Here is a 51,924-nt window from a genome sequence, read left to right on the forward strand (position 1 = left end):
GATTTACACTAGCTCCTAAATCCAACAAAGCATTCTCAATTGTGTGGTTCCCTATACTACATGAGATAGTGGGGGAGCCTGGGTCTTTGCATTTTAAAGGAATTTTATGTTGGAGTATAGAACTAACGTTTTCTGTTAAAAATGCCTTCTTTTGAACATGCATGTTTCTCTTTTTAGTACAAAGGTCTTTAAGAAACTTGGCATAAGATGGAACTTGTTTAATAGCATCAAGCAAAGGGATGTTAACACTTACCTGTTTGAAGATTTCAAGAATCTCACCTGTGGATTTTCCCTTTTTTCCTTTGGCTAACCTCTGAGGAAATAGAGCTTTGGGAACATATTCTTGTGGGTTGGTTTCTTCTTTCTCCTCCGGTGATGAGTCATCAACATTCACAGGTACAATTTGATTTTCTTTTGTCACTGGCATCTCCACCTTGTTGTCGACTTCTTTTCCTTTTCGCAAGGTCATTACTGCTTTGACCTCTCCATGCTGTTGTGGTGAACTGGTACTTGCTTCATGTACTCCTTTAGGATTAGGCACTGGTTGACTTGGAAACTTACCTTTCTCAACGGTCATTGCCAAGGTCTGAACTGAAGAAGCAAGTTGTCCCACCATCTTCTCGAGGCTTGAAACTGATTGGGCTTGTGAATTGAAGCCTGCTCTCAACTCATTTCGTAGTCCATCAATGGTGCGATTCTGTTGCTCAATCGTGGAGTGAGTAACATTCTTGAAATTTTGGAATGCATCCTCCCATGGTCTGGGTTGAGAGTAGTTCTGGTTCTGATTGTATGGTCTGAATGGGGGCTAAGAGGCTTGAGGAACTTGAGGAATTTGTTGCATTGGTGGAGCTGGAGCTGCTGGTCCATTCTGTTGGAATCCTTGAGACCATGAAAAATTGGGGTGGTCTCTCCATCCAGGGTTATATGTGTTGGAGTATGGGTTGTAATTTGATGGCTTTCTCATTACACCTATGGCATTGGCTTGATCTGAGTATGAGTCCTGGTCATGTGGTTCTGTTGATTTAGCAGTCGATAACGATGCTATTTGTCGAGCAAGACCTTCAACCATCTCCTTGACTTCTTTGATTCCCGAAGTTGACTCGCCAATTTGAACCTCATTTACTCCCTTAATTCGTCTAGTATTCCTGAGTGATCGACTCCGTTGTTGGGAATTATCCGCTTGTCGCTGGAAGAATTCCCAAATCTCTGATGCACTTTTTGACATTAGCTCTCCTCCACTTGTCGCCATTAGCCATTCTTGCACATTTGGCAATAATCCCTCCAAAAGTATTGGCATTGGTGCCATTTCTCGTACCCATGATGTGGACACTTCAAGAGTAGCCCATTGAATCGCTCCCATGTTTCGAAAAATTGCTCGTCCTCTCTCTGGGTAAACTCCGAGATTTCCCTGCGAATAGCATTGGTTTTATGCACTAGGAAATATTTATTTAAAAATTTTGTAACCATTTGTTCCCATGATGAAATGCTATTGGCAGGTAAAGTATTTAACCATGAACGAGCTCTATCCTTTAAAGAAAATGGGAATAGTCTAAGTTTGACATCATCGTCTGAAAAATTTTCATATTTAAAAGTTTGACAAATGGCATGAAAATCATTCAGATGATTATATGGATCCTCATTTTCTAGGCCATAAAATGTGGGGAGACAATTTAGCACACTAGGTTTTAATTCGAAACTCCTAGCAGCTACATTTGGGTATCTTATGCATGATGTACTCAAATTAGCTAAGGGACTGAAGTAGTCCTTAAATGGCCTCTCTTGTGGTTGCAAATCCATTTTATTTTTAACGTGTTTGTGTGTGCGAAGTGTTTTTTCTAATTCAAGGTCTATAGGTTCAAGATTAGGTAATAATGACCTACGACCATGCATGCAAAATAAATAAAATAAAAATAAAGATGCAAACAAAACAAAAAATAAAGATGGGAACAAAACAAATAAAAATAAAGAAGAGGGAGAAATTACGATACTAACCTTATTGCGCTATTACAACCTTTCTATAAAAATACACAAAAATAAATACGTGAAAGAAATTAACTAAAAATTAAATTAATAAGATAAACAAAAAAAAAATTACAAAGAAAAATAAATGGAAAATTAAATTACAAAATTTTAAAGAAGAGAAAAAGAAAAGAAATACTAACCTTTAAATGTAGATTCACTTTTTTTTCTTTTTTTTTTAATAATAAAAAAAATACAAGAAAACAAATAAAAGAAATTATTCACAAAAATTAATTCTATGAATTAAAATTACTTACCTCCCCGGCAACGGCGCCAAAAACTTGTTGTGCAAATTTTAATGTACTCGCAAGCGCACGAATCTGTTGTAGTATAGATTAATGGTGACGAGTGTCGATCCCACGAGGAGGTGGATTTTAATTGTGTAGAATTAATTTTGTGAATGGGTGATTGGATTTGTGGTGGAAATGATTGGAATATGCTAAAACTTAAATTAAAATGGAGAGAATAAATTCTAAAATTGGTATTGAAATGGTGAGAATAAATTGAAGAGAATTATATTGAAATGACGTACTTGGGTATCTGGATCCGTATCAACATGCATCATGGGCTAAATATTCCTTATTAATGCCAATTAAATCATGAGGGGGGAATCCACACCTCATGAACCACGCTCTAATCAATATGGTGCTAAGGGCTTATCGTGCCAAATAATAATAACCTTATACTAGAGAGCCGGTGTAACCAAGGCGGTATCTAGACAAGATTAGTATTATTTGTCGACGAGAAGTCAAAACATCCACAAAAACTAGAGGGGAAGAGAAAATAAATTTACCAAATTAAGCCCATGACACATGTTGAGACTTCACCTTCAACCCAAGCTTGAAAGAAAATTAGCCACTCATAATTGAACTAGGGGCAAAATAGGAATTTATTAAAATACAAAGAAAATACAAGATGGAGAGGGAATTACAGAAAACAGAGTCCAAAAATGGATTCAGAGATATCAAATTAGGGGGGGGGAGGCCCCCTTTTTATAGATACATGGAGTAAATCATGGCCATCGGATTAAAAACAATTTGGACGCTCAGGATTGCGCCACGTCATCAGTCAACAGTCCACGGTTTGACCACGCGGATGAACAGTAACACGGTTTGACCCGACTTTGAACAGTAACGCGGTTTGACCCGGATGAACAGTAACGCGGTTTGGTTGAAAATAATCCTGTGTGATACATGCACCGTACGCGAGATTTTTCGTCCACTGATATGCTGCCACGTCACCATCAACAGTACATAAGAATTTTGGTCCAACAGGATCGTGACACCTCATCAGTCAATGCCACATCATCGGTCAATGCCACGTCATCATCCGTCTATGTGAACAGTGTCGTGAACAGTAACGTATACAGTACCGTACACGTGAATAGTACCGTACATGTGAATAGTGTCATTTTTCCTTTTATGCTCCTCCTAAGGTTTTCGACCGTCCTGAGTTCAAAAGTGATGTCCGTTTTGCCGTCTGATCTCTCCTTTATTGTGAAATGACTATAATGCCCCTAAAATACATAAAATACTTAATTAAAATAAAACACATGTAATTAAATCACAAGAAGGTTAAATATATAAAAGTAAGGGTTGTTAGTAAGACTTAAAATGTAAAATGACGGTTTTCTCCTTTATAAATATGCATTTTCTAACACTCAACAATAATCTCTTGTTGTAAAGGTCCATTGACACCTTGGAAGTCAATTGTAAGCGTTTGAAGCCTTGGGAGGCTAGCTTAGTGAAATCCTCAAGCCCGGTGTGCTTGGAGGCGTGGACGTAGGCGGGGATTGCCGAACCACGTAAAAATCCTTGAGTTTGCTTTCTCTTCCCTTACTCATTCATTATTGTGCTTTTATTGAATTTATTGTTTTCGAATTTATTAAGGCATTAGATTAAATTGTTGTGTGGTTTGCCTAGGATAATTTTAAAATCCCAATTCACCCCCCCTCTTGGGTTGCCTAGTTAGTATTTCATCATTATTATTATTTAACTTGGTTAATTGTTGGGACAATTGGACCAACCTAATCCGTGGCAAACCCCTATCGCCTTGGGGCACAAGCATCTAAATTGGGTTTTTTGATGGGTTTAGCCGTTTATAGATGCATTGATGCAAGCTCTTAATAATAAAAGTAATAGAATATGAATTTTGATTACACTGATTGCATTCCCTAATTAGAGAAGCGGACTCAATTTTAATTATATATTGTGTATAACGTATTATATTTAAATTTCTAAGAAATAAATACATACATACATACATACAAATACCTCCCTCTAAGGCTTGTCACTAAAATCGAATCATAAGAAAAGTAGTAAGTAAAAATTAATTTGGAGTTCGCTTGCCTCAAGTAGTATGAATTATCAACAACTTATTAGTTGAGTTGATTGACATATGATCCAGTTATTTTTGAAATAAAAGGTTCGAATCCCTCTCAATTGTGAGAGTAAAATAAAGAGAATTATACTCTCTAATGTTGACAATTTAACTCACAAATTTTCTATTGCTCATCTGATTCTAGATTTAAAAAAAAATAACACAAAATTATAATTTTTCTAAGGGTGAAATTATTTAAACCCACTAAACTATTCACTAAATTTATTTAAAAATTTTAAATTTTACTCAACAAACTCACATAAATACTCAATACACCCTTAATAATCTCAATTTATATAAAAATAATATTTTTACTAATTAAACCCATTAAATTCATTTATAATTACTAATTGATTTAGGTCTTATGAACGCATAAGGATACAAATTTGTGAATTTATTTTTGTTTCATTCACCTCACAACTCATTTTACTTTGCTTGTATGCATGCACATGTAGATTGAAAAATAAAAGAAAAAAGTTAGCAGTACACTAAAACATATGCAAATGAACAAATTAACATGCATGCTTCTTTTCTAAGAGCCACATGATGATATGCAACTGACTGAGATTTGCTCAAAACATACCAAAAAGGGAACATTAAAAAAAGTAAACAAAAATGAAAAAGAATAAATATAAAATATTTCAAAAGTTTCTAGCATTAGTCATTTATCTCTCCTCGCAATGGCATGCTCATGTTAACCTAGTGTCATATGTATTAAAAATAAAAATAATAATAATAAATGAAACAACCTACTGCATAACTTAGGGTGCGTTTGGGATTGAGGTGCTGTAGCTTTTAAGCTACAGCTGTTGTGAAAAAAAAGCTGTAATTATGAAACAAAAGTTAATATTATATAATAAATATAAATTTTAAATAATAATTTTGATAAAATTATTAAAAATATAATAAATTTTATATTATACAAGTGAAAATTATATCAATATAGTTTAAAAGCTACAGCAGTTAGTGTTTACCAAACACTTTAGTGCTGTAGCTTTTAAGCTACAGCTGCCCAACCTCAATCCCAAACGCAACCTTAATTTATTCAACTTTTGATGTAATAGATATAACTGAATTACTCTTACCATTTCATATTAAGTGAACAATCTTTTTGGCTAAATAATACTAAGGGTTATTATCATTTTACTACTTTAAAAATTGTCAAATATCAAATTATTACAATAAATATTGTCTCCTATCATTTTTCTACTATCTCTTTATAAAAATATCATTTTACTTCTTTTCCGCTACAACCATTAGTTGACTAACAAAATACTAATTTTATCCTTCATGATTCAAAAAAATAATAAGATAAATTTGTAATCCATATATCATAATTCCAACAAAAAGAATTATGTTGGTATTGTATATCCATTTTAATAAATATATTACAAATTTATTTTGTAAATAAGTTTCAAGTATTTTTTTAATCATGAAGGGTGAAATTAGTATTTTATTAGTCAACTAACTGGTCAATTAACGGTTATAACGGAAAAGTAGTAAAATAATATTTTTCTAAAGATGTAATAAGAAAATGATAGGAGACAATATTTGCTGTAATAATTTGATATTTGATAATTTTTAAAGTAGTGAAATGATAAAATCCATAGTACTAACTCAAAAGCAGATAGGTCATGACAGCCATAGGTTTGTATTAATTATGATTAATGGTGTTATATCTAAAAGAAAGGTACACCCAAAATTAATTATCTGGTTCAATTTTTTTCAAAATTTCAAACTATGTTTCAATAAATTAATAAGAAATAAAAAATATTAATTTAGGATTTAAAAAAAATATAATATTTAATGTAAAGATAGATTCAAAGAATAATTTTTTTTTTGTTATATATTAGTAGGGTCAGGCTACAATGCAACTGTGGTACCGTGCCACAGTTGCACCAGTCGTTGGATCCACTCAAATGAGTGGAGTCCACTTAAATAAATGGGAATTCAATGGTTGGGTGCAACTGTGGCACGGTACCACAGTTGCACCATAGTTTTATCCATATTAGTGTTGGTAATTGTAATTTAATTTAAAATTATTTTGAAAAGTGGGTTCAGTAAGTAGATTTTTTGGATTCAAATAACCTGCACATTTTACAATTAAATCATAAAGACGAAGAAAAAATACGAGACGAGTACACATGGCACAAGACAATTGACAGGGCCACGCTACGGTGGCCCACAGATGGAGAACAAGTAGTCAAACATAAGCAACTGATTTTGACAAGCCTCCCTATAAATTGCAGCTGGTGCAATCCACAGACAGGGCTGAGCTTCGGTTTAGAGTTCGGAGATTTAATCAAAAGGAAAATGGGTTGGATTGGAGAGAGCATCGAATCCGTCAAATCCATGAAGATCAGAGACTCTCTCTTTCAGTTTATAACTCTCGGTTTGTCTCCTTCTTTAGTACCATCAATTGTTGTATATACTATATAGAAGCTTGATGCTAGCAAATGTAAATTTTGATTAATATCCGAACAGTCTTCAATGACTTTGCTGCTTGGTGTATTAACCCTACATCGAATTTCACATAAAATAACAGATAGCATTGCCGAGATCTTTTCGTGTACAATTGTGTTGGCGCACAGTTCCAGTTGTATTAGGTGCTTAATCCCGCGAGGGGCTTGTTTGTTTTGCACTGTCTTTACACAGGCATGATTGTTTCATCGGCGTTGATCATATGGAAAGGGTTAATGTGTATAACTGGAAGTGAATCACCTGTTGTAGTTGTGCTTTCCGAAAGTATGGAACCTGGATTCCAACGGGTGAGTTTTTATTACTTATTTGTCTGAACAACAATTGTTGAAAGAGCATCAATGGGTGACTCGTTCGAAAATTGTTTTAGCGACTCAATGGATCTCAGTTCAGAACAAACTGGTAGCAATTATTGGCAGTTCATTTGATGCCATTCTCTCTATCTCTCTCTTTTGTATCTGGGTATGTACATAGACCAGAGTGTGCTAAAAATAACTGTTTTCAAATAGTCATGTTTGCATCTGATGTGTTGGTCGCTGTATTATTACTCTTCATTGTCTTCATGTAATTTTGAACTTAGAGATTTGCATAGATGTTCCTGAAGTTTAATCCTAAGTCACCAGTATTCTGCTTTGTCATTTTTTTCGCTTTTGGAAACCAAGTCTAAAGCAGCTTTCTGCCTGGAATAGTTTCGAGAAGCTGAGCCTTTTGAATTTCATTTTTCATACAGGGTGACATTTTGTTTCTGCAAATGAGCAAGGACCCCATTCGTACGGGAGAAATTGTCGTATTTAATATACAGGTATGTTGTTTATCCCCAGCAATTATAGCATGAATATTGTGGAAAACTTATTAATGGAGATTCAATTTTGATCTTGCTTGGACCATCTGACTTTAGCATTATTTATGGAACATTAACTGTCTCTTGTAAGGATTAATCTTCATCCTTTTGATTAACAAAATACTTAAGCTTCATTAGCACTACTTCTTCATTTTTTATTCGTTATATCTTTAAAGGAAAAAAAGATTTGAGAGCATTTATACAACATTTAACATTAGCTACTTCAATTTACTTAGTAGGTTGCTACTGTAATTCACATTGCTGTATGTTTCTTTTGCTTCTTTCTATCCAGTCTGTTCTTGCTACTTGTTTTAATTGTATTGAACATTTGTCCTTCAACTATATGTTTTCCATGTTTTTTCAGGGACGTGATATTCCGATTGTCCATCGAGTAATTGAGGTAAGAATAACGGATGCTTCATATTTTTTCAGCTGTCTCACATATAGCAAAATGAAGGGGGAGAGGAATTTACGAAATTATTGGCTGTCTACTGTGGAAATCTAATTCAGATTTCAGGATATTCTGATTCACATACCTTTGGCTTCTACTCTCTTTGATTTTTACCATTGATGGCTTTAAAGCTTGTGGTTGTTTTTTTTTTTTTTGGGTTCTTGTGGGGTGTGGAAGAGGCATCAGATTATGGCTACTTATGCTTCTGATAGTGTTTGTGTCTTAAAATTCTAACATTGGATTACATTTGGCTCGTACTGCTGTATACACTGATGTTCTTTTAACAACAAAATTGTATCTTATGTACACATTTATAGGTTCATGAGCAGCGACAGTCCGGCGAAGTTCGTATCCTCACAAAAGGTACAACATTTCTCATGTCCATGTAGTTACTTGTTGACAATATGGAGTTGACTGAATTTCATTCCAACATTCTTGTCTTGCCAAGCACTAAAGTCTTTTTGTGAACATAACTTTTTTATTCGTATGAGTATATTTGATGTTTATGGAAAGCAAACATAACATGCAGTCATCGTGAAATTTCATAAACCCTTGCAGGAAATGTTCCCAGATATTTTGTATATTCCTTTGCTTTTTTATATATGTATGATTTAATTATTCATTCAGTGGCTAATTTTCTAATATCTTGATTGGATACTTCTATCAGGAGACAACAATGATGTTGATGATAGGATGTTGTATGCTCAAGGCCAATTTTGGTTGAAACAAGAACATATCATGGGCAGAGCCGTAGGGTAAATTTGACACCTATTAAGAAACTTATTATTTCTAAGCTTACTGTATTTGACCTATTGAACTAATATTTACATTTATTAGGAACATCTCATGGTGTCCAAGTTAGTTTATATGACGCATTGCATATTAACTTTTAGATATAGCTTTTATTTACTTTTTGGTCTTGATAACATAATGTGGATCCTATGTATATTTTTATGTTTGCTGTATTAATAACTGATGAATTCATTTTGCCTAACTGAATTATTCCAATTTTAGATGACAAAAGTTGCATCACTCGTTGAATAAATGTCTATATAAACAAGATTGATTGTTTACATTTTATCATCCTTACTTATTTTCCTTGTATATCAATGTTAGAAATTACAATTTGCTTTTGTTATTTTCAAGAGACTTTGTTCTTTGTAATGGATCCCTTCTATTCTGAAAAACTTGATCTTCATGAAGTGTAATTATGCCTTCCCTCTGCAGGTTCCTTCCTTACGTTGGTTGGGCGACAATCATCATGACTGAAAAGCCTATCATCAAGGTTTGGTTTTGTTGGACTTTTTAGAGCACTTACAATGACAAATAGAATTTTTTTTTAAAAATAAAAATGTTTCAACCTCAGGAAATTGCTTCAAATCACACATATCTGTAGTAAGATTTTATTACAAACATTTTAATTGGTATTCGGAAAGGAAAAAGGCAAAAGTCCTCTCTCTCAAACTGGTTATTAACTTTTTTTTTTTTTTTAATTCTTGCAGTACATACTAATAGGGGCTCTGGGGTTGCTGGTCATAACGTCGAAGGATTAGAGATCCAACACATTTCTTCAAGTCTCGACTCATAATTTTGACCATTTTAAACTTCCTTTTTGAAATAGAGAAAAAGGGCACAAATGCTTGATTCTTAGAGATTCAGCACGGTGTGCCATTGTGTGAACTAGCTTTTAACATCAATTTGAAAAAAAAAAAAAAAAAACAGTTATCCACAGTGGTAGGATTTTGCTTTTTATTGATAGATTTTCTGCTTTTGGTAACATAAATCTTGTGCTGGAAAATGTCTTCTTTTCGAGTTCATGGCCTTTGGCATGTAGCTTCAAGATCCACCACCAAGACAGCCCGCTAAACTAATTGTAATTCGTTCTCCCCAGCTTTAAAGCTTGTAGACTAATCGGTCGATTGAAGAAGTTATTCACGGAGCATCATCGACAAGTTGACACAACGCAATTTGAGCAAGTAGTCAATACAAAGTTGACCTTTCTGACCTTTCCAAATAATGCCCTGAGAAATACTTGTCGATAGTTTTCTCAAGTTTCAACGAAAGCAACTTTCCTGCCATTTGGGGTGGTGAAAATCTGAATATTTAGGAAGAGAAATTCCTTTTGAACCTTCGTTGCACTGTTGTCTCGTCTGTCCAACGGTAGCTGTCTTGTCTGCCGAGTGAAAGCATTCTCTTGGGAGAAGCTCGCATCATTTAGGTGAATTTTAAGGCAAGCTGACTTCAGAACCACCAGCAGTTGGTCCTTTCTTGGGAAAGAACCACGACGGAATCTGAAGAACCACATCCAGTCCATAACAAATCCAATAAAAGTCAGCAAGACTGCCAATGGTTCGGATTTTCAAATCTTGTTTCTAAATTTAACTACGAGTGGTTCCGCTTCTCTGTTTGGTTTGTTTATAGTACAAGTTGTTGGGTCTCATTCTCATAACCATGCCATGTCTCGTTGTCCACCCACAGCTTAAAGACGGGATCAAAGAAAGCAATTGCTATAAGCCCGGATAACTTTAATTACTTGTACAGGCACACTTAATTAAACCCAGTTGCTGCCTGCCATTTGGGACGGGTGTCGAGGTACGTACCCAGTTACAGTAATCATTGAATCATGTTACAGGGATGACGACTACCAATTAGCCAAGCCATTGATGATTAATTAGTTATAATCAGACGGTGTCAATTCTAGCAAACTAGAGTTTCAGTTAACTTTAGTATCTGTGGTCCTGTGGATGCATGGGAAACTTTTGAGACAGCTGATTATTTGATGTTCGGTGCAAAACACTATCTGTGTATCACTAACCTATAATCTATCATATCAGGTAACATCATGAAGTATCCGATCCATATAATAAAGAACCAGCTCGCAGATAATCAGATCCCACAATTTCAGAGAAAGATTCAGCTGTCACCAAGGCCAAATTTGTGAGGTTAAAGGCTAATTCTAAAAACGATTCTAAAATCGATTCAATGTACAATCAGAGAATGATAATAAAAATCGAAAAGAGACGCTTTCTTCCTTTCTGCATAACTAGTCCACATACCATCCCCAACACTTCATCGTACAAGTGGGTCTCCATTTCTAAAGATAGGAATAGAATGAACAACAAAACCTAAAATCCTCGCCAACAAAATTAGTAAGTTACCAAGACTACTGGTCAGAAGAGTTCACATGCCAAATAATAATATTCTTAGTCAGCGAACCTAACACAAGTTGGCACCAGGTGAATACCCAAATCATCTCAAGCTTTGCAATAACAAACCGTGCTAATAAGCATACTAAGACCAACACGAGGATATCAATTGAAATGAATTATTGTGCACCGATTAAACCAGAAACATTGATTGGTTCATATACATAAAAGCAGAGGATACCCAAAATAAAATTTCTACAGAATCAATAATATGTAATGTAAATATCAATTTTGAGACTTCCGCAGAATGAATCCACACTCATCTCCATCAAGGCCAGAGTTACAAGTATTTCTACCGGTGCAATTTATATGACACCAATAGTTTAAAGCTGAAAAATTACGAACTAAAGGTGCAAAAGGTATAGACAATAACCAGATTTGACAAAGATAACTCCAAAAATCACTAGTATTATCCTTCCTCCTGTGTAGATTTCAAAAGCTATATTTGATCTTCAAAATGGCAAATGTTGAACAAGTAGACCAGATAAGCAATCTGCAAAAGAAAATTTAAAATATATAATTTTAAACAGAATTGGATATCCGCTCTACTCTTAACAAGAGCCAAAATACATCTGCCTAAAACATCATCAAACAGCTAGAAACTGATAGTTAAGGTTCATAATGCGTAATTAGACATCCAGCTGTTGGAGCATCATGGGCAACAACAGACCCTAGAGACAGTTAATTGCGCTCAAAATTTCTTCAAATATCCATCAGCACATAAATTATGGCATTAAAACAAATAAATTCTCATATACAAACCATTTACAACAATGCTTAAAACTTCATTACACAAGAACAATGTTCCATTTCCCGAGGATAGGATCAACTTTATGAAAGATTTGAACATGCATTAATTGAATGTGGGAGAAAATTACTTCAGTTTTGCTTCAGCTTGTTTCATTGAACCAGATTTCAGTAACATGATTGCTACTCCTATCTGAATAATGAATATCATAGCAGCACAATCAAGCTAACCTTTATGCAGATTACTACAGAATTATTGTCATATTTACCAAAATGCTGAGCATTCCAATTCTCAACCCACAAGCACAGAAAAAAGGAATAGAAAGAGACATATATCTAAAAAAAGTGAAAGAAACATTCAATTCAATCGTTCAAACGAATAAAATAACTTATAAAGCTTAACTGACATTCACAATAAAAAACAATAATTTAAATCATGTAAATTCAGTAGCATTATACCTTGATTCGACTCATCAAGCTGGTGAATACTGAAACTTCTGCCACATGTCACAATGGGGAGTCTCCTTTATAAAACCCCACTGCTGCCGCTGAATCTCTAACCGGCAATTCTGTGCAAGAATAGTAAAGTAATCCTTTTCAACTTGCTTTTCCAGCCTCACTCTCTGAACACTACCCACCGGATAGTCCTGCTCAAATTTGCTAGACTTCACATAAAAATTCACCCCTCTTTCCGTTGTAAACTTGTACTCATAAGGGTAAGACCTCGACAAGGCATAAATTGGATCAGAAGACGGCAAAAACTGCAAGAGAATTATCAAAATCACAGGCAACAACTGAATCAAGGCACGTAAATTAAACCCATCGGAGCCATTACGATCAGCCGTTCCCGTGGCCACTCCCTGCCCGAAATTAAAATGCCGAAACTGAGTCCTGGCTGGCGGCATTCCCCCGAAGAAAAAGTTCCTAAAAATCTCCTCAGCATCAATATCCGAATCATAAAACCCGTTAAACCCACGGGCGGCCCGAGTATGAGTCCGTGGCTGATAAACGGGCTCATCTGACCCAGTAATATCATATTTTTTCCGACTCTCATCGTTGCTCAAACACTGAAACGCCTTTGATACCGCTTTAAAGGCTTCTTCGGCGCCTGGAGCTTTGTTCTTATCGGGATGAACCTTCAGCGATAATTTTCTATAAGATTTCCGTACATCTTCGACCGTACAAGATCTTTCAACCCCTAGGATTTCGTAAAAATCTTTCGTTTTCTTAATCTGTCTCACGATCGCGATTTGCTCTTCGGTGTACGCCGGAGAGGACGAAGAAGAAGCTGACGGAGACGCGCCAGTTGATGGGCCCCGGTGTCGGATCGTCGATTGATCGGACGGCTTTGAATTGGGCTCTGCGGACGGGCCGTTAGGGTTTGTGTTGGGGTCGGACTCGATGGATGAGATGATGTCGTCAACCGGAAGAGAAGGATCGAGGCGGCGAGCCTTGGACAGAAATTTGATCGCACGCGCTCGATCGCCTGATTCTAGCGCTTCTTTGCCGATTTTGAAACATTTCAAGGCGTCATCTTTATTCCCATCCATGATGAAAATTGAAAAACCACACAAGAACAAATAACACAATATATATATAAATATCACAAACCCTAATCCTAATTTATTGCCGATTGCGAATCATAATAGTGTTAATATAATGGATCTGACATAAGAATTTGAATTTGAGGGGTTCAAGGATTCAGGGGGTGGTGTCGTAAGTTGAGGGTAAGGAGGAGAAGGAAGAGGAGAAGTGTCAATGAAATTATCGTCTTTCTGATTAAAGTACGTTGGCTGAGTTTTAGGATGTGTTTGGATACTCGACGGTTCCTACTTTCTGTTCAACTTAGAGCAGTCAACATTACGGAGTAACCAAACACTGTCTTTTGTCGATTTTTTGTTAGGGATTAATTTCGTATTATTCCATTGATTATATTTAATTAGACCTTTATTTTTAAAATTTCAAATTACCTTCAAGTTTTTCATAAAAAGATTAAAAAAATCATCAATTCACATAGTTTTTTCTTTATTTTTGAAAAAGAATAAGGTAATTTAGAGATTTTTAAAAGTGAAGATGACAATTTAAAAATAGTAATCCAATTTTAACCTTTTAATAATTAAATTGTATATAATAACATTTGCATCCCTGTATTTTTTTACAATTTACAATTTTGTTATATATATATATATTCATGTAAACTTGAAATTGATTTTTTTTTTAATTTTTAAGATATTAAAATGAAGGTATTGTATCGTCCTTTAATTTAAAATTTAATTTTTTTAAAGTATGTGTTGGATATCAAAATAATAAGAGAATATAAGGGATAGGAGATGGGTTCAAATATTTATATTTCTTTAGGAAAAAAATTTCAATTCATACAAATTTATGTTCACAAATAGTAAAGGTCGAAAAGGAAATTTCTTATGGGCGCACAAACAGCGATTGACATCTCATATTTAATCCGGTTGTTGATATCTTTAATTTCACTTAGATTTTTGTTATGTTATATAATTATGTAACATATATGATTATGTAACGTAACAATCTCCATCCACTTACTCTCTATTTATCCCTAAATTAAAGATAAAATTATTCTTATACCCTCCAAATGAGAAAAAATTCCTTAGGTCCTGACCCAATGGGAGTATGGGACTAGTGTGAATGAGGAAATAAATGTATCCTTTGTTGAGATATTTAAAGGGTTAAGGATTTCAATGTTATTAGCCCAATTACACACTTCACAAACAAATCATAGCTTCATAGGGCACACCAGATGAAAAACAAAACTTTCCATAAAAACGACGTCGTGAGTTTGCTGTCGTTTATTTAGCCGCCCTCGTTTGTGAAACCCTGAGAACTCGAAACTGCTAAGCAATGGAGTCCCAAAATCAGTACGAAGTCGACCTCGGTAATCTCTTGGCTTTCAACCATTCTCACCACTTCCCATCCCTCCCCTCTTCAAGGTTTGGCTTCTTCACCCGTCCTTTTTTTAATTTGTTTTCTTTTTGTTTTAATATATTCACATATTTGCAATTTTCTGTTGTGTCTGTGATTTCTCGACAGTGTGTGCGGCCGTTTTGTTTTTTCTTTAATTATTTTCCATATATATTGTGTGCAAGTATTTCCAAGTATACCAGCTAGTTTAAGCTTATTATCATGCAACTGTTTAATATTTTTGTTTTTGTGATTTTGTTGTATTTTTTGGTTTTAGGAGGTTGATTTTGTATTTTATGTAAAAATCTTGATTTGCTTAGGGAGGAACTAGTAAAGGAATGTCTAGAGGAGGGCACGAAGTTGGTTCAAGCCATTGCAGATCGTCTTTTTAACTTACCTTCAACAGAAGATGTAGATGGCCCTATTGTCACGTTGCCTCCACCTACAACTAAATTGCCTAGATCGAAGCATGTAAGCTATCCTTTCTATTCGTTATATCGCCCAATTGTAGTTCTTTATCTACTTCAGTTTGGGTTGGCTACAGATACTTCATTGTTTTATAATTAGTAGCAGCAAGGCATGTGCATATATTTATTGCTTTTGCTAAAAATTACTGATTTTACATTTCTTTTTGTTTTGTTTTCTTTTCTTTTTGGCTACTCAATATGAAGTATGATATTATGCTCTATTAGTTCTCATGTACCACAAACTTTTGCTGATATGGGTTCGTCTAAAAAGCATTTGCATGATTAAGTGGGAACAAAGGATGCAGAAATTAGAAGTGTATAACTCAGTCCTGATTTTGCATGAAAATGATTTTAAGGGTTGTCCCTTAATTGTTTGGAGCGCTGTTTAGCTTTTATGCAATTGTTTGAAGAAATCATCTGAAAGGTTGCTTGTCCGCTTAATCAACAGTTCACTTTTAAAATGCAGTAATCCATTAAAAAATTGTAAGAATAGTAAGTTTTCCCGCAGAGAGGGCCATTTAGTGGTGCTGTTTGCTACCTACTGTGAAATACATATCTGCCAGTGGTTTAATAATGCGGTGCCAGAATATAGAAGTGTTTAATTATCCCTTCTGACCATCAATGTGATGCTTCAAGGTGAACATTATTTGAACCAAGGTTTTCAACTATTTTTCAATGACAATGATATGGTAAATGTATTTTTCTTTTTATCCATGTGTTTTATTATTTAATTAAATGGTTGATGAAAGTACATCGCTTTTTTGCCATGGTGATATCATCTGGATTAGTACACTTGTGGCCATTGCTACTTTGCTAGCATGTTCATCTGTCTACAGCTTTGTAATGCAAAATTTCTGAGATGATGTCTTCTGCTTCCTTATGTTCAGTGTGTAAAACTTTTTATTATTTCTTTTTCAGCTACCAAAGCCTAAACCTCCTACAAAATGGGAATTGTTCGCCAAGAAGAAAGGTCAGTTATATGTAATCATCTTCAGCATTCATGGCCTTTTTTCCTGAATGTTTTGGTTATGACAAAGTAAATTAAGCAATATGAGGATTGGGCCTTGGATAATCAATCGAATTAGTTTTAATATTTTGGATGATCTTGATTTGTCCTTATTTATGTTTGATAATTTAATCGTTTTTACAGGTGTCAATCACTGATGAAAAGGTTTTGAGATATTTTGCAGGTATCAAGAAGCGTAAGAAAGACAAGGTTGTTTGGGATGAGCAAACTGGTACTTGGAAACGTCGCTTTGGTTATGATCGTGTTGATGATGATAGAGATGTGCCCATCATCGAGGCCAAGATGACTGATGGTAAGTAGTTAAACGATCCATGTTGCAATTTAAATATGAAGTAAAGGTACCAAGATAATGTTGCAACTGAAATTTAAATGCTTTTTGCTTTTGGAACTGGAAATTCTTATCATATCAGACCAATTTATCCTGTCGTGAAAAGACTTTTATTGAACATTTACCTTCAGAGCCAGGAGAGGATCCTTTTGCTAAGAGGCAAGAAGAGAAGAAAAAACGAGTTGCTAAGCAAGATAAGAATCGGTTGCAGAACTTGAAACAAGCTGCCAAAGTTGGTGCTTTGCCAAGGTTTTGCTCTGCCATTTCTTGTTAAGGTTTCTTGTGGCATAAATATGTACACATATTTTCATGCATTGCAATGCATCAAGCCCTTCACAGCTTTCATCTACAGAAGATTTTTCTTGTCAATTTTAATTAAAGAAACTGGATTTTAAAATTGGTTTCACTTTGTTTATTCAAATGCGAACCTATTGGTACTTATAGGATAAGTGATCTTTGAGTTAAATGAACTATTAGGTTGTGGATTGTGTGTTTTGATTTGGTGATCTTCTTAAAAGTTGGGTTTATGTCCTTGGGCTTCAATAGTCTTGCATCATTGGCAGTGGCTCCATGCTCTCTTTTTTGCTGGTCATGGAACTTTCGGTCCAAATTGTTACATTTCTTCTATTCTTTTGTTTTCTTTTCCTTTTGCTTTCTGAATGCAATAGAGAAAATGGATAATTTTTAGGCTTGTTTCCAGTGCTGCACCTTGCACACGTTAGTGGTATTGTAAACAAAAATTGAGTAAACTTTTTTTTGTAGCCATGTTCAACTAGCTGCCACAGCTTTGCCCATAACTGGGACCCAGGCTGCACCTAAGAAGTTTACCAAACATGAGCTAGGGGATGTAGCTGGAATTGCTGCAACTTCAACAGCTAGTGGTGGTAAATTTGACAAGAAAGTGCCTGGAGAAAAAGCTCCTAAACACCAAGGAAAGCATCGCAAGGTTTGTACACCTAGCCCTTTACTGCAATTGCTTCAAGAAAGTGACCCTTTTCTGAAATGTCTCAAAGGATAGCTTGAATTATTCAATTGTTCTGTTTTGGTTTCATTCAGTTCCTACCGGTTGTGGAAGGGTCAGGGATAGGCTCTCGAGAGAAGGAGCAGACTGATAAAGTCTTGAACAAGCTATTCTCTAAACATTCACATGAGATTCTTAATGTTGAAAAGGTATGTTGGAGCCATTTTGTAATGTTCCTCTGGTTTTTGATGTGGTCTCAAGTATTCAAAGACTCATTTTGGGAAATTTGCTCACGGTTTGAATACGTGTTGACTTGGATATAGGCTGTTACCGCGTACAACGTAAAGAGAGAGAAAAAACAGAGGCTGAAACACAATAAGAATGTAGAAGACAAGTCTTTGTCGACTTCAAATAAGTTGAAACCAAAGAAGCAACTGAACAAGAAGTCTGCAAAGAAGGGATCTTCTAAGAAAGGCAAAGCAAAATGAAGTTAATAGTTAGTGATAACTGCTGTAAGCTTGTAGAGTTTTTGATTACATTCTACAAGGGTATCAATTTGGAACGGAATGAAGATCGTGCAAGTTTTATTATGTATTTTCAGGCAGAGCTCGTTATCCTCTTTATTTACCAGCTAATTAACTTCAATCAGTGTGTTTATTAGCTGTTTCATAAGGATTTGCTACACGATCTTCAGTTCACAGCCTGTACACGTGGCCCAAAATGATACAATCTGCTTCTGGACAATCTAATACAACCTTTCAAAATGAGAAATATCGATTCTATCCGAACCTTGTGGTATCTATCAGCTGCAGCGTTATTCTCTCAATTGGGAGAACCAGACGCAAATAGTGACAAAAAGAATGGGTGATTTCAAATTTTCAATCTTTCATCCGAAGCAAGGCCAAATTTTTTTCTTAATGTAATGAAAACCAACTTTGTAAAACCAATGTTAGGCTGCCAGAAGTTGATTTGGTTTGAAATTGGACGGTTAGTATTGGGGTTAAATTGTCGTGCGTGTAAAGATATAGTTAATCCTGGCGGGCTTTTTAGTATTTCAGTATTTTTCTAGTAGGGTTAAAAGAAAGTGACAGTATCCAAAGCAATAGCGTAATTGTGACTTTGTCTTCCGCAAAGGGGCGCCTTTCGGAGAGTGAAGCAAGAACATCATACTTCGCTCTTTTCTCTGCTCAACTGTGGTGAGCACAGAAAGAGAGAAGAATCTTTCTTTATTGCGTTCATTGAAGCCATCTTGCAACTCTGATTACAGAATATCTCGTATACTTTTATTCTCTATTTTCAAACTTGTTGCCACCTTGGCTCATATTCGTTCTTTGGTCAATTTGTTCCATTCCCATCAACCAAAAGTTGTTCTTTTTGGTACCCATTAGCATAAAACCATTTTTTTTCCAAAGGAATGGTATAATTATAATAAGGGCTGGCCTAAAGCAATCCTAGGAGCGAGAACACGGCCACGGCCGCTATCTCCTGCCAAGGAATATAGGTTTTTTTTTTTCTTCATCAAACATCAAACTATACAGTATTTATACAGATGAGTGGTTCTGTTTATTTCTTTAACTAGAAGAAAATACAAGTGTTTCAGGCTTTCAGTTAATAATGGGGAAAACAAGTGTACAAGTTCCTCAGTATAGTAACAAAGATGTTGTGTTTTCTGGTTCTGGCATCAAGCTTCAATGCAGTTCTCGGAAGAGTATTGGTTCCAAAAGCTTCTTTGCAAGTATTGGAGACGCTGCAAATTCTTTGGAGAATAGCGCACAACTTCCATTTATTAATTTGCTTTCAAAACATATGTCTCTGCCTGAACCGAGTTTTAGGATTGATAGGATCCCACAATTAGCATTGGGTGAGGTATTAGAGGCTGGAGAGAAGGTTGTAAAGAAGGAGGTTGGCTTCAAGATGAGAATTAAGATTGGAAATCCATCGCTAAGGAAGCTGATCAGTGGAGCGGTAGCAGGTGCTGTGTCTCGCACAGCTGTTGCTCCATTGGAGACTATAAGGACACATTTGATGGTGGGGAGTTGTGGGAATTCTTCCGGTGAAGTGTTTGATGCCATTCTCAAGAGTGACGGTTGGAAGGGCTTGTTTAGAGGCAATTTCGTTAATGTCATCCGGGTTGCACCAAGCAAGGCTATTGAGGTGAGTGATCTGCCTTCGATATTGTGTTTCTGATATTCATGTAATTTAACCCAATACTTTATTCTGTTTAATTGATACACTGCTAAGATTAGTGATACACACACACACGCATATACATATACATATACATATATTTTACCTATGTATTAAAAAGGACTTGGGACTCTTTTTATAATTGTTCTGAAATTCTGTCTGGTGTATTTTGCTTTTGGTGTTGTTTAACCCAACATCCCATGTAGGGAGACGTTGATTTTGTTTCTCCTTCTTATTGTTACATTCCATTTCTTCAAGAAAGGTTTTTTTTTTAATTTTTTTTGGAAAAAAGAATTACCTATAATTTTTTCAAGAGTAGGGTTCAGTGATCTTGAAATTATTGATTGTTTGTTTCTCTCTGTCTGACTTGTTGACTTACCCTGTATATAATCTCCTTTTGGCAGTTTGCTTTGTTATTTCATTGGTATTTATAAGTCTATTGGTTTGTGATCAATCTAAAAAGTGTTGGCTAAGAAGTTACATTTGATGTTTGTGCAAAAACGTTTTCTGGTGGTACCCTGCAGTTGTTTGCTTATGATACGGTTAAGAAGCACTTGGCCCCTAAACCTGGAGAAGAGCCCAAGCTTCCTATTCCTGCTTCGTCAATTGCAGGTGCTGTTGCTGGATTTAGCTCTACCTTGTGCACGTACCCACTTGAGCTACTTAAAACCCGAGTAACTATTCAGGTAAACTCAAGACATTAATATGATTAATTAAGTTAAATTTATTAACACATCTTATTTCACATAGCCAACCGCACCTCAAGTACTTGCGGCACTTTAATCTGATTGCAGAGAGGAGTGTACAAGAATCTCTTAGATGCATTTTTAACAATTGTGCGGGAGGAGGGACCTGCGGAGCTATACAGAGGCCTTACTTCCAGTCTAATTGGAGTAGTTCCATATGCTGCCACCAACTATTTTGCTTATGACACCCTGCGAAAAGCTTACAAAAAGGCTTTTACGAAAGAGGAAATCGGAAATATCGTGACTCTTCTAATTGGATCAGCAGCGGGTGCAATCTCAAGTAGTGCAACTTTTCCCCTGGAGGTGGCTCGGAAGCACATGCAGGCAGGAGCTCTGAATGGAAGACAGTACCAGAACATGCTTCATGCTCTTGCAAGCATCCTTGAGAAGGAAGGTCTTCCAGGTCTGTACAAAGGCTTGGGGCCCAGCTGCATCAAATTGGTCCCTGCAGCTGGGATTTCTTTCATGTGCTACGAGGCATGCAAGAAGATACTGATCGAGAAAGAAGAGAGTTTAATTTCCTGAAGGGAGTTCCTAAATGAGAATGGACAGTTTTGAAGTTCTGCTCACTTTCTTGGAAGAAGAAAAGCAAAAATATTTTTAGTAGTAATTTGCTCATTCTATTGGTTTTGGATTTCCTTGACCAAAGTTAAAGCTGATCGCTTGAGGAGGCTTATAGGGATTTAGAATTTTAGATATTACATTTTGCCTTGTTTTTTAGTTACAGTCGGGTATGAGAACTCAGATGGGAAGGTTCTTGGTAGGTGTTGTTTGAAAGAAACAATATTCCCCTTTAAATGGCAGACTTTAAAGCAGCAAATTTTAGCTGCATGTCTGCATGATCAATAAAGGGTTTTAACTGTATGGCCAATGCCAATGGTGATTGAATTACCCCCACTTTTCAAATTCTTTACGTATTGTAATACCAAAGCCATCAATCACCTGACTGTTACGTTACATTCTTCCGTTCTGTTCTATTCCTCAGTTGCTTAAATTTAATTCTTCTACATCCAAGGTTACCGAGATTGCCAGCTAATCAACCTATTTAGAAAAGTTCATAATGTCAAGGAGTCCACAAATCTGCAATCGGAATCTGCAATCGAGCCAGTGTCGCGGAAAATTATCGCAAAGGCAAGAAAATAATTTGGTTCACCTGGAGCCAGCCAGGTGTTAAGAATTGGTAAAATAGATGGAAAATACTAAAATGAAATAAAGAAATCAACCTCCACACATGCAAAGCTATACATGATGGCGAGTTAAATTCCAGCAAGCACGGGCCATGCCGACCAACATATCATTGATGAGTGTAAAAACAAGAGATTCTAAAAGAAGTAATTTTCAGAGCCCACGATCGTGTTAACATTGAATTTCTCGAAATGAAAAGGACACTAATGATAGTCTAGTGTTCTTAATGCCAAAGCAATATTAACCAAAGAAGGATAAATCAATTCTGACTAAACAGAATGCACATTGAGGATTGAAACAAAGCCAGTCTTTCACTCACTATGTAAGATACCAAAAAAGAACCCATACATTGAAGGTGCTTAACAAAATTGGAGACAAAAGATAGAATAAAAAAATCACTAAATAAATTTTGAATACTAAATATGGTGTTTCTACACTCTTATCATAAAATTCACAATTACAAAACAAATTTAGGAGAATCATGAACGCAAAGCCAAAGATACCCCAATAATAAAAGAAAGTGACTAATTAAGCGTTCACCAGTGCTAGAGCATTAAAAACCAGATACTAAAATCCAAACTCATCTCAACTCTGTTCTTCACCATCGCCAACATCCCTCTCCTCGGCAGCAGCAGCCATCAGTTCATCAAAGTTTGCTGTCTTCTCCAGCCATATTTCAATCTGAAAAGGAGCATCACAAGAGCAAGAATCAGCTCCTGAATGTGATATTATAAAAAGAATTCTGTATCACATATATTCCAATGACCTGAACATCAACACAAAATATTAATCATCCTAGAGGGAAATCAACATTGCTGACAAAACCACGTCTACCAAATATAATGTACACAGAATTATCCAAAAATATGATGACCTAAGATCCTCCAAATCACCAGCTTTAAATAAAAAAGTCCCTCCAAATCACCATCAAAATTTGACTACACTGGGAGAAGGACGAAGAAGCAGAAACTCTAAAAGAAAAAGCTATATCGTCCATTCTTGCAATTTCTGAAAATGAAGGTATATGAAGAGGACCATCCACAGCAGGTTTTTATGTTGCATGTATGATACATTAGTAAACCATGCAGAAATTGAAAGAAAGCACAAAAAGATAAAGCATCCATTTACCTTGGCTTTCTGGACGGGTCGTCCTCGAGATTCATCCCTCATATCAACTGTCGAGGTCATGATCTCTGCAAGAGTACATGTTAATTACTGAACAAAGTGAAACTTCATCGGTGGGGTAAAAGATGTCTTAACTGGAAATTAGAAAATCTTACTCTTCTCAACAGCCAAACCATTGTTTTTCAGAATTTCAGCAACTGTGACAACTGTGGCAATAGCTGCAGAAATAACAAGAAAAAAGAAGCTTTAAGCGCAGAATAAGCCATCATAAACATTATGTCAGAACAAAGTAAGAAAGACTTGTTTGAGCCCAGTAATGGCATTGGCATGGACTAGATGGAATAAAATGCATTCAAATGAAAGCTAATTCAAGCACAAGTATGTTTATCGAAAAATGTAAATGATAAGACATCACATGATATTGAAGAAATCAGGAGCAATAAAAACTTTTCACAGGATAAACAAGGGAATACCCATTCCAAGGGCAGAGAGCTCCACCTCATTGTGCTGCTGCATATACCTCTGCAACCAGAAATAACACAGAACCAAAGGAATTATGAACTGAATAAAATGTTAAATTTTTCTGAAGCATAGCACACAAACCTAAATTAGATGCACCCACACATCATCAAGAACATAAAACCCAGATCCCAAGATAAAAAAGAGAGTAAAACCCTAAACTACAAATAGGTCTCAACAGAAACCTAGTAAGACATATTTCTTATATATATATATTCAATATGTTTCAAAAACAAGAAAGAAAGAAAAAAACTTAGTTAACAAGGCCAATCAAACGAATTGGACACGATACCCTAAAGCCAAAAATGCCAAGAATTGCTTCTATTTCGTTTCATACGGTTTCTGAGCATCCAAAGGCAGTAAAACAAATCTAAAAATAAATAAAAAAAAAGATACCTTCGCGAGATTGACGTAGAAAAACAAGGGCTTCTTGGTATTAGAAACCTGAATTCGATTCTTCTTGTTTGCATCTACGGCCAAGTTCATGTTGTTTACTCCCTCTGTAATTTCTTCCATTTTAGAACTTATTACCCAAAACCCTAATTCTTAGATTTCTCTGTTTTGGTGAAATTATTATGAGCAAAACTTAAAGCTACAGAGACCCGCAGGTTACTTTGTTATTTTAGTTTTGCTTTATATGGAGAAGGTGAAGCTTGAGAATTGAGATTGATGTGCCTTTTTCCTAGGGTTAATTTCTGTCTACGCCCAAAAAATTGTAATATACATTAAATAACCCCCTATATTTTGACAAATACTTCGTGCCCCAATGAGGCTTTAGCTGCTCCCGTTAAGTTAGAGATGGCAATTGTACCCGCAAACCCGCTCAAATTCACCCGTTAAAATCCGCCCGTTGTGGGTAATTTTACTCGTTGCGGACGGATTTAGTATTATAAATTAAAACTCGCACATGGATGCAGGTGGGTTTGGTATTAACCTTATACCCGGTGTATACCCGTATGGATATCCACCAAACCCGCAATATTTTTTCCAAATATTTTTAATTTAATTTTAATATAAAAATATATAAAGAAAATAATGTCATTAATCAAATTACCAAATAGCTAAAGACTCAAAGTTGTATATGTGTGTATGTGACCCATCTCCTATTCTAAAGTCATAACCTAAAGAAAATTAAAGGCATTTCCCTTCGAATTAGTGTTTGAAAATATTAATCTTAATTATTATTATAGGCATTGTGTTGGATGTGTGCTTATGGTGGTGAATGAAATGAATATCTTCTCTTGGAGCTTGTTTTAAATGATAATATGAAATGTAATTATTATTTTTAGATACTAGTTTGTGTTTTTTAAATGGATTTGTATAATTTATACTTAAATTTGAGAATTTGTGTTGAATTGATGTGGAAATTTTAATTTTTCATTTACATTGTTTAAATATAAAATTGAGTATGTTATATGAAATTTGAGGTTATTATTATAAATTTATATATTAAACATTTGTGATTTTAAATACGGAAACCCGCAAAAAATCCGCCGGATACCATTACGGGTTTGATAATTGTTAAAACCCGCTGCGGGTGGGTTTTTTTAAAAAAATTAAAACCCGCTGCGGGTTGCGGGTGGGTTTGGTAATTCAAATTTTGTGTGGGTTTGGGTTTGGTAATGGCAAACCCGCTGCGGGCGGTGCCCATTGCCATCCCTACGTTAAGCTCTGCTTACCTGTTGAATGTCTTTGACTTTTACCAATGAAAATATTAACGGTGAGCCTACTTTTCGAATTAAAGAATCAAAATTTGAAATCATAATTATTCACGGTATTTATTTCATAAAATAGAAGTTTAAATCAGACTAGAAATTATGGGACTTACTACAATTTGAGAATAAAAAATGAAAAATTAATTCTCATGGGAGGTTGGGATTGAGTCTCCCCTTCCCTAAACTTCCAATTCTATCCTCATTTAGGTTTCAATATTTTCAAAATACACTCGTTAATAATCATTATTATTATTATTGTTGTTGTTGTTGTTGTTATTATTATTGTTTTAATATTTTTTTATTTTTTTATTAATATTAACATTGTTAAAATTTTCTTATTTTTATTAATTTATTAATTATTTATTATTATAATTGTAGTTGGAGGAAAGCTAGCGAATTGGGTTGAGTTGAAACGGTTATAGGATGGAGCTTATGAGGCGGCATTATCATTGTAAGAGGGACTCATGTGCGGTGAAAGGTCGGTTGGCAGAGTCCGGCGAGTTTGGTGGGTTGACTCAATAGGTTCGTTAGGCCAACTCATGGTTAAGGCGATGGCTGCGACAAAAAACAAAGAGATTAAGCTAAGTTAAAAATGAAGCGTACGCAAAAACAAGTAGTGGTTTCTGTATGAGAAGAGAAGAAAGCGTAACGACGAAGGTATGGATTTTGCAAAAAGATGAATAGCGTTTGTTAGTTTTTACGGACCTTATAAGGGTGCGTTTGAGATTGAAATTAAGTAGCTGTAGTTTAAAATTTATAATATTAAAATATTTGGTAAACACTAGTTGTTGTACCTTAGAAGTTATGTTAATAATATATTTCACTTATATGATAAAAAAATATATTATCTCTTTAATAATTTTATCAAAATTATTATTTAAAATTTACATTTATTATATATTACTAATTTTTATTTCATAATTACTATTTTTTTTATACCTTAAAAATTATAGCACTTCAATCTCAAACGCACTCTGAGTTTCAAAAAACACAAAAGTAGAAAATGAGAATATGTAAAGGTTGTGAGGTGATGTAAGTATTAAAACTCAAGTGTTTAGAAGAAACTAGTTGATTCAAGATTCGTCGAGTACAGAAGAGCAAACGAGGCTTTTTATCCTTCTAGACAGTTCTCTCTCGCAAGGGAACCTAGAATGGATGAAGAATGGGATCCTTGGTGATCCATTTTGTCACTCACGGGTTGGGTGGGTTTTGTCACTTTCGGGGTAGGGCAACAGTAGAGTTATTGTGTTCTAGGAAGAATATTAATCTAAATAAGGGTGTTATTGCAGTTCGCAGGGTTGGTAAAGTTGGTGAGCCCCATTACTGCAACTTTTGAAATTAAAAAAGCAGATGGATTCTGAAGAACTAATGCGGAGATGCGAGGCTATAAGCTTAAAATCAAAAGAGGATGACATGATTGACTTTGCTGGAAAAATGAAAGCCAAAGGAGAGAAAATAGCAGCACACTGTCTTATTGGAAAAATCTATCATACACGTGGGGTCTCTCGGGAAGGACTTAGAGCAGCTATGCAGCAAGTGTGGCGATCAGTGAAGGAAGTGAAAGTGGAAAGTATGGGGGAAAATATTTTCATCTTCAAATTTGCTTCAGAAGGAGAAAAGAAAAGAATTCTACATGGAGGCCCATGGCATTTCAACAATTGGTTAATGGTACTCACAGAACCAACTGGCGTAGGGGACATCAAACAGCAAACCTTCACTCATACATCATTTTGGGTGCAAATTCACAATGCACCTATAATGTGTATGGACAAGGACATAATGAAAGAGATAGGGCAAAAGATGGGAAAAGTAGAAGAAGTAGAGACGGATGAAACAGGGGAGTGCCTTGGCTCTTTTGCTCGGGTAAGAATTTCAATAGACATCACACAACCTCTGAAGAAAAGGCTGCTGTTAAAATTAGAAGATGAGAGAAGGATTTCGTTAAGAGTGGCCTATGAAAAACTACCTGAATTTTGTTTCTATTGTGGGCTCATTGGGCACCAGTACAAAGAGTGCCTGGATTATGGTGGGCAGCCAAAAGAGGAGTTGGCGTATGGAGCATGGATGAAGGCTTTGACAAGGATGGAAAAAGCCAAGCAAAAAATAAATCATGACCACGAGATCGGAAGGCAAAAATCATCATCGGTAACACTGGAAAACCAAGAACAGCTAGTGCAGAAACAAATGGAAACGGGTCAGGGGAAACCAAGCGTGGATGGAGGAAATGGGCTAACCCAACTTCAAACGGGTCATAGTACAATGCCAATAGAAATAAGACAGGTGGAGGGGTCGGCTCTGGGTTCATTAATGAAGATGGGTGAAACTGATTTGCAAAAGGGTACAGACTGCATCAAAGGTGCAGAGATAGCTGGCAGGGAGCTGCTACTTGGGAAAATGAGCACTGTAGCGGGAACATACGGCCAAGATGGGCGGGAAAATGAGATGGTGATTGAAAATGAGAATATGGGCACAGTGGGCTTAGATGGCTCGAAAAAGGACATGGCCCATCCACCAAAAACCAATGAAGTAAAAATGGCTGGGAAGGGTAAACTTGGCAAATTCAAAAGATGGAAATCACAAGCCAGAAGGCAAGACACCAAAGAAAATAAGAAGAATGAGCCATTTTCACTCAAACGGCCTATTGAAACACAAGAGAGATTAAGCCCAGATTCTAAAAAACAGAAAATGCTTGGCCATACCGATGCTCCAGTGGCAAAGCTAAGGTTCTCACAATCTTCATTCACTAAGAAGGCGGGGGAGGCAATAGAGAGTGGAGAAGATGACCATACTACAAGCATAGCAAGTATAACGGCGGAGGTTGGGAACCAGCCCCGCCGACAGCCATGAGGATAATAAGTTGGAACGTTCGGGGTTTGAGGAATCCTCGAACGCGCCAAGCTTTGGGAAAAATTCTCCACCTGCACAAGGCTCAACTGTTGTTTCTTTGCGAAACTAAATTAACTACGGGGCAGGTTAAGACTGTGTGTAGAAGATTGATGTTTGACAATTACTTTGCAGTGGATAGAATTGGAAAGAGTGGTGGCCTTGCCATCATGTGGAGCTCATAGATAACTGTCCAAATCACATCCTACAGCCGACACCACATTGACATGCAAGTCCAGAAAGCTAACGGCAAGCTCTGGAGGTGCACATGAGTATTCGGGCACCCAAAAGCAAGTGAAAGAAAGCACACGTGGACTTTATTGAGAAGATTATCAGGTTTATTCTCCCTCTCATGGCTTTGTTTTGGTGATTTTAACAAGATTTTACATGTGAATGAGAAATCGGGTGGCTTAGATAGAAAGGCCAATGTAATTGTTGACTTTAGAGATGCTGTAAGAGAGTGCAAATTTAGTGACCTGGGAAGTACAGGGCATCCCTTCACCTGGTCTAATCGTCAATTCGGACCAAATCTTATAGAGGAAAAACTAGACAGATTCTTTTGTAACCAGGAATGGATGGCCGAATTCCATGATGATTGGGCTACAAACTTGGTCCACTGGGAGTCGGATCACTACCCGATTATGCTGGAAGTCAGATAAAGGAAGAAAAGCCTTGTCTATGAGAGGAAAAGTTTTCGTAGAGTTCACTATGAGGATATGTGGATCCCCTATGAGGAATACCAAAATATAGTGAAGTCGGAGTGGTTTAAATGGAACACAAACATGGAAACCAGCCCTGTGCAGAAATTCAAAACAATTGCTAGAAGCTCTTTAGCCCAACTTCAATCATGGAGCAGAAGAGAATTTGGAGGCAGAGATAAGAAGTTGAAAGAGCTTTTACAGAAGCTAAAACAAGCTAAGGCAGATGGCTTACAATATGACCGGGGAAGAGAAATAACACATATTGAGAGGCAGATTCAGAACATATTGATAGATGAGGAGACGTATTGGAAACAGAGATCGAGAGCTGATTGGCTTAAGGGAGGGGACAAGAATACAAAATTTTCCATGCAAAAGCATCAGCGAGAAAAAGAAAGAACAAGATTGAAGGTATCGAAGATAGCATGGGAAATTGGCAGGATGACGAAGACGAGATAGAGAGAAGGTTTTGTGCCCAAGAGTTGTTCACAACCTCTAGCCCAGGAGAAAGCCATATCAATGCAGCATTACAAGGGATGACCCCAAAAGTTAATTCAGAAATGAATGACTTACTGGAGCAGCCCTTTACAACAGAGGAAGTAACAACATCTCTTTTTCAGATGTGCCCAACAAAAGCCCCAGGACCAGATGGATTGCAAGCTGTATTCTTTCAGAAACATTGGGAATCAGTCAAAAATGGAGTCCTTGCAACTTGTCTCCATGTTCTAAACCAGTAAGGTACTATAGCACTACTCAACCACACTTATATTGCTTTGATTCCAAAGACCACAATGCCTAGGAAAGTAACGGAATTCAGACCTATTAGTTTGAGCAATGTAGTTTATAGAATTGTTGCTAAAGTTATTGCTAATAGGCTGAAACAGATCTTACACCTGTAATATCTCTAACTCAGAGTGCTTTTGTACCACATAGACTGATAACCGATAATGTTATTATTGGCTATGAATGTTTGCACAAAATTAGACACAACAAAGGCACAAAAAAAGGGCTGGTAGCTTTAAAGCTAGATATAAGCAAAGCGTATGACAGAGTAGAGTGGTTGTTTTTTAAATTAGCAATTGAGAGACTAGGCTTTTCTAATAAATGGATTGATCTCGTTATGGATTGCATAACCACTTCCTAATTTTCTGTAATCATAAATGGAGCTGCTAAGGGGTTGGTACAGCCTCAAAGAGGGCTACGACAAGGATGCCCTCTATCCCCTTACCTATTTTTAATCTGTGCAGAGGTTTTTTCTAACTTACTAGCTATGGCAAAAAAACAACACATAATTCAGGGCCTGAAGTTCAGTAAGACTGTCACAATCTCTCACCTGCTCTTTGCGGATGACAGCTTGGTGTTTACTAGAGCCTCAGTAGAAGATTGCAAGCGGCTGAAAGCACTTTTTGAGTGCTATACCTCTGCTTCGGGTCAGCTCTTCAATTATGAAAAATCATCAATGGTTTTCAGCGGCAAACTCCCACAAGGATAGATAGCAACAATAAAAGACATTTTTCAGCTGAATGTAGTCTCAAGACATGAGAAATACTTGGGGTTGCCTTCAATGGTGGGGAGAAAGAAGACCAGCTTTTTCAATGATATCAAGCTCAAAGTTTTGAGCAAAATATCGACCTAGCAGCATAAACTCTTTTCCAGCGGAGGTAAAGAGATTTTGATCAAGGCTGTAGCTCAAGCAGTCCCTGCATACGCCATGAGTGTCTTCAAAATACCCTCGGTTGTTTGCAATGATATTCAACGAGCAATTGTGAGATTTTGGTGGGGTTCAACAGAAGACAAAAAAGGAATCCATTAGGTTAAATGGAAGAAAATTGCTCAGGCTAAAATCAGAGGGGGGATAGGCTTTAAAGATATCTCATCATTCAACCATGCCTTAGTTGCGAAGCAAGGCTGGAGATTACTTCAATATCCCGATTCCCTGGTAGCGCAAGTCTTGAAAGCTAGATATTACAGACACACTGACTTCATGGAGGCAAAAGTTGGCTCCAACCCATCTTTTATTTGGAGAAGCATCCTGTGGGGGAGGGAAATTCTTCAGCAGGGAACAAGATTGAGAGTTGGAAGAGGAGACAAAATTCAGATTATGGCCAGCAACTGGATTCCCAGGCCAACTTCCTTTAGGCCAATATTCTCCCCATCTCTCCTTGCTAATTCCAAAGTTGCAGATTTAATAGGCTCAGACCACCAGTGGAATAATATTTTGATTGAGCAGCACTTTGCAAAGGAGGATGCGGAGGTGATCAAGAGCATTCCCCTACCAAGATACCCCAAGAACGATGAACGGGTGTGGCACTATGACAAAAAAGGTTTCTACACTGTGAAGAGTGGCTACCAGGTTGCCCTTAAGCTCAAATATGTTGAAGCTCCAACAAGTTCAACAGGTCATTCTCACGGCTGGCATAATATTTGGAAGCTTAATCTTCCAAGAAAAACCAGAATCTTCATTTAGAGAGCTGCAAATGATCTATTGCCAACTGCAGAAAGCTTATTTCGGAAAAAAATTTTGCAGGAGCCCATTTGCCAAGTTTGTAAATCATGAGTAAAGGATGCTTTTCATGCTTTTATGGAGTGCAAGGTGGCTAGGAAGGTCTGGAAATACAGTTATCTTGCTTCTGAAATGCAGGGAGTTGTGCGAGAGGACATTCTAAGTGTTATGCAGAGCTTGATAAAAAAGATGTCTATGAGGGAGGTAGAATTTGTGGCTGTTGTCTGGTGGGAAGTATGGCATGCTAGGAACAAGCTAATTTTTGAAGGGAAAAGAGTAAACCCGATGTCTTTAATTGCAAAAGCACAAGCTGCTGTAGAGGCTTATCAAAGAGTCCATGGGAAAGAGCAGACAAGCAAAAGAAGTGAAGATGTCAGCAAGCAAGACCAATGGTGCCCCCCGCCTGTTGGTTTTTACAAAGTCAATGTGGATGCAGCTGTCCACACAGAGCAGCAGCTCACAGGCCTGGGGGTTGTTATCAGAAATCCTCAAGGGCAAATTATAGTGGCAGCAATCAAAAGCACAAAATTCCAAGATAATGTCACAGCAGCAGAAGCTGAGGCGGTCAAATGGGGGCTGGAAATTGCTTTGGAAGCAAGGCTAGCAGCAGTGATAATTGAAACAGACTGTATTGAAGTTGCCAATTTAGCCAACAGTAAAACCAGTAGCAAGAAGGAGATTATGTGGACAATTTCAGATATTCACAGCTACAAGGAGAAGTTTCAATCGTTATCAATTCAACATGTCCCAAGATGTTGTAATAGTTGTGCTCACTCTCTTGCTAAAAGAGCTTTGAGAAGCTTAGAAACTGTCACATGGAAGGATAATTTTCCACCTGATGTACTCTTTTGCTTTTGAATGAAAGTTTCATTTTCTTGTAAAAAAAAAAAAGTGTTTAGAAGAAACTGAGATTATTTTTCCTCCTTTCCCATGCCAGCCATCATGAGGGCTATGAAACAACAAGAGAAACAGACGCTACTACCGGGTGTAGCGTAGTTCCCATGCGCGCACTAAAAGCGATTGGTGTGTTGGTGCTATTGAGGCTCAAACGTCCTCTCTCCCACAAGGGTGCTCACCGCACTGATTATGGTTAATTGACTAATTTTCGGTATCTTCTTAATATTTATTTATACACACACATCGATTATTACATCAAGAAGTCAAAGAAGTCACTAATTTCCAAAAAATTATCATCACAATCATTCATCTTCATTAACAAGTTTCAGTGCCATTGTTAGTAATATTAAGATGTGAAAATGGCTCAGTAGTCATTTGGTTTGCATTTTCGTTTTCTTGTTTTGCAGAGCACATGGTTATTTTCAAAACCACTACTACCACTCTCCAAAAGAATGTCCTTCTAGATTGCAAACTTACAGCAGAAACTAGGATTGGCATTCCTGTCGCATGTGGGTTACTTGACCATCACGTTAACATAATTTTACATCATAAAATCTCTTTTTGATTTGATGATGCCATTTTTTACTTTTCGGGGCTTTCACGTAATCTTGCACCAGACAAAGAAATTGCAGTGTTAGTAGGAAATTTTATTTGATCTAATTGTTGTGCAACACATATAAAATAGTTTTATGTCCATTAGACTATTATAAAATGTGAAAAGGAAATTTAAAAGGCAAAAGAAAAATGAAAATATCTCAAAAAAAAGAGTATGAGCCACTCTATTAATCTAAAACATGTAGAAAATATCTTTTAAAATGTTTTAAGCTTGCCACATATTAATGGAGGACCACTTTAATTATGACAGCCTCTCGACTAAAATTGTTACACGTCAACATGATATGGTTCTCTCAAAATGTCTCCCTAGAGGTCACATGCACTAAGAGTGAGTGAGAGAATTAAATCAACTTTAGTTTGACCTCTCAATAAAGAAGCCAGCTGCTCTAAATATTGGCTCATTTGAATTAAATCAATCAGATATTAAAACATATTGTTAACTAAGGCAATTTAATAACTAATACAAGTCCAACTTTAAAGAGGCTAAAGGACTCAAGTCAAATAGTAAAATTACATGAGAATGGTTTATTACAACTTACTATGTATCTAAAAAAACATAAAGATGCCTTTAGAGGCACTCCTTGTATAATGTCAAGTTAGTCCTAACGAAAGAAACAGGTTCAGCTTCTTTCTCACAAGTCTTAATTTTCACTTGTTTTAGGTTTCTCCTCTTCAACACTTGCTTGACTTGACCGTCAAAGCACTGTCACCGCACACCACTTCTAATTGCTATTTTCTCTTATTTTTAGGACTGTCTCAACTCTACTCATCACAGAAAATTGTTTTAAGATGAACTAGCCCTTACTGTTCACAAAATCATTCCTCCAAATCAAGCTTTTGAAATGTTTTAGGATTGAACCAAAATCACAACCAAACATACATGCATTTTGTAAGTGTGTAAGTGGGTGTGAGGTTAATTTTTGTCATCACAACTCAAAGTACGTAACCCTAAAAGTATTTTTCAATCATAATAGCTTAGTGCTTGTTTAATATAGCTTATATAATGGTCATAAACGTTTATTTAATCTTAAAAACTCTTATCAAAATTTGTATAATAATTTTTTTTTAATAGTAAAGTTTGAAGATTAAATAAACTATTTTACCTCTACTAGCAAATGCTCAATTTTTAGGTTTTTTGAGAGTAAAGATTAGAAAACTTTTTTTAAAATTTAAAATATCTAAAATATCTTTTAATTATTTGGCAATCTTATTTTATGTTTTTCATAACTTAACTATAAAAAAAACTTATCTATTAAAATAATTTTATAATTTTTAATAAAAACTCTCATTGACAACCAAAAAACTATATTTTTTTGTCAAAAACTCTATTTAAATAAGCTTTATTTGAAAGCTATACCAAACAAAACCTTAATCACATCAATAAAATAAGTAACACAAGATAAACGGAGCCATAATCATATATCAATAAAATAAATAACATGAAATAAATTTTCAATTTCCTAGCTCTTGAGTTCTCGTATAAAATAACTACTTAAATACACACACACTAACACTAAAAAGCCATTGCGCAAAAGTTTATTGGTTGGACCAAAAGTCAGCTAACTTTGTTTAAAAGAATTATTGCAATAACCTATGCATCTCAGTTTAAAGAGGATGTGCATCCAATTACATTTAAAGTAATTACTTCTTCATACACAACCATTGTAGATTGTTGCACAGATAATTGATGACGGTTGCTCCAACAAGATGTATGACATGTTTTACACTCTACTAGTCCACTCAATCCAGTGTCCTTTTGAGTTCTTTTGAGTTTTTTCTATAATATGCTACACTTCAGTTCAGCTTTATTAGAGTGTCTCAATGCGGCTACTTTCAGTCAGTAGTCGTTTCTCTTCCTCTTCAATTCTTTGCAACCATCTTAATCCAAGATTACATCCTGCTTGTGCCGCAACCTCAAACTGTTCCTTTGCCTTCTCAACTGGATTCATCAAATTGCTTTCCAAATTTGCTCTTGCTTTCTTAGCTGCGGAAACTCGCTTTGCATTCAATTTTGTTAAACATTCTGGGACTTGCACACCTAAGGTATGCTAATGCATCAGTAAGGGGAAGCACAAACTAGGAAAACTAGACATATTATTTACTTTCTTTCTAGACTGCCAAAATTATCCCCCTCTACCTAAATAATCTTCCAGGCGAAACTCACAGCTACGTCAGCCATTTAGTTGAACCTCTTTAGTTTCACTCAAAGATACATTCTCTTTGGGTGATATGTAAACACAATTAATGAAATAGTAATAAATCAATCGACAATGCAAAAAATTTCAAGGATCCCCAAAAATATCAAGGAATATATATGAAGGTGAGAATGTGCTAAGTTGCTAACCTCTAAGAAGAAGAGATCCATAAGCTATAGCAGCACCCGCATGTCCCTGCAAATACTTGAAGACTGAAAGGTGAGATTGTTGCCGACGCGCTGGTTAAGCAATCTCGAAACCATAAAGATTCTTTAATATCTTGCACTTTTAGTTGTATTCTTTCAACATCTAGTAGAGCATCTACTTGATCAAGCATGAAGTTTTTTGAACTTTTCGATATCACAGTCAAAGATGCATTTATGTTCAAATTAATCATTTTTGAACCAGGCTTTGTTTATTTCAACCACATTCAAAGCAAAATAATTAAATTGATTCTCAATTAGCTCAATGTCCAACAATTGAAATCCAAACCACATTAAAGCTATCTGTTCATTCTAAAGTATACTCAAACTTTACATAACTGTCAAATAGTTGACCTCATTCAAAGCACCAACTACTTGATCTATCCCATTAAAAACTTCACTAGCTTCACCAACAACTATCTTTTTTCTATAGAAAGCTTCACGAATGACTATCTGAAAGTCAAATTGATTAAAAAAAAAAACCATGAAAGTCAATTTACACAAAATAAACATAGAAAAATTTTTTTAAAAAAATTCTGATAGCCAATTTGTCAACAAGTACAAGGTCCTAAAAGATAATTACCAGCCACAAAAAGTACCGTCAATGGTAACTAATAACTAAACATGTCAAGCAATAAGAAAAACTTTACCTTCTCTGATGCCCTGTGGAAGCACCATAATGCTGAGGCAATATCTTTCTTCACACAGTCCCCTGTCAAATATACAGTACCCAGAAGGTAAAGAGCACCTGGATGCAGCTAAAATATAATAAGATCCGTAAGATTCTGAGACATGTTTTGAAAGCTTCATCAATATGTGTTTGCTTCAGTGAACATACCTGGTCAACAGCCTTCTCTATGTAGTAAAAAGCTTGTTGATCTGATTGGACGTAATCATTCTATCCAAATTAAAAATCAAAATAAAGAATTTCCATCTTTAAAAATTAAAAAAAAAAAGAATAAAAATACTGATGTAAATATATGCAGAAGATGGTAAATGCTGCTGGTATTAACCCTAACTACTGGAGGCATTAAGCTTATATGACATACAAACATGTGTCAAATTAAGTTCCTACATGCAGAACACCTTAAGACAGTGGGGTAATTGAACAAGTGTACTCCATGAACTTCTAATCAATGTTTAGAATTAGCAACCTAAGTTACTAGCCATACATGTCAAATAACAGAAACCTGCCTTTGTTAGGAACATGTGGGGCACAGCCCTTGTAACTTGGCCTTTAAATGAGAAATTATTAGGCAAAGCCAAAGATAAATTTATTTTAAAATTTTATGTCGGATATAATAGCATATATTGTACAGTAATCTAAACAACTAAGTTTGGCTTTAACCACTCATAAGTTGCATTCATGCGTCAAAGCCTAGCGTATCAGCAGCAATACAGTGATTTGAAGTCTAACCTCAACTCTCAAACGGCAACCTAATTCATACTGTGCATCTGGATCACCCATATTAGCAGCGTCTACCAATAATGCTGCTCCCCTATCATAAAAAAGGAATAAAAAGTATCAATCATAAGAGTGGACATTATTTCCTAGGTGAAAATATTTTGAAAAGCAAACTAAAGCGGAAATGGACTGCTTGAGCGTGGTAAAGGGCTTACTTACATAGCTTTACACGCCCCAGGAACGTGGTATTTCAAATGCAGCTTGGATAACCAGTACCTCGCATGGGTATTCGAATTGTCAGCCTCCAAAGCCAACTCAAAATTCTCCTTTGCTGTCTGACACAACGAAGGAAAAAGAAAAAATCTTATATAATTTTTACAAAGAAAACAATCCATTTCCAATTTGTAAGACCTCCAACTTGCAGCAATCTAAACTAATATACTTCATTTTAAGAATTAAGATATTCTCCTAATGACTCACAACTAAACAAAATGAGGAGAAACACATTTTGAGCTAATACCCTGATTTTTTAAAACAAAGCTCAAACCAAAACCCACAAACCTTGAGGAGAGGGATGAGGCGGCGATCATTAAGCTCGCAGTAATCGATGACCCTATCGACTTCTTTCAAAGCGCTCCACCCTTTTGCTATTAACTCCATTGCCTTTTTGTTTCTACTGTGTAGCCATCTCTGCAATTTAAAGTTAAACCCGGGAAAACTAAATAGGTAGTAAAATGATACAGAGAAGGTTAAATGGGTTTACCTTTTGATGCTGATTGGACTGGAGTAGACCGAGAGCGGCCGATTTCAAGGTGCTTGCCTTCGATATTTGTCTCTGCATCTTTACTGAGAGTATTGAACTGAGTTTGAGAAGTAACCAGGCAAATTTCGTCAGCGTGGTGTTTTTGAAGATTTTGTCATCGTCAAAACTCAATAATGAGTGGGCGGGCCAAGACAAGTTAATGGGCTCCAATTCCACCCATCTCTCAACTACAGAAACCGGGTTGGGCTTGGGCCTTTTTCCCAAGTCCGGTTTGGTTTGGCAGGTGGTTCAAAATTGGTTTCTTCTACTAAATTTTTTTGCATAATGCGGTGATGGCTTACACGACGTGAAAGGATCACTTCAAAATTGATAGCAATTTATGAAAATAATCACGTACGAGAACTTTATGTTGCTTTTAATAAACTAATCATTTGCAGATGTACCCTTATTACTTCAAAAATCAATCAAATTAAAAATGCTAAAAGAAGCCGAAACAATTCTTTACTTAAGCCGTTCAGCTCTCGATAGCTATGAATTAACCATTCGCTTCCCATCAAATATCTGTCAAGAGGCAAACTCTAACACACATTGATAGAGATCATGCTTGATATTTAGATGTTTTAATTTAAAATTATGTCTTATGTAGTAAAAAAAAAGGTTATAACTATAAATTAAAAATTAATATAATTTTGATAAAAATAATAAAATATTATAAATTTTTTATTATATAAATGATGAATCAAATCAACTTAACTTTTAAAGTGTAATAATCTATATTTATTACATATTTCAGTACTATCTAATTTCAATGCCAAATTAGACCTTAATTTACCAATTTAATCATTAGACTTTTTAATTAAAGAAGACGTAAGTACTATTTAAAAAAAAGAAGTAAATCCTAGAAGAGAATAAGGATTTAAAAATAAAAAATAAAAAAGAACTTACGTACACCTACCTTCCGTTTAAATTTGACTTTGTTGAAAATGATGTTGCTCGATAGCGATCCATTTCTTCCCCATCAACAAATGCGGCTTGTGTTTGATTTATTATAGTTTCATTAAATTCTTTAATATTTGTATTAACTCTTCATAAAATTCATTCGATCTTTGTTGCCAGATAAACAAAAATCCAGACCTTGGCCTTTTATGCGCCACGTGCTTTCCGGATCTTGACCAAAGTGGGTACGGGGGAAAATGACAAAAGCTTTCCGAATTTTCAATTATTATTGGCGATCATGTCAAAGATATGCCCATTCTTAGTATAAACGTGCACGTGTTTGTTCTTTAGTTGCTGTTTGAACAATTATTGGTTTCGTGTATATCGCGTTTGTCTTTTTTATTTTATGTGAATTGTGAAATTACCCCTTAACTGCTACCCTAACAGTGAGACATCGAAAATATAAGTACGTTATTTATGAAAAAAAAAATTAATAATACCTTGACACGACCTTAAATTTTAATTTTAAATCGATCGTCACTTTTTGTTAACCACATACGGCGTTAAAGAATAAGAAGTAAAAGATTTTTTAACCCATGTATAATAAGATGAGCATAAATTTATTGTTTTACCCTGTTAATTAAATGTAGAGATAAAAAAATATATCATCCTATTTTTATTTTTTTTTAAGGTGGCAGACGGAGTTAAGAAAAGTGGTTAGTTGATATAAAAAAAAAATCTTTAACTCTTCAAGCAGTAAAGGAGATATTATTTAAAAAAAAAAAACCTTAGTGCTTACATTGTATTTTCAATATTCTTAAGGTAATTGATGGATCATTTCTCTTATTTTATTTAAGTAGATTTTTTTAATGTATATCTACTACTAAAAAATAATTTTATCGCTTGGTTTTGAACGAGAGTTTTTATTAAAGTTCGTAAAATATTATAATAGACAATTTTTTAAAAAAAAAATTATGGACACTATAAAACAAAGAAAGAGTATTTTAGATCATTTTACTTAAAAAAAAAATCTATAACCTCTATGTTTAAAATTCAATATATGAGTTTTTATTAGTATAAGCAAAATTATTTAATCCATTAAAAACTTTATTTAAAATATAACCAAATAATACCTTAAATTTTGAAAATAATTTTTGAAATTAGATATTTACTTAGCTATAAGCTAAGTCACACAAAAAATGCACTCCACATAACATTATCACTCCATTTTAATTCCATAATAAAGAGACTCTATTCCCATTTGTTGTTAAATATAGATAGGTTCTCCCACAAACATGACTATAATGGATATACTCTAACTAGAGATGCCCAATGGTCCATTAAAGAAAGACCCATGGGTGCTGATGACCATCTCTTCCTGTTCTTAATTTTTTTTTAGATTAGGCTTGGCCCGGCACGTGCCCACACATGCTATGCCGTGGGTCGTGCCGTGCCTTACCTAAGAAAAAAAGTCCAATATGCATTTAATTTTTTTTTTAATTTTTGAAGAGTGCATGCCAAGTTATTAATGTACTTTTTCAAGTCTATTTACTTTTTTTAAGTCTATGCATTTATTCAATTTTAATAGAATTAAGAATTCAAAACTCAAGTCCATATTCAATAATAATAAACTAATAATAGTAAGACCTTATAATATTAGAATTTTTTTAATACTTAACAACAACAACAATAATAAATTTTCTTAAAGGTTAACTTAATTGTTAACTTGAACTTATATGGAGTTATAAATCATAGTTCACAATAACATTAATATTAATGCATATTTATAAAATCATGATATTTATAACTTTATTGATTGAAATCATGATATCAATTATTCATTTAATAAATTATAAATATAAATCAATTATAGTATTTTTTAAATTAAGAATTAAATGAATTTTAAAAATTCAATTTCAACTTATTTGTAAAATCATAAAATTTTAAGTTTACTTTTATTAAAAAATAAAATATGGTTAATGCGAGCTTTTTCATCATGTCGTTCTTTTAAGGCCCGCATGACTAAAAAGTGCATGCCAGGCCCGACCATAGTGCTTGTCGTGTCGTGCCACCTGCCGTCCAACCCATTGACTATCTCTACCTCTAACATCTGGACTTTGTGTAAATTAGAAATGATCTATCTTAAACAAAAGTGTCAGTATTAACAAAAAAAAAATTGTTGCATGTGAAGATTCTTTAGGTGTACTAAACTGTCATTTATAGCAGAAAATAAAATATACATATCATTATTTTATTTATAAAACTGATATAATAAATAAAATTTGGATAATTTTATGATGCCGTTATTTTTAAAAATTTTTGTATTAAAGAAAAATCGAAATTATTTGAAAATATTGTAACATGCTTGTTAATAGGTTAAAAATGTTAGTTAAAACTTAAAAAGATGAATTCTTAGTTCGGAGTTTTTATCTCTCACATTCCTTTGTTTGAAAGTTAACTTTACTTTCCGATTAGTGAGGATATGTATGATTGTTTGAGCAAAATTGCAACCGAAAGGAGGTAGAACGTGTTGTGCACGGAATGCGGAATCAAGCGCACTAAATAATTACAGAAAAATAAAGAACACAAGAATTATGTGATTCAGCAATATGTTTACGTCTATGGGAGTAAGAGAAAAATAATTGTATTATTAATAATTATTTGAGTAAAGAAACTTTGCTTTCCCAGAATCCAAATACACCAAGTGCTCTCACACACACTCTCTAATTGTTCACACTCTTCAAAACTCTCAAAAACTTAAAAACTTACAAACTTAACAAATTTAAGAATGATTTCAATGAATGATCGCTCCTCTATTTATAGCTGAGCTTTGCCATTTTCAAAGAAAAAATCTTGAGCTCCTTTCAAATTGTTAAGGTTGGTACCAACCCTTAAAGCTCCACATCCACATGCATACGCCAAATTTTTTGTGCCAATTTTTTCAACACGTTTTGGCAAATTTGTCAAGCCTTTATCATAGTCAAAAAAACTTGGTTTGACTTTCACAGAACGACACTCCCAAGAGCAAAGTTATAGTCAAAGATAACGGCGAAGCTTCCTCTGTAAATTTCTAATAACTATTGTCTCATCACAATTAGTGAATTTGGTTGTAGGGGGATATATCGTCGGCGATATTCATAATGTCAAGTTGAAGTTTGCGAAGGTCTCTAGTGTCTAGCTCTTAACTCTCTTCAAAGAGAAGGATAAGCTAAGGTCTTAAGAAAGAACATTTTATCATGCAATCTATTGATAGTTTTTCAAAGAAATTGGAATTTGATTTCTTGTTATCGTGTGGATTTTGTGAACAATTTTTGGTATTATATAGCTAATGTATTGCCTTGGTATAAAAAAATAAAAATAAAATCCCAATTAGTGAATCTTGTTAGTTTCTTTGTTGATGAGAATTTGATTTTAAGTTTGTGCGGAACAAAAATATTATGGAAGCACAACATGCAATGAATGCTAGAATCAGTATAACCTTTTTTTGAGGAAAAAAAAATTAATTGTCACGGAAATAAAAATTCACTTGGTTGCCCCTCTTGATATTATGCTCAATCTGGATTTTTTTCAAGTTTATGACGTCTATTGAGTAAATAAAAATGAATGACGATGGCGCTTTGAATTTTTGTTTAAAAATTATTTTATATAAATTAATATGACATAAATTAATTAATTAGATAAAAATATAAAATAATAAAAAAAAATCATAATAATTTTTATTTCTTAAAATTAACGAATAACATTCAAGTTGTTGGCCTTGAAAAAAAAAAATATAAGAATTAAAACATTCGAATCTAGAGGTTCACGGCAACCCCACTATCGATAATATTATAGAAGCATAAATGATCGTAGAAAGCTGGTGGGGACAGATTGGTAATAATAAGAAAAATGGAAGGCTAAATCCGACTCTCAAAAATTGCGTAGACATCCATCCCAATCTTTGGTGCTACTCAGTACGAAGAACTTAAAGAACCTCCCGGTTTCGCAGTATCCGCAAATATCACGCGTTTGATTTTGGAATTTGTTCGATAAAGAAGCGGAAATGGGAGCAGCGAAGAAGATCTGGAACGAAATGGAGGTTGCAGCCGAAGCTCGTGAGAACGGCAGCACTGAATTCCTATCATCTCCTCTCATCGTCGACACCTCTCTCTCTCTTCCTCTCATGACCCCTCGCGTCATGTCTGTTCCATCTCTACGCTCCGTTTTTTGCTTCAAACTGAAACTATTTGATCTTACTTTTATTTTTTTTCTTAAAATTACTTTCAGCTGAGCTAGAGTTTAATGCAACTTTCTTTTTTCATTTATACATTCTTTTCTTGTTGTGATTTAAAATTCCTGGCAGTGCCTTGTGCAAGGATCTGTTCAAGCAGTGGTCAAAGTTGGACGATTCTCGTTTCTCTGTGGATACAGTATCCGGAGGAATTACAAATCTGCGTGAGTATATTTTTGCAAATGGTTCTATCTAATTGCCTAAGTTTATGAATATTTTTGTAATTGCTTTGGTTCTCGATTCTCATAAAAGTTTGTCTAAGCTAGAAACTCGCTTTGAATCGGTGCAGTTTTGAAGGTTACTGTGAAGGAAGAAAGTGGAAATGATGTTTCTGTGACCGTTAGATTGTATGGGCCCAACACTGATATTGTTATCAATCGTCAGCGGGAATTGCAGGTGAGAAAATTGATTTTTATAATATTTTGCCGGTGAGTTTCTGTTGTTTAATTTGAACTTCATTCAAATTAAATAGTGCTGCTTATAGTTGATTTTGACTTATTTATCGTTTTCTTATTGTATATTTGATTGCTTTTTTGCATGCTTTATTTTGTAAATTTCTCACGGCATATGGCATTTAGGCCATCAAATACCTCTCGGCTGCAGGCTTTGGAGCGAAGTTGCTTGCGGTTTTTGGAAATGGCATGGTGCAATCTTTTATTAATGCGCGTACTTTAACTCCGGCAGGTGAGCATAGAAGAATGAGATTATGTATGTGGCACATACTTGAAAACAGTATTGACCTTGTCATTAAATCTTTCTTAATACCTGGTAGACATGAGAAATCCAAAGCTGGCTGCCGAAATTGCCAAACAACTGCGCAGATTCCATCAAGTGGAAATTCCTGGTTCTAAAGAACCTCAATTATGGAATGATGTCTCCAAGTTTTTTGAGAAAGGTTTGCTTCTTATTTATGCTTAGTCTGCTGTTGCATATAATTTGGTCTAGACTCCAAATTTCAATGTTAATGTTCCGTTTTCTTCTGCTAAAACAACTGCCCTTCATTAGCTGATAGTAATATTATGTTTGAATTCTGTCCTCTTCTCACAGCATCTTCCCTTAAATTTGATGAGATTGAGAAGCAGAGTATGTATGAGACAATTTCGTTTAAAGAAGTTCAGAAAGAAATTGTTGAGCTCAAGGTACTCTCTCTGTTCATTGGGTCTGTTAATTCTATATCTTCCTTGTTGTTGGAGATGTAAGGATGAGAGGAATCTTGCATCTCTTTCTGTCGCTAAACTGGTATCTGCCTGAAGTTCTTTGCGGTATCATATTTAGTGGACCTTGTTTAAAAAAACAAGACTTCAACCTTGATTGTTCAACATTTCTTTAAGTGATACTATCATTTTACCACCTAATGTTTTCTGACATATCACTTTACTACCAAAGTTTTCTGACAATTACTTTTTCCGACTTAATGTTTTATCTTTTATCATTTTACCCTTAAACTGTTAAAGTTAATAGAAATTATAGTAAAAGTCTATTTTACTCCTAAATTGCATATGTGTAATTTAACCGTCAAAATTAAAAAAAAAAATATTAATATACAAAGAAATAATACTTTTATCAATTGAGTATTTTATATAACTAAAACAATTAATTGATAAAATTGTAAATATTTTATCTTGTGAAATTCCTAAAACACTAAATATATTGCAATTCTTAAAATACTCCTGTGACATCAACAATTTATTAATGTAGTTAATAGTTTGGTGTTAAAATTATAAAAACTGAAACATTAAGTGGGGAAAAAGTAATCGTTAGAAAACTTTAGTGGTAAAGTAATATGTCAGAAAATTTTAGGCGGTAAAATGATAATATTCCTTGCTTTAATGTTACTCATTATTGTATTCATTGGGTAGCTAAGCGCAAAACATGCATGATTTTTCTCTATAATGTTGTGAAGTAATGATGTTTGATAACTTCCCAGGTCTTCATGGCGTGCATATGGTAACATAAATGTGAAGAATTAACAATCATATAACATATAAATATCCGTAAAAGCATACATGCATTTAATCATGTATTTTTTTTTTTTAATCCCTGACCAAGTTGGATGGTCTGGTCCACCTGAAGATACATACTTGACTCCTCTCCAAATGATAATCTCACTCTGGAAAATTCTACTTCAGCATTAGGAAGCACATATCACTAGCCAAGAATAATAGTCTAAACCCCTATACAACTCGTTGCCTTCTTTCTACCAAATTATTGTTTAGGGTGGGAGGTAACCATGAAAGGATTGTGGAAGAGTAATTTGTGCAAATGGATGATACAATATGTTTATTATGCTGATTTTGCTCATTCATAAAATAAAGAACTTTTATCCTATTTATAAGATATGCCCTGAGAATGGAACAGGAATTGGCTGGCCATCTTAATGCTCCGGTGGTGTTTTCTCATAATGACTTGCTTTCTGGGAATATAATGGTTAATGATGAACAAGGTAAGACAGACACAGATTCTATTTCATATTCTTTTGTATGGCAGGATAAGTTTTTGATTTATCTGTTACCGTGTTTGTTGGAATATCTTATGGTAATATATCTGTGATTTTCAGTTGCCCTGAATTTCTCGCTTGTAGACACATGAATACATGCATATGTGCACACCCCTTCATGGACCTCAGGTTCTTCCATTTGCACTGCATTCTGTAGTTGCTTTTTTAAGGGTATAGAGTTGGATGTCAAATACGAATAATGTTGTTTATGCCCTGAAAGTCACTGTGTTGCAACCGGTCAGTCTTGTGCATTTTCTGATTATTCTATTATCCCATTTGGAATAGAAAAAAAAGCTATGTTCTGATGACTTATGATTGAGATGTGTTAATATTTGTTTTAGGTATTTACTAAGTATCTGAATTTCTTTGCAAACTGAAGTTTTTATTTTCAAATTTTAGACTAAGAAGAAAGGATACATACGGGAGAGTGTAGGAAAAGTTCAACTACAAGTGCTGGTTGCAATATTTTGTCTTCGGTTTTGGTTTAATTTTTAAAACTGTTCAACGTTCCTTTCATTCCTATTTCTATTAGAAAGCCCTCTCATGGCACATTATTAATGGATCAGAGATCAGGCTTGGCCATCATGTGGAGTTATGGTCTTATAGTCAAAGAGGCATGTATTTACCAGAATTGTGGATGGTGTCTGACCATTGAGACTGATTTGACTTTTGCCAATTTGATAAACATTTCTGTTTGGTCCATTCAACTTTTCATATTACACTTAATCAATCAGACAAGGAAATTGACATGCTTTGATATCCATCATGGTTTTGACTTGTGAAATGCCAAAGATGATGGCCTCCAAACAGGATGAAAATATAATCTGTGCCATGTTTTCTGACATGCATACAGGGATATTCAGAAATGCAAAATGTTCGATTTGTTCTTGCTATCTTGCATTTTTTTGCCTTTCTCTTGATTTTGTTATTTATGTGATGAATTACCAGAGAAACTCTACTTGATTGATTTTGAGTACGGGTCATACAATTACAGAGGCTATGACATTGGAAATCACTTCAGTGAATATGCAGGCTATGATTGTGACTATAGTTTGTATGTGTCTATCCTATTTTTCTATTAGCTGTCCTCTTCTTCACAACCACGGTGAAGACATAGTTCACAATTTATTAATCTCTTGAATTTTGAATTTGGTGTTATGTAGATACCCAAATAAAGATGAGCAAAATCATTTCTTCAGGCATTATTTACGACCTGACAAACCAGAAGAGGTATGTGAGTTGCAAGCTTATACTTTTGCATCACCAAATGTTAATTATTGATTGCCTTTAAATTGGTTTCAACTTTGAAATCTTATGCTAAAATAAAGTATATTTTGTTTTTGCTTGAATTAAGCATGCATGATTGAATAGAAAAGATTGTAACTCTATTGGCCCACAAATTCTACACCCTTCTGGCATTGCTGATAAAATTGCTTTTATTTAACATGGTTTTGTATAATGAGAAGGGCACCTGAGTATGTGTGCACGCATGCAAACTCATTTTGTTAATGAGATGGTCAGCTTTGAATCCATGCAATAGAAATTAAAAAACGTAATATCATCAGGGAAGGTGAGTACTTGCCGAAATGTTATCACCCAATCCTCAGTGGTTTGGGACAGGATTCTTATGGTGGAATCATATATCAGATCAGGGTAGCTATATAACCTACGCGATATTTATATCTTCTTGGAGTTTGCCAAGCTATTCACACTGTTGTTTATTAACTCAGGTCTCTGACCAAGATCTTGAAGTTCTTTATGTGGAGGCAAATACATTCATGTTGGCTTCACATTTATTTTGGGCTTTGTGGGCCTTAATCCAGGTATCACTACTCAGAGCTATGTGTTTCAACATCAAGAAACAAGAATATCTAACTTTTATTTTCTGTTGTTTATAGGCAAAGATGTCTCCCATAGATTTTGATTATCTTGGTTATTTCTTCCTACGATACAATGAATACAAAAAGCAGAAAGAGATGTGCGTCTCACTTGCACAATCTTACCTCTCAAGATCAGGGAGAGGCGGACACTGCTGTTAAGCTCACCATCAGCAAGCTACTGTATGTTATGCAGTTGTAGGAGAGCTCCCATATTCCTCTACTTAGATATTCTTGTAACATATTCTTTTGTTCTCGTCAATGATAAAGAAAGTTGAAAACAAATGAACAAATACTGCAATTTACTCTCCCTGTGATTTGATCTATTGTATTTCAAAAAATGTGTTGTTGAATTGTTCAACCTTTTGGTTCATATGATTTGTTCAATACGTCAAGTGCCTGCCTCTTTATTTATCATCCATTTTTATTTTTGTGATAATTTATATGCAGTTTGCTCGTCTGGAAAACGTGCCTCCAAAATGAGACAAATTAGGGCTTTATCTTGCTTCCTTTATGTTGGGCATACCGAAATCTAATTACTAATTAAATGAGAAAAGTTTTAACAATATAACAATAACAAAGCTCATTTTTTTAACTGTTGAACAAAGGCTATTCAGTTTGACATGTAACTCTTGTATCATATAGCTGTTTGTAACACTAGACGACTAGCAAAATATTACATCCTCACCGGTCCAGCACTTCTCACGGTACATATGAACCCTTAATTTCAATAGGGACTACGACAATGATCAATATAGCTTATCAGCCCAGTAAGATTTGGCTTCTTCAGCCTATGAAATCAAAGAGACATTGTAGAGCATAAAATGCACAGAACCCATCACCGAAGCCAATACAATTTACAGTCTTTAGGCTTGGAGAACTTGGCAGTGAACAATGTGACTTTTCAGGCGGTTCCTGCCGGCGATGCTTGACCATAGGTTTGTAACTAAAGTCTTGAATTGCCCTTTCCCAGATATGGTTTCCCACAAATGTTCAGCAGAAGCTCCCCTCTCGCCATTGGATTTTGAAACATCAACCAGAGATATACTCATATTATTACGGATAATGCATAGTTTACCATTTAGTGGAACAAGAGCTGCTGCCTCCAGAGCTCGAGAATTCCCCAAATGCATCTTACTGTCAATATGTTTGCTCCAAGAATCAGTTACTTCATCATAAACCCGGATTTTGCAGCCATCCTTACAGTCCAAAGCATAGAGATGTCTATTAAGGGAAGCACTTGGGTTCCTCCAGCCTGCAACCATACCATCATATACCGGGAACCAACTGTCAGTTTCTGGTTGGTATGCCTCGCTCAGAACCTGACGGTGAGATCCAAGCCCCTTCAAGAACCACTTGCCTTCGTAAACAACTCCAATGAAGGGCACCATTGCTGTGCTCATATCTGAAATAAAAGACCATCTATTCTTGTTGGGATCATAAACTTCAGCTGATCTCAAGGACCGATGCACCCCTCCATTCTCCCCACCGGCAACATATAAGCAGTTGTTTATGACACAAGAACCAAAAAAATGTCGTCTGCGAAGCATGTCTGGGGCACGGTGCCATTTATTAGTCCTTGCACTATAAAAAATAACTCGTCTCATTGAACCTTTTAGAGGGTCTTTGCCACCAAACAAGTACAAGTGACAGCCACTAAGAACAGCACAACCAAACCCAAGGGCTTCAGAATATTCCTTTGGGATGGGAGGCAGTGGCTGCCAGAGCTGGTATATGGGGTCAAAGGCATGCCATGAAATTTTCCCCTCTCGATCTCTCTTAATGACATATATCCATTCCTCTGCAATCCCAAGGCTCTTCCGGAGTGAGTAGTAGAAGTTACCAGACAAAAGACGGTGCCATCTTTTGCATACCAGACGGAGTTTACAGTGCTCAACCCGTGGGACCCGAATGAGGCAAGCAATAGCAAGATCATCAGGGAGTCCTGGAAGCAAAGGAGATTGGTTTCGGCTCCTGCTGCCACTTGCTGGTTTGCTCCTAGTAGGATGAATAGATGGTTTGATGTCTGGTTGAAGACAGAGCTTTGTCCCCGGAACATACTTTTTCGCTCCAGCAACAGTTTTGAGGCCAGCATCTACTCTGCATAAACAAGCTGTTGTATCAACCTGCAAAGATAAATGCATGGTGATTAACAACCATCTTTTTTACTAAACAAAATCCATCACAGGAACCGAATAAAATGAAACATGCTGTAGTCAGCATCAGGTGAAGCTATATGAATGCAGATGCACAAGTTCTTCACCTTGTTCTCTATTAACAGAACAACAGCTCCATTGTGATCTAGGATCTTCGCAGAACTTAAACATAAAATCAAAAACCAATATTGTCCAATGCTATGGTTACTGGCTAACAAAATAACTAACAAAAATCTCTTCAATACTTGAAAATGTTCTTTTTGTTAAAACATATTTTGAAGAAATAAATTGGAAAAATGATATATTAATAAACAGATAAAAAAACTTATTCCTTATATATATATATATATATAGGTTAAAAACTAATACGAAATAAGAATATATATATCATGAATTAGGTATTAAGACTAGTAATGCGACTAGATCTGTGTATTGCAATGATTTGGAGCTTATGCAATGATGCCCGTATTAAGGCAGTGACCAGAGAAATTATAACACAGAATCTGACTCTAAGAACTTACACATAGGAGAGGGAGAACCAAATTAGTAGATAGGAGTGTCACTGGTTCCTTTACCCATTAAACAGTATATCCCTAAATACATGACAATCGTCACACCAATCTTGATCAAGAAAGCAGAAAACCAACATGATACGCTAATGAACATAAAAACAATTACCACGAGAAAAATATGGCCAAAAGTCAGAGATTAGAAACCATGTCAAAATTCCTCTTCTGAAACCTAAAAGGGGGATGTTTGACTGTAATCAATAATGGACCTCAAAAGAACTCCCTTGATTTGCTTGAGTGTCCAGCTACAACATTTCGAATGTTTACCAGTGTCAAGAATTCAGGATGTAAAAGCTATGTTTAAAAACAGATACTTCAGGTAAAGTCAAAGAGATCAGCAATGTTTTGATTATTCAAGACGTGAAGTGTTTGATGACGATTCAAATATGCAGTAGGAATCACTTAGACGTGTTATTTCCATGTTATCATAAATATAGAAATGGCATCATTCTCTTACTCCATTATGTCAATTCCGAAAATATATGCTTGACAAGATGACAGACCAAGGTTCAAGATGGATAGTTCAGACAGCTCACCTTCACCATCTATTGGTAAATACTAAGCAAGTTTCAGAAAAAGGATCTTCAGAAAGAAAAATATAACACACAAATACGTATGAGGATCTAGGAGCTCCCAATGTAAAAACAACATCAAAATGGATAAGTATGTGTATGAGTGTGACAAAATTCAAAGTAGCAAATTAGGAGAAGGGTAGATAAACAATTTACCAGAGGAGGTTGAATCATTCTGTCCATTTATCTCCTTCCAAGAACTTGCCAAAACCAAACTTAGCACAAAACCCCCTTTCAAAATCAAGTTCTTATCTTCCGGTCATCACACTTAGTCGCTCACAGATAATAGACAGAATTAATATATGCATAGCTCTACATCCAAAATTCTCCAAGACTTTGAAAAAGAGGAAAAAAAATATGATCTTTTCGCTTTCCAATCTTCCAAAATCCCAAATCAAAGATGCTCACAGCTAAGCAAAGACCGGTTCAATATCACAATCACAAATGGTGATAATATATAGAAGAGTCAAAACCCAAGAACAACAGTAACCAAAGTTGATCACAACACAAACCCAACATCATTACCACATTATACCCAAAACCCATCTTCAAAATGAAAAACCCACATAGAAAAACCTTCCATGGTATCCAAAGAGAGAAATCAGAAACCCCAAAAACTTATCGTGTCATCAAAAGTTCGAAACTTTGAGAAAGAATAAACAACAATAGCTCAAATGCGAGACAGCAAGAAAATGGGGGCAAAGCAAAGGAGAGCACTGAAAGAGGAGATGGAGACCCTTCCCTCTCTCACCATAAATCTTCTTCAGTGGAGTTGAGGGCCCATCACACTTCAATTCAATGGCACAACCTACCAAGCACAAAAACAAAAGCGTGTAAATTCAACAAGGAAAGAAGGAAAAAGCAAAACCTAAACCATTAAAAAGGAAGAGAAGTTATGAAACAAAATGACACAGTGGGTGGGTTGTTTTTATTTGGAAAGAATGAAGAACAAGTCACAAGAAGATTGGAAGATAGTTTTTGTTCGAGAGCTGGGCAAAAGATAGTTTAGTTTAAAGAAAATATTTATTAGTATCGAAAGAAAGTTTTAGACGGAGGCAGGTAAGTGTAATTTTTTCCTCACAATTGGAAAAATAATGAAAACAGACAAAGATTCAAAAATAAATATTTGGGTCCCGCAGCTCCGCAGCTTCCCAACTCCACTAATATATATATACATATATAATATTATTTATAAAAGATTTTCTGATGTATGTTATGTTGTTGACCCACCGCATCTCGTTAACAAATGTAAACATGATTCTGCGAAAAGGGTATTTCGGTCATTACACGAGTAGGGCTTCAACATCCTATGCCTATGCCGATGGGGGTTAATGGTTATGCTCAGATTGGGCCACGGTCAGTGTAGACACTGATGGCTAGTAAGATTACTGAGTGATTGGACCGTGATAGCCACCGGCCATCCCATCTTTCTTTCTTTTTCTTTTTTTTCTGTTTTTCATTGTGTTAGTAAATTCTCGGGTGTTATTTTTAGTAAGTATTTTATGTTCCTAATTACCATATGGTTACTTAGATCAGAAGTTCAATGAATCAAATTTATCATATGGTACAA

The 51,924-nt window shown here is 35.3% G+C and overlaps 9 protein-coding genes and 1 non-coding gene across 11 annotated transcripts; 6 read left to right on the top strand and 4 right to left on the bottom strand.

Moving 5' to 3' along the window:
• Positions 1 to 1,312: 1,312 nt before the first annotated feature.
• On the top strand, positions 1,313 to 1,416 carry LOC127898768 (small nucleolar RNA R71). The gene has a single exon (XR_008050602.1). It is a non-coding gene; the product is annotated as a small nucleolar RNA R71 (small nucleolar RNA).
• A 5,175-nt stretch (positions 1,417 to 6,591) lies between these two features.
• LOC102625344 (uncharacterized) lies at positions 6,592 to 9,920 on the top strand. The gene is made up of 8 exons (XM_006475765.4): positions 6,592 to 6,790; positions 7,054 to 7,166; positions 7,607 to 7,678; positions 8,082 to 8,117; positions 8,486 to 8,531; positions 8,836 to 8,923; positions 9,396 to 9,453; positions 9,671 to 9,920. The coding sequence occupies exons 1-8, from the start codon at positions 6,712 to 6,714 to the stop codon at positions 9,719 to 9,721; spliced, it is 543 nt and encodes a 180-aa protein (XP_006475828.1). The 5' UTR covers positions 6,592 to 6,711; the 3' UTR covers positions 9,722 to 9,920.
• A 1,559-nt stretch (positions 9,921 to 11,479) lies between these two features.
• On the bottom strand, positions 11,480 to 13,912 carry LOC102625062 (chaperone protein dnaJ 49-like). The gene is made up of 2 exons (XM_006475764.3): positions 12,581 to 13,912; positions 11,480 to 11,867 (listed from the first exon to the last, which is right to left on the bottom strand). The coding sequence occupies exon 1, from the start codon at positions 13,669 to 13,671 to the stop codon at positions 12,595 to 12,597; it is 1,077 nt and encodes a 358-aa protein (XP_006475827.1). The 5' UTR covers positions 13,672 to 13,912; the 3' UTR covers positions 11,480 to 11,867; positions 12,581 to 12,594.
• Positions 13,913 to 14,890: 978 nt separating this feature from the next.
• On the top strand, positions 14,891 to 18,461 carry LOC102624768 (ribosome biogenesis regulatory protein homolog). The gene is made up of 8 exons (XM_006475763.3): positions 14,891 to 15,084; positions 15,376 to 15,526; positions 16,441 to 16,492; positions 16,713 to 16,841; positions 17,009 to 17,126; positions 17,640 to 17,823; positions 17,934 to 18,047; positions 18,162 to 18,461. Exons 1-8 carry the CDS (start codon positions 14,996 to 14,998, stop codon positions 18,324 to 18,326), a joined length of 1,002 nt encoding a protein of 333 aa, XP_006475826.1. The 5' UTR covers positions 14,891 to 14,995; the 3' UTR covers positions 18,327 to 18,461.
• A 144-nt stretch (positions 18,462 to 18,605) lies between these two features.
• On the top strand, positions 18,606 to 21,736 carry LOC102624496 (adenine nucleotide transporter BT1, chloroplastic/mitochondrial). The gene is made up of 3 exons (XM_006475762.4): positions 18,606 to 19,992; positions 20,550 to 20,711; positions 20,820 to 21,736. Exons 1-3 carry the CDS (start codon positions 19,453 to 19,455, stop codon positions 21,294 to 21,296), a joined length of 1,179 nt encoding a protein of 392 aa, XP_006475825.1. The 5' UTR covers positions 18,606 to 19,452; the 3' UTR covers positions 21,297 to 21,736.
• Positions 21,737 to 22,338: 602 nt separating this feature from the next.
• LOC102624216 (hypothetical protein) lies at positions 22,339 to 24,278 on the bottom strand. Its single transcript, XM_006475761.4, has 5 exons — positions 23,997 to 24,278; positions 23,555 to 23,603; positions 23,237 to 23,299; positions 23,085 to 23,149; positions 22,339 to 22,637 (listed from the first exon to the last, which is right to left on the bottom strand). The coding sequence occupies exons 1-5, from the start codon at positions 24,114 to 24,116 to the stop codon at positions 22,542 to 22,544; spliced, it is 393 nt and encodes a 130-aa protein (XP_006475824.1). The 5' UTR covers positions 24,117 to 24,278; the 3' UTR covers positions 22,339 to 22,541.
• Positions 24,279 to 31,477: 7,199 nt separating this feature from the next.
• On the top strand, positions 31,478 to 32,257 carry LOC107176703 (uncharacterized). Its single transcript, XM_015529539.1, has one exon. The coding sequence runs from the start codon at positions 31,478 to 31,480 to the stop codon at positions 32,255 to 32,257; it is 780 nt and encodes a 259-aa protein (XP_015385025.1).
• A 2,044-nt stretch (positions 32,258 to 34,301) lies between these two features.
• LOC102623734 (hypothetical protein) lies at positions 34,302 to 37,644 on the bottom strand. Of its 2 annotated transcripts, none has more exons than XM_006475759.4 (8): positions 37,478 to 37,644; positions 37,276 to 37,404; positions 36,934 to 37,049; positions 36,727 to 36,808; positions 36,148 to 36,207; positions 35,960 to 36,067; positions 35,256 to 35,301; positions 34,302 to 34,949 (listed from the first exon to the last, which is right to left on the bottom strand). In XM_006475759.4, exons 1-8 carry the CDS (start codon positions 37,553 to 37,555, stop codon positions 34,720 to 34,722), a joined length of 849 nt encoding a protein of 282 aa, XP_006475822.1. In that variant the 5' UTR covers positions 37,556 to 37,644; the 3' UTR covers positions 34,302 to 34,719. The 2 variants fall into 2 exon arrangements, with proteins under 2 accessions (XP_006475822.1, XP_052299254.1); XM_052443294.1 differs by having other exon boundaries at positions 37,276 to 37,390; positions 37,478 to 37,621.
• Positions 37,645 to 42,275: 4,631 nt separating this feature from the next.
• On the top strand, positions 42,276 to 47,452 carry LOC102623435 (probable ethanolamine kinase). The gene is made up of 11 exons (XM_006475758.4): positions 42,276 to 42,592; positions 42,756 to 42,847; positions 42,973 to 43,079; positions 43,262 to 43,367; positions 43,456 to 43,578; positions 43,731 to 43,822; positions 45,042 to 45,126; positions 46,129 to 46,234; positions 46,344 to 46,410; positions 46,911 to 47,003; positions 47,079 to 47,452. Exons 1-11 carry the CDS (start codon positions 42,456 to 42,458, stop codon positions 47,217 to 47,219), a joined length of 1,149 nt encoding a protein of 382 aa, XP_006475821.1. The 5' UTR covers positions 42,276 to 42,455; the 3' UTR covers positions 47,220 to 47,452.
• Positions 47,453 to 47,625: 173 nt separating this feature from the next.
• On the bottom strand, positions 47,626 to 51,474 carry LOC102623158 (F-box/kelch-repeat protein At1g55270). The gene is made up of 2 exons (XM_006475757.4): positions 50,511 to 51,474; positions 47,626 to 49,183 (listed from the first exon to the last, which is right to left on the bottom strand). Exons 1-2 carry the CDS (start codon positions 50,535 to 50,537, stop codon positions 47,924 to 47,926), a joined length of 1,287 nt encoding a protein of 428 aa, XP_006475820.1. The 5' UTR covers positions 50,538 to 51,474; the 3' UTR covers positions 47,626 to 47,923.
• Positions 51,475 to 51,924: the final 450 nt, after the last annotated feature.

The sequence above is a fragment of the Citrus sinensis genome, chromosome 1 (genome assembly GCF_022201045.2).
Source record: "Citrus sinensis cultivar Valencia sweet orange chromosome 1, DVS_A1.0, whole genome shotgun sequence".
Classification (NCBI taxonomy): domain Eukaryota; kingdom Viridiplantae; phylum Streptophyta; class Magnoliopsida; order Sapindales; family Rutaceae; genus Citrus; species Citrus sinensis.

Bases quoted from the DNA above. Each gene is read 5' to 3' on its own strand.
- LOC102625344 (XM_006475765.4), top strand. From the start codon at position 6,712: ATGGGTTGGATTGGAGAGAGCATCGAATCCGTCAAATCCATGAAGATC. The intron at 7,679-8,081 runs GTATGTTGTTTA...ATGTTTTTTCAG, and splicing joins TTGTCGTATTTAATATACAG to GGACGTGATATTCCGATTGT. The intron at 8,924-9,395 runs GTAAATTTGACA...TTCCCTCTGCAG, and splicing joins ATCATGGGCAGAGCCGTAGG to GTTCCTTCCTTACGTTGGTT.
- LOC102625062 (XM_006475764.3), bottom strand. From the start codon at position 13,671: ATGGATGGGAATAAAGATGACGCCTTGAAATGTTTCAAAATCGGCAAA.
- LOC102624768 (XM_006475763.3), top strand. From the start codon at position 14,996: ATGGAGTCCCAAAATCAGTACGAAGTCGACCTCGGTAATCTCTTGGCT. The intron at 15,527-16,440 runs GTAAGCTATCCT...TTTCTTTTTCAG, and splicing joins AATTGCCTAGATCGAAGCAT to CTACCAAAGCCTAAACCTCC. The intron at 16,842-17,008 runs GTAAGTAGTTAA...ATTTACCTTCAG, and splicing joins CGAGGCCAAGATGACTGATG to AGCCAGGAGAGGATCCTTTT.
- LOC102624496 (XM_006475762.4), top strand. From the start codon at position 19,453: ATGGGGAAAACAAGTGTACAAGTTCCTCAGTATAGTAACAAAGATGTT. The intron at 19,993-20,549 runs GTGAGTGATCTG...GGTACCCTGCAG, and splicing joins CACCAAGCAAGGCTATTGAG to TTGTTTGCTTATGATACGGT. The intron at 20,712-20,819 runs GTAAACTCAAGA...ATCTGATTGCAG, and splicing joins AAACCCGAGTAACTATTCAG to AGAGGAGTGTACAAGAATCT.
- LOC102624216 (XM_006475761.4), bottom strand. From the start codon at position 24,116: ATGGAAGAAATTACAGAGGGAGTAAACAACATGAACTTGGCCGTAGAT. The intron at 23,300-23,554 runs GTATTCCCTTGT...TTATTTCTGCAG, and splicing joins GCTCTCTGCCCTTGGAATGG to CTATTGCCACAGTTGTCACA. The intron at 22,638-23,084 runs GTAAATGGATGC...GCTCCTTTTCAG, and splicing joins GACCCGTCCAGAAAGCCAAG to ATTGAAATATGGCTGGAGAA.
- LOC107176703 (XM_015529539.1), top strand. From the start codon at position 31,478: ATGGAGTGCAAGGTGGCTAGGAAGGTCTGGAAATACAGTTATCTTGCT.
- LOC102623734 (XM_006475759.4), bottom strand. From the start codon at position 37,555: ATGCAGAGACAAATATCGAAGGCAAGCACCTTGAAATCGGCCGCTCTC. The intron at 37,050-37,275 runs GTTTGTGGGTTT...TCGTTGTGTCAG, and splicing joins GCCTCATCCCTCTCCTCAAG to ACAGCAAAGGAGAATTTTGA. The intron at 34,950-35,255 runs GTTAGCAACTTA...AGCATACCTTAG, and splicing joins TGGATCTCTTCTTCTTAGAG to GTGTGCAAGTCCCAGAATGT.
- LOC102623435 (XM_006475758.4), top strand. From the start codon at position 42,456: ATGGGAGCAGCGAAGAAGATCTGGAACGAAATGGAGGTTGCAGCCGAA. The intron at 42,848-42,972 runs GTGAGTATATTT...GAATCGGTGCAG, and splicing joins CGGAGGAATTACAAATCTGC to TTTTGAAGGTTACTGTGAAG. The intron at 43,823-45,041 runs GTACTCTCTCTG...AGAATGGAACAG, and splicing joins AAGAAATTGTTGAGCTCAAG to GAATTGGCTGGCCATCTTAA.
- LOC102623158 (XM_006475757.4), bottom strand. From the start codon at position 50,537: ATGGACAGAATGATTCAACCTCCTCTG. The intron at 49,184-50,510 runs GTAAATTGTTTA...TTATCTTTGCAG, and splicing joins GAATGATTCAACCTCCTCTG to GTTGATACAACAGCTTGTTT.